General features: G+C 35.0%; 2 protein-coding genes and 2 long non-coding RNA genes across 4 annotated transcripts in view; 1 reads left to right on the forward strand and 3 right to left on the reverse strand.

Moving 5' to 3' along the window:
* Nucleotides 1–771, reverse strand: part of LOC123680842 — a 6,039-nt gene extending 5,268 nt beyond the window's left edge. The window contains exon 1 of the mRNA XM_045618958.1: nt 726–771. Within this exon, the coding sequence (XP_045474914.1) occupies nt 726–771 (46 nt within the window). The remainder of the gene's footprint in view (nt 1–725) is intronic.
* A 44,570-nt stretch (nt 772–45,341) lies between these two features.
* LOC123680844 lies at nt 45,342–46,094 on the reverse strand. The gene has a single exon (XM_045618960.1). The coding sequence runs from the start codon at nt 46,092–46,094 to the stop codon at nt 45,342–45,344; it is 753 nt and encodes a 250-aa protein (XP_045474916.1).
* Nucleotides 46,095–54,760: 8,666 nt separating this feature from the next.
* Nucleotides 54,761–55,673, reverse strand: LOC123680392. The gene is made up of 2 exons (XR_006747512.1): nt 54,905–55,673; nt 54,761–54,842 (listed from the first exon to the last, which is right to left on the reverse strand). It is a non-coding gene; the product is annotated as an uncharacterized LOC123680392 (long non-coding RNA).
* Nucleotides 55,674–55,819: 146 nt separating this feature from the next.
* On the forward strand, nt 55,820–57,067 carry LOC123680284. The gene is made up of 2 exons (XR_006747496.1): nt 55,820–56,923; nt 56,986–57,067. It is a non-coding gene; the product is annotated as an uncharacterized LOC123680284 (long non-coding RNA).
* Nucleotides 57,068–72,089: the final 15,022 nt, after the last annotated feature.

Consider the following 72,089-nt stretch of genomic DNA (forward strand, 5'->3'; position numbering starts at 1 on the left):
CGGACAATCTACCAGCACAGATAAAACTCATTCGAGATTGCCAGTTACGGGTCCTCCCAAAACCCAACCAAAACAAAAACAAATAAGTTCCTCACATGAAAAGAACATCATAGTTACAAACAGTAGAAATTGTGTTGAAACTGAAAAATCTGAATGGAATGTTGTCTTTAATAGGAAATTGAAAAGGAAAGCCCGATCACCATTGATAATTGGGAAAAGTTCTGAGATATCTACAGTTGAAGGTGTTGAGAAGCTCAAGACATTTCATGTCTCAAGGCTTAAACCTGAAACAACATCCGCTGATCTTTGTTCCTTTTTAAGTAAAAATTTCACTGATGTTAAATGTGAGTCCGTGAAGTCAAGATACCCTGAATCTTATGCTTCTTTTAAAGTTCTCATTGAAAGTAGTGAAATGGAAAAAGTACAGGATGCTACCAATTGGCCCAAAAATTCCAGCGTCAATTATTTTTCCTCCTCCTAATGTCGATGTTACATTTACAGCTATTAATCATCTTTCACGTTGGCAACTCGTTCAGCTAATCCAACAAGACTTCTGGAAGCGTTGGCGTCAAGAATACTTGCACACCTTACAACAGTGACACAAGTGGCTACAATCATTTACCCCTATCAACGTAGGTAAAACTTTCTCTGGTGTTGTTAGACGACCTATCGTCAAATTATGTCCTGTTCAGAAGCAATAGAACGAATACGTTCTGATCGCTCACCTTTACCGGTAATATCACTGAAGCAGTTCTTCAGGGCGGGCGGCATGTCAGACTAATTGAAATAGTTCATATTCATCTAAGAAAATATTCTTTCATCTTCATCTGAAACCATTAGTGTTTTTCATCATCATTAAAAAGACCAGGTTTAGAATGTGAGTGAATTCTTATTCGGAGAATTTAATCATCTTCTGAATTGGGATTAGAAGTAATATTCTTATCCTTCATCCTGATCCCTCATCCTTCATCCCTAATAGGTATTACTTCTGAAGCATCATCTTCAATATCGAAAAGCACAACAGAAAATATTAAGGTAGGAACTTTCTTGGTGTATTTAATTCTTATTGTAAATTATCATGATTTTTTTCGTAGAAACGATTAGTACTTTCCCAATTTTCAAGTAATCCGAAAAGTCGCTATTGCTAAATGACAATTTTACTAAATGTGTCAAAGGTTATAACAAAAAAGAAATAACTCTTTTTAGCAAGAACAGTGGCACTTCGTCAAAACAACCGGATCTTGAAGCCTTTATCTTATTCAATAACAATTAAATCAATTCATTGGATGTATAAGGATATAATAATAATAAGAGTTTATTCAGAACATAAATACATAAATAAACTATATAATACTGTACATACGCTTATGATCACCCTCTAAACTTTTCCGGATTCTAATTCTAAAAATAATTTCAATTGGAGCATTTTTGAAAAAGTATTGAACAAATTCTGTGTGGGGTTGCTAGTCCCCCATCAGGCGCCTCCCCAGGTGGCGGATAGGGGAACGCCTCCCAGATATGGGTGGTACCGGTGAAATCAAATAGCCGGGGTGGACCAAAACTAGCATCGAGCAATGGCAGCTGGTTGCATCGGAACTGATCACAAGCAGACGTTAATAATTGACGTTTATGGTTGCGTATCAGAAATCAAGCGGCGAGGTGGCATCCACTAACACGGCGTTTGAACAGCGATGAGGAAGGCAACGGGAAACCACCTCATAAATGATCCCAGGAATAATCATGATGGCAGAGTGTGACGCATCGAGACTTACTGATCATGGACCTCGGACTCCAAGATCCGGCAGGAGCAGGGAATTTGGGGCTGCTCAGGTCGTCATCCAGCGAAACCCCCTTACTATTCGTACAGGAACAGATAAACCTCTGAGACTGGATACAAATCTGGGACGAATTGGTACATGGAATGTTCGTACCATGTTCCAGGCAGGCAAAGTTCACAACGCAATTCAAGAAATGGACTGGCTAAAACTTGGAATATTAGGAATCAGTGAAATGCGGTGGCCAAACCAGGGAGAATGCTTAATTGATAGTCATAAAATATTTTATTCCGGAACTGAGACGAACAATCATCAGCATGGAGTGGGTATGATCTTAAACCACCATACATCAAGATATGTGACGAATTTTGTACCCGTCTCGGAGAGAGCTCTTTTGATACAGATGAACACCAGTCCTGTGAAAATGAACATTATTCAGGTGTATGCACCAACTTCGGAGAGCAGTGATGGCGAGGTTGAGGAGTTTTATGGCTCTATAACGAAAATACTAAATTCTATTCCCAAAAATGATGTAGTTGTGGTGATGGGAGATTTCAATTCAAAAATTGGTAAGGGTCCTGGAGGAGAACTTGTAGGGCCACATGGTCTGGGTAAGAGAAACGAGAGAGGAGAGCTTCTGAACAATTTCGTCGAGGAACACCAATTCGTTGTGCTAAACACATTCTTCAAGTTACATCCAAGGAGATTATACACATGGAAATCGCCTGCAGATACCCCTCATAAGGTAGTTAGAAACCAAATCGATTTTATGCTCATCAACAAACGTTTTCGAAATAGCTGCTTGTGGGCAAAGACCTTTCCTGGGGCAGATATCGGCTCTGACCATAATCCGTTGATCGGTGGCTTCAAGCTCAAATTGAAAAAAGTTGAAAAGAAAAAGATTCAGATAAACTACAACATGAGACTTCTGAAAGATGAGGAAATAAAGGAACGAGTTAAGTGTGACTTGAACCAAATAATATCTCAAGTGATTCAGAGTGAAACAATAGAGGAGGAGTTGAAAACTTTCGGAGCTGCCATGACAACATGTGAAAAGCAGTTTCTCAGAGCTGAGCGAGAAAAACGGGACAAACCATGGATGACCGGCCATATATTAAATTTAATGGATAAGAGAAGAATGGCAAAAGCAAATCTGGCGGATTATAATGCTATTAATAGAGAGATCAGAAGAGAAATAAGAAAAGCAAAGGAAAATTGGCTCGATGAAAAATGCGAAGAGATTGGGGAACTTGAGAGGAAACACGACAATTTCAACCTTCATAGGAAGGTAAGGGAAGCAGCCGGAATATACAAACATCGAACGTCATCAGCATTGGTGGACGGAGACGGACTGTGGGTCACAGATAAACAGAAAACCGTCGAAATGTGGAAACAGTACCTACAGGAGCTCTTTGAAGATGAAAGACCTGACATACACTTGCACAGCTGTGATACTGGCCCATCCATAACCGAAGAAGAAACTAGAAAAGCTTTAAGCTCAATGAAAGATGGTAAGGCTCCTGGCCCAGACGGGGTGCATGTAGAGATTTTAAAACTGTTGGATGATAATAATATAAAAAGACTTACCAGAATATTCAACAGGATATATGATACTGGCGTCATTCCAACTGAGTGGCTCAAATCCACATTCATCGGCATTCCTAAGAAGACATCACCTAGAACATGCGGTGACTACCGAACAATTAGCCTCATGAGCCATTTGCTGAAGTCTTTTTTGAAAATTATTCACCAGAGAATATACGTGTTATGTGAGGAAAACATGGGCGATACACAGTTCGGGTTCCGACGTGCTACAGGTACTCGGGAGGCTCTTTTTTGTTCCCAGGTGCTGTTTCAAAGATGTAGAGATGTGAATGCAGACATATATGCCTGTTTCATAGATTACCAAAAGGCGTTTGATAGAGTGAAACATCAAAGGCTAGTTGAGATATTGAAGAAGATAGGAATAGATGATAAAGATCTACGCATCATTAAGAACCTATATTGGGGGCAGATAGCAAAGATCACCTTTAAAGGTGAAATGTCTGACAACATCCGCATAAAACGTGGCGTAAGACAGGGCTGCATTCTGTCACCATTGCTGTTTAATGTATATGCCGAAGAGATTTTCAGTACTGCGCTTCGTGACGTTTCGAGTGGTATCAGTGTGAACGGAAGAAAACTGAATAATATAAGATACGCAGATGACACCGTAATATTTTGCGATAATCTCTCGGATCTGCAAGGGCTTGTGAACAGATTGGTCCGGATAAGTCAGGAGTTTGGTATATCCATTAATATCAAAAAGACGAAGTTCATGATAGTCAGCAAAAATTCCACATTACAAGGACAACTTTACATCGACAACAGAATGGTAGAGAGAGTCAAAACAATTTCGTACCTCGGCACTGCGCTGAATGATGAATGGGATCATTCGAGAGAAATCCGCTGTAGAATTGAAAAGGCAAGAGCAGCTTTCATTAAAATGAAAAAACTTTTCACGAATCACGACCTGAACAAGAAGACCAAAATACGACTTCTGAAGTGCTATGTCTTTCCTGTGCTTCTGTATGGGGTGGAGTCATGGACGCTTACTGAAGCTTCGTGTAAGAGGCTTGAAGCATTCGAGATGTGGCTCTACAGAAGAATACTCCGAATCAGTTGGACAGAGCACATGACCAATGAGAGGGTGCTAATATTAGTCAACAAGAAAACTGAAATTGTTGACACCGTGAAGAGGAGGAAACTGGAGTACTTGGGCCACATCATGCGGAATGAACGAAGATACGGCCTTCTCCAGCTAATACTGCGGGGCAAGGTTGAGGGAAAGAGAGGTCCCGGCAGGAGGAGAATTTCGTGGCTCAGAAATTTGAGAGTCTGGTTCTCGGAAACAACAATTGGACTGTTTCGTGCAGCAGTGAATAAGGTCACAATAGCCAGAATGGTCTCCAATATCCGATAACGGATTGGCACTATCAAGAAGAATTGAACAAATTAACAACAGTTGGACTCTTGCAGCCTCTTCCACCAAATTTCCCTCATTCGTCTTTAAGGATGTATATTTTTGTTATGATTATTTTCGTCAATATCCGAAATAATATTCCAGGCAAATTTTTGTAGGATTATCAGATGAAGAGATAATAGAGGGATGAAGAAATACATTACGATGAAATTATTGAGAGATCGGTTCGAGGAGTAGGAGATGAGCACTCAAAAAAGTTGCTTAAGATTCAGTTACAATGTGTTTCACAATATTGTAACGCCTTGACAGGTCATACATTTTTTCTTATTGTTAAGCTGAGGAAATCCTTATGGATGAACTACCTTATCGAAAAATTCGAAGAACTATCCTGCTATTTGAAATGTACGAGTCATACAACCAGTTGTAGGAACGTTCATCAAAATTTAATGCCGTCATTAAAATTGTATTCCTCCAGTAGGCGGAGCCTATTGGCGACCTGCACCGTTAAATGGAGGATTAAAATTTTAATGTAGCATTAAATATCAACGAACGTTCCTGCAACTGGGTGTATGACTCGTACATTCCAAACAGCAGGATAGATTTTGTGGGTAAGTCGTGTTCTTCAAAGAAGAAAAAATGTATGACCAGTTAAGGCGATACAATATTTTAGAACTTATTGTAACTGGCTCTTGAGCAACTTTTTTGAGCGCTCGCTTTACTCTCCGAACCGATCGCTGCATCATTTCGTCGCACTGTATGTTATTCACGAATTTTGAGACAGGAATGGTCTTAAATGATAATTAATTCGACTTGCTGATGACAAATAACTTGTGAACAAATATTTTATTCTCTGTCGATAAACTTTTTTGAATGCATAATTCAACTATTAATGAATATATCAAATATAAATCTGCTGTAATAGTTAAGAATAAATAACCTCCAAATACGTGCTTTATTAATAAAAAAATATGGATTTCTCTCAGTGTATCGTTCAGTGATTTTGCATTGAAAAATGTTGGTTGGTGGAACTGTTTTCGGTATCACAAATTCTACAGATAACAAATAAATCCTTGGCAGGAGAGTTCCTATTACCAACATATAAAAATGAAATCTGTGCGAATCTGCGATATTCTTGCACTGTTTTGTTCTACAAGATGTGGCAGAATGAACGGATTAGCGACAGAAAGAGAGGAAGAAATTTCGTGTTAAAGCGGCATCAGAACCATAGAGTATTCAAGCAAAAATTTAAAAAAATGGGGAAGTTTGGAGCTTTTGAGCGCTTGTTCTTACATACGCCACTTGGATATAAAATACATACAAACAACAAGAAATCCAAAAATTTAATACTAATTTTAAATTTTCCTTCAATGTTTTTTTAAACATAAAAATGGCTAATTTCCAGAATAAATATCACCCTGTAGGTTTGCAATGGGTATTTTCATATAATCTGATAAACAACTTGAAATGGAATATTTATGACAAATTTCAGTCGACTATCAGCAGATGCTATGAGAAGAAAACTTTAAAAAACAATCAAACTTTAATGCCCTGTATATCGGAAACAAAGGGTTTGCGGGCCCATGTTCATGAGCCTTCTCTTCTCTAAATTATCCGGGCAATTTTTCATTTTCGTCTCAACCTCCAATTCAAGAATAAGTACCAAAACATATAATTAATTTATTCATCACAGTTTTCTAACAGGATCTTCATAATAATTTTGGTTTTCGTTAGGATTGCTGAAGAACTGTTTGAAATTATTTTCTTGAAATCGATTTCTGTGATCTTCCAAAAAAGGTCTGGAGGAAGCGAGCACTATCCCATAAAAATATCATCCTGTAGATTCGCATTCAAAATTAGCATATCATATGATGAAAACTGGTTAAATTGTTATTGTAGTGAAGGTGCTATGCTAAAAATAAAAAAAAAATCAAACCTCGAAAACCAAGCTTTTGCCGGCCCATGTTTATAGGCCTTTTTTTTTAAATGATCTGAGGAATGTGCCATTTTCGTTTATACATTCGATTGAGGACCATCCTGTAAATGGTTATCTCTTCGATTCATTTTTTCCTTCGATGAATTGGCAGACTCTTGCTCACATATAGAATTTATTTAAATTTCACTACATTAATCATTTCGTTGATCAAAGTTGTATATCCCTTCAATTCTTCATTATTTATTTATTTTATTTAATTACTACACCCATTTACAGCCTAAGCCAATTACAGAATGGGAAAAAAAATACAAAATTACAATAAACAATATAAAAATAGAATACATAGATAACATCTTATAGAAATTGCGACTCTAAAACAGCCTTTTTTATATCAAAATGAGTACAGCAAAAACTCTCCAAAACATTCTGAACACTGCAAAAATCTCGACACATTCTGAACAGAGGCGAAAATCGAAGTACGTTAGTACGCGGAAAAGGAAGGTAGAACGTGCTTACATTTCGAACAGGCAGCCTCGGAACGTGCCAATTCATTGAAGCTAACAAGTAAGGGCAATCAATTTGAGAACTTATAATATTATGTAGGAAAAGAATTCTCAAGTAAATCCGGCGTAACTCTTGAGAGTTCACATGGAATCTATTTAATAAATATTCCTGTGGTATGCCACGATTTGGATACATGCCATCAATTTTGGAACAAACGCACTTCAGAAATCGCCACTGTATTTTCTCTCAACTATCAATGTGAACTTTATAACCAGGGCTCCACACTATACATCCATAACCTAGCTTTGACCTCACAAAAAGAAGAAAAAGGGTTCGAGACTCAAATAGGTATTTGGAGTTTCTAAGTATGAAACCGAGAGTCCTGAGTCCCTCCGAAACAACTGCAATCACATGTGGCACAAAAGTCAGCCCTGGATCAAATAAAAATCCCAGATCTCTACATTCAGTCACTATGTTTGAAACACTGCCTTCAATATTGTACTGAAAATGAATTTTAGATTTCCTACGACGAAAGGATATCACATTGCACTTTTTATATCTAATGGAAGCAAGTTTTTTCTACACCAATCAATCCGTTTATCAATGTTACCCTGAAGATCCCAACAATCCTGGATGGAACCAATTCGGCGAAACAACTTACAATCATCAACATACAAAAGAAACTGGCAGAGCAAAAATAAAGTCAAATCATTCATAAATAACATGAACAGCAGAGGCCCTAAAAAAGAACCCTGCGGAACTCCAGATGATGCTAAGAACTCAAATGACCCGAATCCGAAAGACTGAACGAATAATTTTCTATTTGTGAGGTGAGTTTCCAGCAAAAAGACGAAATCCGTTGTTAAGCCATGTCAGGCTTACAAAGGAAGAAGAAGAACTTCTGTGATTCTATTCGATACTTTCTCTCACCATGGTCCCACCTTCAGAGAGTGCTTTCAATAATTCAGTATTCACCCAGTTAATATTCATCAGTCAGTAACTCAATATTCATCAATCATTACATATTCAAGTATTCAATCACTTCAAAAGTTATTATTATTATAACATTACAGTTATATTCTGTGTTTGTGTTAACATATTAAACAAGTAAAAATCATTGGTATTTTCCTGCATCCATAAATCAAGCATACATTCGTTAAGGATACTTCGAGCCAGAAGATTATTTTGTGATTCAAGCAATCAACCTCACACTCGTAATGGTCCTTCGAATCCGAATTTAAATATATCAAGCATACACTCGTTCATGGCCCTTCGAAGCCGAATCAATCAATCCATATAAACGTTCATGGTCCTTCGGAAGCCAAATTCATATGAATCAGTGAAAATACCTACATCAAGAAACAAGTGATTGAATATAACAAAAGCAAACCTTCAACTAATCCCTATCGAGAAAACAAAATATTAATAATAGTAAATTGACTTCATTGGCTCAATTCAACAAAGATACAAATGCTTTATACTTTCATAAATCGAGAAGAGATGCCAGAGCGAAGTTTAGTCGCAAAGATTACTCTTACACTTAACTCTGCCAACTCTCCAAATGTATGGTACTAAATTAAAAATACATAGCACATATTTAAAAAAACGGATGAAACTAACAATTAACAGCCCCAAGGAATAAAGCAATGGAGCTCGATGCAAGAAACAAAAAAAGTCAATTTCAATTTCAACTACAATCAAAAATATAAATACCTCATCCAAACATAAAAAAAAATAAAAATATGTATTCACTCTCTAGAAAATAAAAAAGACTTCAGCTGAGACTTGAATGCAAAAAATGATGTGAAATTTCTAAAATCCACATCAAATGAATTTACTATTTTGACAGCATTAAAAGAAAAACACCTACGAAACCCAGCCGTTCGATGAGCAGGAACTGACAATCTGTACGGGTATTTGATATTGACGGAATGAACACTCGATCTAGGAATCAGATGATTCATGATCCTGTTCTCTATTGGACTCCTCATGAGTTTAAACACAAAACATCCTATGTGTAACTTGACCCTACTTTCCATCCTTAGCCAACCCAATTCCTTTATTTTATCAGACACATGATCAAATTTACGTAGACCGAACACAAATCGACAACACCAATTCTGCACAAGCTGAATTCTTCTCTTATGGAAAGCATCTAAACTGGGTCCATAAATTATGTCGCAGTAGTTGAAGGTTGACAAAACCAACACCTCTGGCAAATTTTTTCTCATCTGAAAGGTCAAATATTTACGGGCAGAATAAAGAAACCAAAGCTAATAAAACGCCGACCTAACTAGATTTGAAACATGTCTACGAAATCTCAAATCTTCATCGAAGTAGACACCCAGATTTCTGGCGCCATCACATATATCCAACCTATCCCCGTTGAGGTAGAGGTGTAAGCTGTCCCTGATTATATCCCTTTCTTTTCGTTTACAATAAACAATACATTTGGTCTTGGACGAGTTTATAGAAAGATTATGAGCTTTACATATTTGCAGAATGGTCTCAAGGTCTTAATTAACCCTAGCCGAAACCAAAGTCAACTCATACTGAATCGGAATATCAACTGAACATCGTCTGCAAATGCCTCAGCAATGCAGTAAATCAAGTGGGAAAAAATATCAGCCACATAAATAATGAACAATAATGGCCCCAATATGGAACCCTGTGGAACGCCTGCCCGGATGGATTTCGGTGCCGCACATTCGCCGTTCACCACTACTTTAAAACTTCGGTAAGTTAGGAATGACCCTATCATCGAAATCGCCGAGGTGGAGAAGCCAAAATACTTCAGCTTGGCACACAGGAGGGAATGATTTATCGTGTCAAATCCTTTCGAAAAATCAAGCAAAACATAAAGTACAGAGTAACCTGTATCAAGATCGTGGAATATTTTATCTGTGACCGATGCCAGAGTAGTGGCAGTACTGTGATTCTTGCGAAAGCCGGACTGGTACGACGTCAGCAAGCCGAAATCATTGAAGTATTGTGAAATCTGGTCAGACAACACTTTCTCCAAAACCTTAGACAAGAGTGGCAGGATATTAATGATCCTCCAATCAGAAAAGGATGAAGGCTCCACTGTTTTCGGAAGCGGAATACCAATAGCGCACTTCCACTGCAGAGGGAATACACTGGATAGTATGCAGCTATTGACCAGATGCTGAACATACGAATCGATTACTGGAAACGCGTGAATGAGCATATCCAGCGTAACACCATTGTCACACACGGCTTTAGTTCGAAGACCAGTCAAGATGAACCTTATCTCTTCAAGCGTTGCAATTCTCAAGGAGAATGATAGCTCATTTCTATGATAATTGTTGTTATAATACAAAATCTTATCAGAGCATGCACCATCACCTGATGTGCCATTAAATGCCGAGAAATAATCACTGATCGAATCCGCGCCCCTCAAACTATCAGGTATAGCCCCAGCCTTGACTTTGCTCACGTTCAGAGACCTCAAAGCCTTCCAAGCAGCTTCATTTCCATTGGAACTAGCAGCCATAAGATATGACTTCTTGCTACTCCTTATTCTAGCCAGAGTAACATTTTTCAACTTCTTATACCTATTCCAATCCTCCGCAGAGCCAAACCGCCTGAATGAAGTTAACGCGTAGTCACGCTGCCTCATCAACCCCCTGAGTTCATCAGTCAACCATGGTGCCCTCGGTTTTGAAATCCTCTTTTGTTTGAAAGGAGCAAGACGGTCATAAACGCTCAACATATTTCATTGAAAATCTGCACTTTTTTATTGATATTAGGTTCGCGGATGAGTGTGTGCCACCGCTCTGATCCCAAGTCAGTAAGGAAAGCGTCACGATCAAAACCATCAAAATCCCCATAATTAATATACTTTTGCTCTCTCTTGGTTCTAGGTAAGTTGCATTCACAGAACACCAAGCAATGATCACTTATATGACACACGTTCTTTACTCCACTTGCCCCCACAATGTTGGCCGGACACTTCACAAAAATTGGATCCAACAGCGTACTCAATCTGTGTGTAACCCTTGTGGCCGCCTGGATAATTTGCTCGGATCCATAGGAGGAAAAACATTCAGACAAAGGTTTTGATAAAGCCAGTAGATTGACGTTGACATCTCCGATACAAAAAACAACATCAGCCATAGGACACACACAATTCAACATCAAGTCCACATCTTTCACAAAAGACTTGAGTCTCGACTAACGCTTCCTCCGACTTGGGGGTCTATATACCACACCAATCACAATATTTTATTTTCTGGTACGCAACTTTATCCACAAACATTCAACAGGACTCTCGAATTCGAAATCAAAATCAATTACCTCGAATCTAAAACGCTCCCGTATATACATGCAAACACCACCACCTCTACCTGCCCTATCGCTACGGATTAACTTAAACCCAGCAAGTGAAATATCAGTAGAATCCATGCTATCGTCGAACCAGGTTTCTGTAATGCCGACAACGTCCAAATTGCCTGAATCTACAATCTCAGCAAAATCCCCCATTTTTGAGAATAAAGATCTTGCATTCAAGTGAGCAACAATCATTATGCGGAGAGAAAAAAATCAAGAGAGAAAAAATGAATTAAATAATGAAAAAAGTCAATGAAAATTAACAAATAAATTCAGTGAAAAGTTTAACAAATACAAAACTCAAACAAAATTTTTAAAGGAAAAAAAAACAACTCAACTAATTCTTCCTCCTGCCAGCAGCCTTTGGTATGGCTCCCGTCCCAGATGTCCCTGGTTTGAGTTTCGACCTCAACTGCCTGGTTATGTGGTCGGTGTTCTGTAATATGTTCTCGAAGTTCCTGTTCTCTTTCTGCAGTCTGCCACTCTCCTCGGCCTCAACGTGTTCGTATTTTTCCGCCAGTTGTTTATATCGAGAAACTGGAGTCGGTGTATCAGGAGCGCTCTTAGATTTTTCTTCCTCAGTTAGCTCAATGCTCCTGCTATCCAAAATCTCATCATGTGGAGTGTTTATTGAGTCTTCAGGCAGAGTAGCCTTTCCATTGATGACCAACTTCCAATCTTTTATATAGGCATTAAGATGCTTATATTTAGCGAGGTGAAGAAGCCTTCTCAGCAATTTTAATCTCTCACGATCTTCAGGGCACAAGTAATTATTGATGAAGATTTTTGTGGATTTGAGCTTTTTCTTATTTTTCATCACAATAGATTTGTAACGGTAAGATGAAAATTCAACTTTTATAGAAGGGTTATTACCTTTACTCAATCTATAAATATCATTCAATGCATGTCTAGGCAGATCTACACTAAGCAGGTTCCTCATATTCTGGATGAATGAGGTTTCGATATCATCTCCAACCGCAAGGCCAGAGACAATTATGTTGTTTTTTCTCGAAGAACGCTTCAGCAACAGAATCTCAGCTTCTGCAGATTCGATTCTACCCTCCAAAGAAGAGATCCTGTCGACCGTCTCATTAAGGCTTCTTCTAATTTCCTGAGAGAAATTATCGAAATCAGCTCTCAAAGCAGCAGTCTGCCTCGAGAATTCCTCCTTCATAACCGCAATAAGCTCCTGAAAATGTTCCATGCCTGAAGAAAACTTGAAGGGTATGGCAGCCTTAGCAGAATCGAGAACGGTATACTAGAAGTTCAACCGCACACAGAGATAAGCGTATAAATACAATATGGTCAAAACACTTCTTCCGCGATACACAGGTGAATAAACCAGTCCGAAATAATAATAATGTCAATTATAAGCCCTGGATGAACCGGAAACCGAATGGAATTCCAAACTATGAAAGGTCGAAAGGCACCATTGCACCAGTTGAAGTCACTTTCTTTATAGAAGATCAAACGAACCGATGAAAACACAAAAATTAAAGCAGTTCACGAATACACGTTTGAATATCTTAACATATGAATAAACGTCCGATACATACAAATTTAGCAACGCAAAAGCAAACATGTTCATTTTGCAAAGAAGATCATTTCAATTATAAATGTCATAAATTCTTAGAAATGTCTACAAATGAAAGATTTGAAGAAGTTAAAAGAACCAAGCTTTGCATTAATTGCTCAAGAGATAATCACCCACAATCAAAATGCAAATCACTTTCTAAATACCGAATTTGCAAGAAAAGGCACAATACGTTACTCCATAACAATACTAAAATTCCAAATTTCTCGGTAACTGACGCATCTAGTAATTATTCTGTACCTACTCAAGTAGAAGAAAACGAAAATCCAAAAAACTCATCAACTAAACTCGACTTTCACTTCAATACTAGACAATAATCCTAATTCTCTATTTTCAAAAGGTTCTCAGGTACTATTACCAACGGCTAAAATTAATATTTGTGACTCAAAGGGAAAATTAATATCGTGTAGAGCAGTTTTAGATACTGGGTCACAAAGCAATTTCATATCTTCGTCTTTAGCAAAAAAACTTAATCTCGAAGTTTCTAAAATCAATCTCCCAGTTATCGGTGTTAATGGTTCCAAAAGTTATATTCAAGGGAGATAGGAGACATCATTCATTTCAAATAATCGAAAATTTTGAACTTAAGACACATTTTTAATTGTTAATGAAATCACTAATCATATGCCTCAAAATTCTTTCGACATTTCAAAACTTAAATCTGTCAGACAATGTTACCCTAGCTGACGATTCTTTTTACAAATCCGGTTCTATTGATGTATTGTTGGGTGCTAGTATATTCTTCGATGTCCTAATCCCTGGAAAATTAAAAACAATCATAATTGCCCCACATTACAGAATACCAAACTAGGTTGGATCGTTTCAGGCTCAATTAATTACGCAATTCACCCGTCCTTTGCAATTTAAATATAAACAATAATGAACTACATGAACAACTCGCAAATTTTTGGAAACTTGAAAGTACAAGACAAAAAAGAATTCGTCTAAAATTCAAATTCAGAAAATAATCTTTTGCGAAACTATACTACTTCAAGGCTCATTCCGTAAGGTCAATTTTCTATTGTTGGTATTGACTTTGCAGATCCCATCAGTATTGAAGCTGTTCAATTAAGATCTAGGAAATTGGTAGAGGCATATCATATATATAATTCAGTATTCACCCAGTTAATATTTATCTGTCAGTAACTCAATATTCATTAATCATTACATATTCAAGTATTCAACAATTCTTCAATCACTTGTTATTCACAAGTTATTACTATTATAACATTATAGTTATATACAGTGTTAACATATTGAACAAGTAAAAACCATACGTATTTTCCTTCATCCAATCAAGCATACAATCGTTCACGGTCTTTCAAAGCCAGAAGATAATTTTGTAATTCAAATATATCAACCATACACCCGTACATGGTCCTTCGAAGCCGAATTTAAATATATCAAGCATACATCCGTACATGGTCCTTCGAAGCCGAATTTAAATATATCAAGCATCATACGTTCAAGGTCCTTCGAAGCCGAAGTTAAATATATCAAGCATACACCCGTTCAAGCCAAAAGAAGACAACTTTGTGAGAATAACTCCATGGTCCAGCCTATCAAACGCCTTGGAAAAGTCCGTATATATAACATACACCAAAGCAGTACACACATACTGAGTCAAACAAGTCAAGTTTGTTACAGTGGACCGACCTGTAATAAAACTGTGCTGACTATCATTTATTCTACATTTTACGTGTGCATAAATTATATCATATAATACTCTTTCGAAAAGTTCTCAACGTCTTCCTTGCAACCACTCTTGAAAACGGCACACTTTACCCTCCTTCCAAATACCCGGAAAGTAGAGTGTGGTAGCTTCAAAAGCGTGGTCAAAGGCTTTGCGAAAATGATGGCGCAGTCCCTCAATAAAGAGGATTGGATTTCATCAGGTCCAGCAATCATGCTACTCTTGCACTCTCTCTAACATTTCAACACACAATCTTCACAAATATTGGGAATAGGAAGAGTTTGCTCAAAACAGCCATGGTCAACATGGTTTTGTCGATGTCTAGAAGAACTTACAAAAGCAGACTAAAAAAAAAACGCAAAATCATTAGCAACATCTTGAGGCGCAGATAAAACAGAACCATTAAATTTCATCGACCCCGGAATAGATGAACTTCCTCTAATTTTATTTAAATAAGCTCAAAATTTAGATGGATCCCTAGACAAATCATCCTCAGCCTCCCGACAGAAACTGGCTCAAGCAACCGATATATCAGTTTTTAGATCTCTGCGAAGCCTTCCAAACTCCTTCAAGAATGAAATACAACATGTAGATTTATAGCTACGTCGACATCTATCCTTGGCTTTCAACCTAAAAATAATTTCATTAGTGAACCAAGGAGGATATAGGGACCTTTTACCCGATGTTTTGGGAACACATGCTGCCAGAATGCAATTAAGGTTTTCATAGAATGCCACACAAGTCAAATTAATATCATCATATTCAGTCAAAAAGTTCCAGTTGGCATTCAGCAGATAGTCAAAGAGTAAGGAGAGGTTAGCTCTTCTGAAATTGAATCTCTTGAAACCACCTTCTTTTATATTGTCTTTAGGCTGTCTCGATGAAAAAGTTAGAGAAAACTCTAGAGGAGGATGATGAGCATCTACAGGGACCAGAGAACAAATTGACTTTACCACGAGGACTTGACATCGACAGCAAACAAGATCCAAAAGTTTTCCGTTTATATTCACAATATTACGCACAGGTAAATATTTCGTGAAATAAATACCTCTGTAAAATTTTTTTATGTTTATAGTGAATAAACATTTATTATTATCATTATTATATCATTGAATTGACGCAAGTCCACATAGTTCAAAAGTCCCCGCAAAGCTTCAACCCTACCTACAACATGGGAAGAAGATAACTGACAATCTACATATTCAGGAATGGTAAAATCTCCAAGAATAATGAGATTGCTATCATTTAGAAGTAAATATGGTAAGCTCGAGACAACATCGAAGATATCTTCATATAGTTCAAGTCTGGCACTAGGGGGTATATAAATGGTGAAATTATATGAACTAGAACCTCGCTCTGTCACCTTCAAACCAACAATATCAATATTATGAAAGACTTCGGTTATACAGCTGAGATCAAGATAGCTAACCTTTAAATCAGAACGCACCGCAATCAGAACTCCACCAGCCCTCGACGCGGTTGTGAGGCCAAAGGTACGGTCTTTTCTATACAGAATATACTGATCACTACATATTTCCGAGCTCGAAATATTAAAAGAGAGCCAGCTTTCAGTTAAACATATAATATCGTAGTCATATTGAGAAATTCTATCATAAATAGTATTCAATTTCGATCTTAAACCCCTTACATTTTAATAGTAAAAATGCAGGTTCGCCGACTGAGATGCAAGAAAACCTCCAAAAAACCCATCGGATATGGATTGCTATTTACTGGCAAACAAAGATGATTTTAAATTTTTGAGTTTTTTCATGTATATAGGACATTTTCCAGCATCCCAAGCAGCATGCTCAAAAACAGTTAGTTTAGCATTGAAACAATTAATACACTTTCGAACAGAACTTGTACAACTATTTAAAAAATGGTCAACGGCACGTTTTGGGCAGGCCATGTTATGAGAACATTATGATTGACCATGATTGAAGCCACTACAATTGTAACAAATCATTAATTCTGTGGCATCATACACAGAAAAAACATCAAAATTCACACAAAGTTTTCTTTGATTCATCAATCAATGTCAGCATCCATTTCAATAATTGCTTGAAAAATCACAGAATTTTTATTTATGGCCCAAGTTTTCAATACTTTCAGATGAGAGCTATTAGAAATTACATTATTTTGACCTCTTAGGAACTTCACAATCTCATCAGCTGGATAATTTTCGTCAAGACCAACAATTTTGACTTTTGGAAGAAATTTCTTCACATCGGAAACTCGATAGTCCTCACAGCTGATAAATAGACCTCCATCCTTGACCTGTGAAACCTTCAAATTCAAATCTACCGGATCTTTATTCTTCCTAATGTCACGTTTCGTTCAGGTGTTTTCAAACGTTGTATGTTATCAGAGGGAATTCCCACACATTCGATCTGATAAATTTTACCGCATATGCCAGAGCATGTGATGCCCGGCGATTTTCGACGATCGAAAATTTCATCACAAATGCCCACAAATAGACATATTTATTAATTATCTCTTTGAAAACTTTGAAAATCAAAATACGAATATCGTACCAGTCCACTGATACAACTGTACAAGTCTCACAGCATTCGATGCAGGCACCAACCCGAAAACTCAATTTTACTATAGGAGATCTCCAAAACACGTCGTATTTATTCAACAATTGCTGATAAATGAATTAAATGAAACGAATGATGACAGAGTATTTCTTATTAGGTGTAATTTCTAAAGAAATACAGGGTCTTTCACGAGGAAACTCACCCATATTTATACGGGAAACTACTGAACGTATTTTCATGAAATTCAGCACTTATAAGTATTTCACGATGCTGATGAAATCTAAAATATTTTCAAGGCATGAGCACCTCCGGTTTTTCCGGAAATGACGTCAACTTCCATTTTTCAAATTAGAACACCATTTTTTTATTGCAGAAATAGATTCCTTAGAAAATTTCAAGTTATTTTGATGTAACATTTTTCAGTTTTGGTTGGAAAATTCTCTCTGAGCGGGAAAATTCGAAAAAAAATCGAAAAGAGAGCTCCGCTGAAACAAGAATAACTTCGAGGTTTTTGGATGGAAAATTTTCATTTTTGGGATTGGGATTGGGATGTAAGATTGATGTATCCACTTTAAAAATCGAAATCGCGATTCATGATACAGGGGGTGAAAAAAATCGCTTTCAAAGTTAGGGATGACAAAATCGTGAAAAATCAATTTTTTCGAATTAGAACCCCATTTTTTTATGGCAGATATTGAATCTACGTTAAAAAATAATGTCAGTGTATGCATCACACCCTTGCCCTAAAGTGGATATTTTCCGAGTTATTCACAAAAAACTGTTTTTCGTCTTGAATTTTCAGCTATTTCTTTTCCCTTCACGCCAAAAAGATGAAATTTTCAGGAACTGTTATTTGAACCATGCTGTAGATTTTTCACTCCTTCTTGAAACCGACTTCAAGTTACTATTAGGAGAACCATGGCAAACTCTTGCAGTTATAACTAGAGAAGATGCTCAAAGTTTTGACCGTTAATTTCTAGACATTTATTTATACGTCTCAGGAATGCTTCGTGCGTTGCTCTTCTTATTTCATCGGGAGGAAGAGATCTGCAAAAGTGTTTAAAAACCAAATTGAGTTTCAAAACTATGAATCTAAAAATCTAAACAAACCTGTACGCATTTCTGACTCGTTCTATGCAGTCCTCTTTATCAGTCAGGGGAGTTGAGTAGACAATATTTTTTATCCTACCCCAAACGTAATAGTCTAAAGGAGTTAAATCGGGAGAACGTGGTGGCCAAAGATGGCGCAAAAACATTGAAATTCCAGGTCTCTTGAAAGTTCCATTGTCTGAAGTGGTGGTTGTTCTCTTCATCCCAATAATGACTGTTATGCCTATTGAAAGAACCATTCTTTGTGAATTTAGATTCATCTGTCCAAATTATACAGTCCAAAAAGTTTTCATTCTCTTGAAATCGAATCAACATAGCTTCGCAAAACTCTGTTCTCCTGACGAAATCAGTTTTCTTCAAATGCTGTACCCTATTGAATTTATATGGGTGCATTTTATGTTTTTTTAATATTCTCCAAACAGTCCAAACACTCCATTGAGATAATCTCAGATCAATCTCGGCATCTTTGAGAGAATTTTGAGGATTCGCACGAAAATATGCAAGAACTGTAATTTCGTTGTTCTCATCTTCTACTACACTTTTTTCTCTGTGTATAGTTTTCTTAACGAAAGATCCGACATTTCTCAAGTTTGTCATGGTTCTGTTAATGGTATCTCTCGTTGGTCTGGGTCGGTCAGGAAACCTCTCAATGAACAGTCGAATCGTTCTATCTACAACTTTATTACATTCTCCATGAAGTAGAATGAGATTTAAATAATCTTCATTGGTAAAATTAGGCATAGTGATCGATTTTATAACTTAATACGAATTATCACCAAATTAATAGTAAACACAAAATGCTACTGAATAAAGAGGAATTTGGCAGATGTAATTAATGATATCTATCATTAAAAAAAAAGAATGTAAAACATGGTAAGTTTTTGCATATGGTTCATAAGGAATTATTTATTTATCACTGGAGAGAAAACCGATGGCCGATTAGTTGAAATAAAGAGGTTTCCGATACAAATTCGAATCAAAATTCGCCATCTATTTAGGAACAACCTGTAACTTTTTTCTCTTGCATATTAGGGTAGTAAAATCTAAATCATGGTTTAAGTAACAGTTCCTGAAAATTTCATATTTTTGGCGTGAAGGGAAAAGAAATAGCTGAAAATTCAAGACGAAAAAATGTTTTTTGTGAATAACTCAGAAAATATCCACTTTAGGTCAAGGGTGTGATGCATACACTGACATTATTTTTTGACGTAGATTCAATATCTGCCATAAAAAAATGGGGTTCTAAATTGAAAAAATTGAATTTTCACGATTTTGTCATCCCTAACTTTGAAAGCGATTTTTTCACCCCCTGTATCATGAATCGCGATTTCGATTTTCAAAGTGGATACATCAATCTTACATCTTAAGAAATCCCAAAAATGAAAATTTTCCATCCAAAAACCTCGAAGTTATTCTTGTTTCAGCGGAGCTCTATTTTCGATTTTTTTTCGAATTTTCCCGCTCAGAGAGAATTTTCCAACCAAAACTGAAAAATGTTACATCAAAATAACTTGAAATTTTCTAAGGGATCTATTTCTGCAATAAAAAAAATGGTGTTCTAATTTGAAAAACGGAAGTTGACGTCATTTCCGGAAAAACCGGAGGTTCTCATGCCTTGAAAATATTTTAGATTTCATCAGCATCGTGAAATACTCATAAGTGCTGAATTTCATGAAAATACGTTCAGTAGTTTCCCGTATAAATATGGGTGAGGTTCAACGTGAAAGACCCTGTATATACTTTCATAAATGAATGTGAAAACATCTCCTAAATTCCCCAGAATGGAATGATGAAAATGTTTCAAAGCACCGAACCATTTACATAGACATGAGAAATTGTCAGGCTCTTTGAGTTCTCCCTCATAAAGCCTCAGGTGATGATATTTTTTGTCTTCTTCACGTCTCGGAATATGAAACGCGACCATAAAGACAAAAAGAAGGAGATAGCAAAATAGCACCATATTTCAAACTTACATTTTACATGATAAAAGTAACGAAGGGTATAGAGTATGAGACCCACATGCACATTAAGCATTTGCTTACTGTACGATTCCAGCTTATAGGATCGTATAGAGGGGAGATGTAATAACAGGCAAAGAAATGAGATTTCGCAGCATGGAGCATTCCATATTTTTTTCACTCGCAATTTTGAGAATATTTTCATCGTGATCTGGAACTCTGATTAGAGTGGAATACTTCGTAATAAGCATTTGAATAACAGATGATGACATTACGTCAAGGAACGACGAAAGTTTTATGTGATGAGGAGTTGTTTTTATCTGAATGAATTTGATAATTTGATTTCGCTTATGAAAGCTATGAAATGCGAATAATATTCATCACCTCCTAGTAATATAAAGGATTACACGACTAAACAGACATAAGAGAGGCATGTAAGTATCGATAGAATTTTGAATTTTTAGTATCTTGAGATCTACCGGGTGAATTTTTCAAGTTGAATCAATCAAAAATTTTCTCACGATTCGTCACGGATGGCTCTGCAATCGAATTTCAATATTCCGTCTGAAAGACCATAACCTATTCGTTCCATTGATGATTCACATGCAACTCTGTTTTTTCCTGATAAACCATTTTGTTATCAGTACATTAGTACATATACATACTGCTATTCGTCAGGAAATAGTGAAATTATTAGGTCTTGATGTTTTTGGTTGAAAGTACCCATCATTTGAAAAAAAAAAGAATAATTAATTGATCTTTTTTATTTGGAATATAGTACCTAGAAATCTCCGAGAATTTTTATGCGCAGAACGTTTTCCAAGGTTTCAACAAAAACTTGGACAATTTACGAGTAAAATTTCATGTGAATTGACTGTCGGTACATACATCATTTTTACTGAATGGGAAAGTCAGCAGATGAGGTTTGCTTGCAGGCTCTGTGGATCAGAAGCAGAAACAGCCGAACACATGGTATGCAAGTGTCCAGAGCTGGCTGGCCTACGAAAGAACCATTCATATAGAGAAGCCGGTCTTGAATACACGAAAGGTAACGGCCCAGTCCTCTAAAGAGGTTGTCAGTATTATTAACGTCATTGACGACCTCGTTGGGTTTCCATGAATGAGTAGGTTAGAGAACAAGAGATCTACAATGTCGCCGTTCCCGAAAGGCTTACCGAGCCACAACTGCCCCAGTTCAAATAATAATAATAGAGCCATCTGTAACGAATCGTCAAAAATTGTTCGTACAAAACTTTTGTATTTTTTGCCGTAGAATACGGAACCTAAGGGTGAAGTAAATGGAAGAGGTTGTAGCATAAATGAATTTCCCTTTCAAAACCAACAATTTTTTATTCGGCACATTTTTCCATAAGAACTTTCCTTTTCGAGATTTTCAACTGATTCAACTTAAAAAAAATCACCCGTTATATGGGTGCCTGGAGTCCAAAGTTAAGATAGGTTTATACCTATTCAAAACACGTCATCAGTTGTTGGTAGATCATCCATTACGTAGATACGTTTTTCAGAAAATTCCATTACTTTCGAACCAGATTTTCAATGTCATAATACATTTCGTTAACTTCTATCCTTGAGTGATAATGAATATTGTAGGAAGTCAGCAGCGCAATAAGAAAAATTATATAAGAAATTAAAATACTGTATTGAGAAATGAATCACCAATTATTCTTAAAGGGTGGGAATTATTTTGTCTGTGGGTAGGTCGTGTTTTTCAACACTAAACTCTTACTCTTCGTCCCTTAGTATGGTGTATAGATTTTCGACTAAATATTATCATTCATTAATTCAAGTTGTACGATTTTGCAAATTCTGCATTCAAATAATTAATTTTCATCTTTCAAATTTCATCTTAAGCCAACCCTGTTCCTTTCATTCATTTCGCTTAACCTTATTCCTTTAGTTATATTTCATAGTAAAATTTACATTTAATTAAAACATATTTCCATTTGAAAATTCGCGTATTTATTCATTGAGTTCGTAGTCGTATCACTAGTTTTACTTTGGCTTAAATTTTCGTTATTTCACTTATTCAGTTTAGAATCTCTTTGAATTATATGCAGATATACTCTTCCATCAGATTTTCCATTTCGATTGGTATTCTTGTGACGGTAAAGAAACGTTATATGTTTTGTTGTAAATTAAATGATGCGATTTAGTACGTCATTGATCATATGAATATGTGTGTATGGTGATGTTGTAGGTATCATATTGGCAGTAAGTACGTACCATATAGACCTAATATCAAATGGACAGGCCTTTAGAGAGAAATTCTGGCATGCCGCATAAAAGAGAAAGATGGAGCTAGTTGGGTCAACGTCAAAATCATATGATCAAAACATTGAACTCACATTCAGAAAATCGCTAATTTTCTCTCATTCTGAATTGAACACATAAAGTTAAGTTAAGTTTTAAGTTCTACGGCTTCGACTACCAGGGCCATTAGCCGTGTGAATTAAAGCTCAATGTGAGATCACTTTCTTCTTCTGCTGTGTATGGGCAAAAGTAAATATTTCGTTTCGACTTACATAATAAAACATAAACGAGTAGATATAAAATAAATAAATATATAAATAAATCGTGAAATATAAACAATATCTACAACATATACAATAAAGGGATAACTCTGGTAAGATAATTAAGATGAAAGTATATATAAAATGAATAAATATATAAATAAAATTATAAAATATAAACAATATGTACAATATATTCCATATGCAATGAGCTAAAAATGTTCAGTTGAAAGAGAAAAGAGAAATTATGTTACCTAGTCATCACAAATGGAATGGTGAGTATTATAGCCATTCATATACATTTATTTCTTTGCAGAATTCAAGTGTATTTTTCATTTCAGCCTCTTGAGACAGATTATCTTTCAGTGTTAATCTGATGTTGAAGTTTTCTCTTATTATGGAATATTCGGGACATTCACATATAAGGTGAGTTATTGTTAACATTTCACCACAGTGTTCACATTGTGGTTGACTTTCCCTTCTCAGAAGATATCCATGTGCGAGTTTAGTGTGAGCAATGCGAAGACGGTGTATTTTGGTCATCTGCTCTCTGGAAAGATTGATAGCAGTGTAAAAAGATCTGACATCGGGTTGTACTTGTCTGAGTTGGGTAGTTTTTACAGTCCATAATTCCTGCCATTCTTGCATACACCTTACTGAAATGAAATTTTTCAAGTAAGATACTTTCAGAAAACTCACATCTTGTGAATCAGAATTTGTGGCCTCGCGCGCTTTTATGTCAGCTTCCTCATTCCCTTGTACGCCTACGTGACTTGGAACCCAAATGAATTGCATGTCAAAGCCTCTTCTCATTAAATGATATAAAATCGACTTGATGATTTTAATTACTGGATCTTCCGTGAAAGTTTTTCTTAATGCCTGTAACAAACTCAGGCAGTCAGTGACAATAACAACTTCTTGAGATTGTTCCCGGATATAGCAGCACATTAGAGCTTGCAATACTGCATACTGCTCAGCAAAATATACCGAGGATAGCGGGTGAAGTTTCCAGTAGTGTTCTTCATATTCTGTGACCATAGCACATCCAGTTCCTTCAGCTGTTTTTGAACCATCAGTATATATGAACATGGCTGGTCCATATCCATTTTTTATATGGAGAAAAAGTTTTCTAATGGATTCTGGATTGATCAAATTTTTATCCTCTCTGGTGAGATCAAGTCTAATGTTCACTTCAGGGATAATCCACGGAGGTATTTATTCGAAATTCATCTGCATCACTTGGGGAAAGGTTATATTTTTCTGGAACAAATATTCCTTGAAGCGAATTACAGCCGGTCGAGTTGCTGTTGGTCTTCTACTGAAATTTCCTGTATCCTGCTTCAGAAGTTGAGAGTTGGGATTTCTTGGATTCGATTGTAGGCCCAACATGTATTTCACTAATATTCTCTTTCTTCTTACACTCAGAGGTTCCAATCCAGACTCAACATACAGACTATGGCTTGGGCTTGTATGAAATGCTCCCAAGCAGTATCTTAATCCCAAATTATGTACAGGGTCGATCATTTTGAGTCTCGATTTACGTGCTGAAGAGTAAGCCACACTACCGTAATCTATTCGGGATAGAATCAGTGCTCGATATATATTTAGTAGACTACAAGTTTCTGCGCCCCATTTTGTATTCCCTAAAACCTTGAGTAAGTTAAGAGTATTTTTACATACTCGTCTGAGATCTTCAATGTGGTTTTTCCAAGTCAGTTTTGAATCAAAAGTCAACCCCAAAAATTTCACACTATTCAGACATTTTATTCTTTTACCCTTGGCATACAGTATAGGATCAAGATGGGGTTTCCTCAAACGGCAGAAGTGCACACAATATGTCTTCTCCCAAGTGAAATCATATCCTATATTTTCTCCATTATTTATAATAGTATTTATAGCCTCTTGTATTTGGTGGACTATTTTTTCAATTGACCTTCCAGAGAGCAAGATAACCAGATCATCTACGTACAGAGATCTAATTATTTTAGGGTTTACATTCTCAATGATTTTTTCGATAACCATGTTGAACAGTGTGCAGTTGAGGGTAGAGCCTTGTGGTACTCCATTATCCAGACTCCTTGAGCTGGAAAACGAGCCACTTACTCCCACTATGAACCTCCTATCTTCCAAGAATGACCGGACAAACTTCGGAGGTATGCCTTTGAATCCAGAATCGAACATCTTCTGCAATATTTTATATCGCCATGTCATGTCAAAAGCTCCTTTTATGTCGAAGAAGACAGCAACAGTGTGTTCTCGCCATATGAAAGCGTTTTGAATTTCATTTTCGAGCATTACAAGATGATCAAGCGTGGATCTGTTCTTTCTGAAACCGGCTAGGTAAGAGGTGCGACAAGTTGGTGATCCACTCCCAGAATTTTGGTATTAAATTGTTTTGGGTATTTTGTGCCCATTTTGTGCCAATTTTTGCCGTATAAAAAAATTTTTGTGCCCATTCGGTTTTCGAGACATTTCGAGTTTTTCCCGTGAGTCACCAACTTGACGCTGTGACTCATACATGAAAATTTTCAAATTTTTTTATTTGGGTATTTTGTGCCCATTTTGTGCCAATTTTTGCCGTATAAAAAAATTTTGTGCCCATTCGGTTTTCGAGATATTTCGAGTTTTCCCTGTCAGTCACTTACTTGACGGGCGGAAATTTTCCTATTTAGATAAATTGTGCTCATTTTGTGGCGTATGGTATGGATTTTGTTCCCCTACAGTTTTCGAAATATTTGTACTTATTCCAGTGCGATGGATAAATGTAGCACACTCCATCGACGAGCATTGTATTATAAAATTATGCTTCGCATAAATCTGCATTTGCTTAACCTCATATGCAAATGCGTATAAATTTGTGTCTCAAATGAGATATTTTTGACTTGCAGTGCATATTTACTAATTTTCGGTTTTATTTGCATATTTTCAAGATGATATTTGTTTTCAATCCAATAGAAACAAGCCAAATAGAACCGTACGTCGAGAATATATTTGACAAATCCCAACCAACTTTTATGAGCTATTTCATACATATTGACTACTAAACCCCTAAGGAAGGGAGTGTTTGGAGAAAATATTTATCCTGATTGCTAATATTACTAACATCTGGTAAGTATTACAAGAGAATACATAATCGATGTTAACTTGGTCAACTTCAAAAACAAAATAGTCGAACAATTGCAGAGCAGATGGAACGAAACTGCAAGTAAATTAAGAGAATTCAAACGATGTTCAATATTCTTTAAGACAAAATAAAGACGGTAAAATAAGTCTGACAAACACATGTTCTTTCGATTAACTGGTTCAAGGCCTTGTTTGGTTGGTTTGGTTGGTTGTTTGTGTCAACCAAGATGAATTGAACAAGGGCAGATTTTACAAGTGATTTGTAACAGAAAATGTCATAAAACACATGGTCGAAATGTTGGCGGTAATTCTTCAATTTAACATTTCTTGATTTCACGGAATTTTTCACTTTTTTCCATAAAACCAATTATATCTTATTCATTTCAGCATCCTCATCGAATTTGATCGTTTATTTCGAAAGAGCATTAAATTTGCCTTAATATGAAGAGTCATGAGTGGCAAAAGAGTTTCACTGACGAGTGTGGTGAGGTAGTGAATATAAATATTCTAAAGTGAGCGAAATAAGCCGTATCTCTCCAATCGTTTTATGCATGAAAAATTATTAATGAGAATATGTTTTCTTTGCAGAAAAAACTTCTTCATTTAGTAGGCTTTCGAACGGCATTTCAAAGTTTTGTGCTAGCTACTTTTCCTCTGCTGTAATATCATGGCTAGCGCGATGACAATGAAAAAGACAGAAATACTCAAACTTTCCTTTGCCCTATTTCAGAGCTCCTTTCGATTGGATAGTGAAATAATTCTAATGGAAATCATTAATTTCTACCAAACTTAATATTTCATACAATATAAACAGGTATATTAAAAGATAACCAAATTTGATTATAAAATACAAAAAAATATGAACGAAACAGATGAAAACATCAAAATAATTGTTCAAAATGTCCTCTCTTTTGTTCAATACATTTTCCACATCTTTTTTTTGTTGAACCCTCCACTCTTCGAAGTTCACTACGTTTTTGATTCATTCGTTCACACAACGAGTGGATTCTTTCAATAAATCTTCTTGAGTCAGAACGCGAATTTGTACACTTTCTCTTTAAAGTTTTCCACACATAAAAATCTAAAGGGTCAGATCGGGGCTCTTGGGTGGCCATCTCACTGGACCGTATCTTCCGATCCAACTCATTCCAAAATATTGGTTCATTAATTCCGCTACATTCCGACTATTATGGGCCGGGCAGCCATCCATCTGAAACCAAACATTTTGTCTGGTAGGCATTTGGTCTAATATGCCTGGTAGGTTCTCTATGAAAATATTTTTGAATTCTTCAGAATTAAGACGATCTGGAAGAGTTATTGGACTAAAAAGTTCACCCCTCATCAGTCCCAAACATACGTTTAACCTTAATTCATGTTGGAAATGGGTTACAACAGTCGCATGTGGGTTTTCCCTTTTCCATAAATGGCTATTTCGAGTAGCAGGTGGCGGTTGAATTTATTCAATTCAATCATTTCATTCGGTAAAAATAACTAGAAATTAATTCATTTTTTTATGAAACATTGAGTTCAATAGAAATAAGTATTTCCATGTGAATTATTTCAATATCCAATCATAAGCACCTCCGAAATAGAGCAAAGGAAAGTTTGAGTATTTTCGTCTTTTTCATTGTCATCACGTCAGCCATGATATTACAGCAAAAGGAAAGTAGCTAACACAAAACTGGATATGTCATTCGAAAGCATGCAAAATGGAGAAATTTTTACTGCAAAGAAAACATATTCTCAATTTAAGGATATCGGGTGTGGTCGTCAAACTCTATAAGATGTATCTCATTTATTGTACCATCCTAGCTTCCGGTCATCATTGTGTGACCATCTTCAGGGAGCTGAAATATACATTCAGTGAGACAAAAACAACAAACATGACTTAAAACACTCACATCAATTCGAGATGTTGAGGAGTTAATAGTTAAAAATGCTTCAATGGTCTGATTATGTAACGTTGTCGAGCGAGATTTCTTCAGGTTTTCAAATGATATTCACATATGACTGATAAGGCAGTTTTATATTTATTGTTTCTATCTTATTTATGTTTCTACATTGAATGAATCGTATTAAACATATTTGCAGGTACCATATCGATGCGTTGTTGCCAGATTTGATATTATTCTTAATAACTAACTATTTACAATGTTGACTATGTTACATCTTTCCCCTTAAGCTGAAGTCATATCTTAATTATTTATTTTTTATCAATTTTTTAAAATTTTTTTTTTTAATTTTTTTTCATACAATATAATTATCTCATTCTATTCAACCCAATCTATAACTAACATTATACCTAACTATCTAATTCTAGTCTACCTAAGCTTACTTAGTTCATCTATTATGTGAGTACATATTACTAAAGAAATACTACTCTTTATAGTTGATTTTTTTTCTCTCTCTCAAGTTATAATCATGCTTATTCTTACACATATTCAGACTGAATCTAGCTCTATTTTTCAGGATTTCAGGATCTGTGATTATCCATGTACCTTCATTTGTTTTATCATTATGAAATTTGAAATAACTATTATTAAGCAAAATGATATGTTGTCTGGTTCTTCTGAAAATTCTATTCTCAATATCTATGACATGATAAGATCGTGGTTCCTCACATAAATTCACAAATCTTTCCTTCTTTCCAAACATTTTTATATTTAAACAACACCCTATCACCGGTTTTTCCTTCTGTCAAGTTTTTTACATGTCTATTATAATAATTTTTCTGTTTCAACCTTCTATTTTCAAATTCCTCACGAATAAATTTCTCATTTATCGCTATAGGCTGAAGCAAGTGATCCATGACAGGTATGTCATCTTTCAGACGACGACTAAGTAATAATTGAGCAGAAAACTCGACCCCAACAGAATCGACGACTCTAATTAAATTGCATTTCATACTAGTTTCTAACCCTAAAATTGGTTTACCCTGCTCTTCTACAATTAAAAATTTCAAATTGTATACCTTATTCCTTATGTTACAGTTAATATGTATGGATCCTCTTACATCCAACTTGCTTCCACCGTAAGCAACCAAATTCACTTTCTGATTTTTGTTTATTTGTAGCCCTGAACCACTTTTCTTGCTCTTTATCAGACTTTGAAAAACATTGGCAGGCAGAATATTACATTGAGCTCCAGTGTCGACCTTAAAACACACAATTTTATCATTAATCTTAACATTTTCAGTTATTTCATTTATAATGTTTAATTCAGAAATATTTTCAACTATGTCATTTTCTGTCTCTACCATATTTACAGTTTCAAGCGAAAAATTATCACTAGAATCGGAATCTATGAATTCTTCATTTATTTCATTAACCTCTCTTTTTTTGGATTTAAGGAACTTCTTTTTTATACAACAAATTTCGAAGTGATTCATTTTCTTGCAAAACCTACATATTTTACCATATGCTGGACATTTATTTTTTTCATGATTCAAATTGCATCTTTTACAAATGAAATGGACCTGATTCTTTTTATTGAAATTTGAGTTACTTATCTTATTCCGCTCAAAGTTTCCTCGATTTTTCCGTTAATATTCCTGGATTGCATCCATTGCCGTTTCCATTCCTTTATTGCCCATTTCCGTTGTCTGCTTGCGACTTGTCTCGAAAATTTGGCAAATTTCTTCTGCTTTTGCCATGGTCAAATCTTCAATTTGTAGTAATTTTTCCCGAAGGTGGTTGTCACAAATCCCCATTATCAGCTTGTCTCTCACCATTTCCATGTCCTTTACATATTCGCACGTTGCTACCTTGGTTTTCAATTCTAATATATATTGCGTCAACGATTGTCCCTCTTTTTGATTGCAGCTTAAGAATTTGTATTGTAGTAAAGCGGATATTTGAAAATTATCGAAATTATGAGAAATTATTATGCAGAGAGAATATACGTTAAATTCAAAAGAGTGATCGCGACTTGTTTAGACTGATCTTATCTTAGCATAAGAATGTTTTATTTTCCAATCAATGCTTTTCTTAGTAACCGTCTCACGGCGTTGGTGAAATCGATAAATTTTTTACGGATAAGAAAAATAATAATAATCTTGACTTATCTGAGTTCGATACATGCGAAAAAACCGTCAGGGTCTTTCTCAGATGACGCAGCAAAAAGGTCTTAGGCGGAGTTGAAGTATATTTCTTGCTGAGATCGACGGAAAAATTTAGTTTGAAGTAGAGGTAAGGACTCTTATTGAAAAAAGATGAAAAATGTTCTAACCAATGATCTAATTGACATGGTATCATGAGGAGTAGTTAGGGCGGTCTTAGAGAAGTATGATGTTAGGATTTTTTTGTGGAGGTCAAAAGAGTTAGTCAGTATCGCTTAGGGTCTCTTAGTAAGAACGGTTAAATTAGGTCAGAAGTAGAAAATTAGGAATTTTTTTGGGATAAAGTTAGAATTTGTTTTTTTAGAATCTCTTTGGAATAAATTAGGTCAGATCGGAGTTCGCGGATCGGGAGTGAAGTGTTATATAAGGAATTACACGTTTCGAGTGAACAGTTTGAAAAAATTAAAGCTAGGTTTAGGCAGGGCCTAAAATACTTACCTAGCATCGTGGGATAAGGGCAAGTCTTTTGGCTATTTACTTTTGGTTTATTTGTTGATGTTTGAATGTTTTTTTTTTCAATGAAAATAGTTTATTTAAGTAGTCCCGATTCTCCCAAATTCAAAGTTGGTATATTGTTTTGTTTGTTTGAATAACAGATTATTTGAGACATTTTTTGTTTTATAAAATTTTGGCCGTTGAGTCAACATTTCAAGGGATATTGTAACTTTGGTTATTTTTATTTTTCTTTATTATATTTAATTTGAAATTTAAATCGATTTTCATTGACCCAATAAACTAATCCAGTCCCTAGAGAAGAAAATTCAACTAATAAGACCTGTCCATTGAAGCGACAGGCCGGACTTACGTATAAAATCTTTTGTGAATTTACATAATTATTTATTCTCCGAGATCTCTGGAAAGCCGCTCTTCCAGGGGTTAAAAGAACATCTCAACCGGAGATAAGTGAACGATTGGTCAACATTCTCTGACCAACCCGTTCATGACAAATTGGTGACAGCTTAAGGGATATTAGTTGATTTTTGTTTCTCTGGGATAATATGACGAATTGGTGATAGCTTAGGAGATAATACATACTTAATTTTTTTTTTCTGTCTGGGATCGAATATTTTTCTAAAAGTTAATTTTTTTTGGTAGTTGAAATTTTGTGGATTGATAACATTGAAGTATTAGAGTAAAGTTTGAGAAAGAAACTGTTGAATTGGGAGACTTTTGGATGAATAGACCTTGTATTCTTTGTGTATGATCGATATTTTGGAATTTGAATTATTTTGAGTGTATTGTTGTTTTTATCAGGGGTGAAAACATTTAATTTTGTTGAGGTGGAGGAGTGTGTCGGATTCTGATTTTTTTATATTTAGGTATGTTATTTAGGAAGTTGGAGAAAATCAGCTGTTGGGCCTGAATTATACTTAGTTAATTTTTCGTTGAACGTAAATTTTCTAAATCTAGAAGTAGAAGTGAAAAAATAATTTTCATAATTAATTAGAGGTATTTGTTTTGAGATATTTTTAATTGAAGTGATTTTTCTCACAAAATTATTTTTAAGTAAGTTTTGATCCATTTTCTAATTTTCAAAATTTGAAAAAGAGTTTCAAGTAGACAGATTTGTGCTAGTTTTGGAATTTACTAGTTTTCGGTGTTAGAAAGAAATTTAGGGATTTTCAGGAAAAGGTCAGACAGTTGATCAACGTGGGATACCAAATATATAAGGCTGAAGGTAAAATATTGTATTGGTTGTATCATTTTTATTATTTTTTTTTTGATATTCAAATTTAATTGAAAATGTCGATTACACCTCCTCTACCTGGTACTGTTAATAGCGCTACTTCAGTTAATGCGCCAGGCGGAAATCCACCTATGAATCCGGCAATAGTAAATATGCAACGTTATTCGCTAGGAATGATGTCGACTACCTTGGAAAATTTTTCAGGAAAAGAAGTTTTAAGATATTTTGATAAATTGGAACTAAGGGCAAAATTAGAAGGATGGAGTGAGGATGAAACTCTCACTCTATTGAAACTGAAGTTGGTAGGCGAAGCATACAGTTATTTCAAATCGGATGTTACTTTGAATTTATTGACTTATGCAGAATTAAAATTGAGACTAACTGAAAAATTTACGTCACAAAAATTACCGGGGGAATGTCAGTGGAATTTGAGTAGATGTATACAAAGACAAGATGAGGATGTATCTTCATTTTGTACCAGATTAAAAACTATTGGCGCAGAATTATTAACTGAAGATTTGATCGGAGCGACGAAAGAGGAAGAATTGGGTATAAGAAAGATAAATAGGAATTTGATTTTAAATCAATTTAAAATGAGACTTCGAAAAGATATTATGAAAGAGGTTGGTATGTTTTTATTACTAGAAAAAAATTTGGATTTAGAGAAAGCGGAAGAATTGGTAAAATTACATGAAATGAAAAATAGAATTATTCAGGGATACAGGTCATTTAATTCAAAAATATCGGTAATTGAATGTGAAATAACTTGCCAATTATGCGAGAAGAAAGGACATATTGCGAAAAATTGTAGGAATACTGGATTAAGTGCGAGAAAAAGAGGACAAAAAGTCGAGAATATTTGTTTTTCGTGTGGTCAATTAGGTCATTTCGCAAGAGAATGTAGGAATAATGCGAGAGCGATACATAAAACTCAAGGAGTGCGAAATATCGATAATCAGCCGGGGCGCTGGGTAAAGGAATGTGCTAGGAACGATCGTGAGATAGAACCAGGCGGACGAAAGGATTTTGACATTGGGACGATACATATCAATAGAGATTTTTCACGAAAAATAAATTTGCCATTTGAAAAGACGAAAAAGACTATAGAGATGAGAAAGAAAGTTGAATCGTGTAATCAGGGAACAAGTAATATGGGATCATGGGGAAAATTTGAAGAGAATCGTGTGAATCGAGTTAGGTCGGAGAAACTAAGCGAGAAAGAGAAATTGCCGGTAAATACGTATAATAAGGATGTTGATACTCAGAACGGATTGCGTTCTCCAAAAATGCGGCTACCTAGAAGGGAATTTAGGGAACGTACGGTCCTGGTTATTCCGGAAGTAAATTCGGCAGGAATGCATGACGTACCACATTTGATAAAATTAAGTATCAACGGAAAGATAGGTGTTTGTTTAATAGATACAGGAGCAGCGGTGTCTCTCGTAAAAAGAGGATTGATTTCAAGAGACGAGGTCAATGAATACGGTGTTGACTGTGATTTAACAAGCGTATCAGGTCATAATGTACGTACCTGGGGTACGGCGAATATTGCGGTGAGTCCAATAGGAGAAGGATTGAAGATAGATTGTACGGTCATATTAGTGGATGATGAAACATTAGGAAACGTTGATATAATACTAGGTAGGGATTTTCTTAAGGAAAATCAAGCGCATATTAAGTATGAACACGAACCATCGGTAATTATGTGGGGAAGAGAGTTTAAATTTCTGAATAAAGATTTAAATGAAGGTATATATACAGGGGATAGATATACAGAGGAGAAGAAAGAGGAAATACAAGTTAATCACTTCAGGGTTAGGCAGGTTAGTTTGGAAAAACAAGGTGAAAGAGAGAAATTGCAGGTAAAGACGGAGGTCGGTACTCAAACGGAAAATTACGAGGAGAAAAGAAATTTGGCGATGAGAGATATAGGCATTCAATTGGAAAATATAGCGGAATTTAAAACAAAGGGTTTTTCAAAACGAGAAGAGATTAATCAATCAGATAGCGATATTGAAGAAATAAGCGTTGACGAAACGATAGGGATGACAGAAAGAGATGAGAAAAAAATCCGTGGAAAAGGAAAAATTTCGAAGCAAAATATTACAAGTACGAAATCTCGGGAATTAACTGAGCCAATAAAAAAGGTAAAATCTCATAGGGTTGAGAAATTTGACGAAAATACAGTGGTTCCTCAATTTGACGTAGGAGAATTAGTTTATTTGAAAAAAATGTCGGCGAAACAGGGTATATCAAAAAAGTTAATGGAACCTTGGGTAGGACCTTGTAGGATCGTGGAATTGCTTGGTCCGATGACCTATAGAATTAGGAAATGTGGGGGTAGAGAGGAACAAGTCGTTCATGTAGATAGGTTAGAATCGTATACCGCGAGAAATCGAGAGTTTGAGATAGATATAGAAGAATCCGACGGTTCGGAGAAATTAGATACGGACGGTAGCGAGACTGAATCTGATGATGAACGGACTGAGATACGAAAATTTTCGCCGATGAGGATGATTATGAGGTTGAATCGAGCGCAATTTGAAAATGAGGAAATAGAGGAGGAGGAAATCCCTCTACGTAGATCGACTAGAGTACGTCGCCCACCGGATCGATGGGGTTGGGATTAATAGATAACGGTACATACAGATAAATCCATTGTAATATAGATTATTCATATTTTGGTAAATTTTCGACATTTTGGATAAGTAATGGAAATTTTGGTGTTTTTTTAAAAGGTTTGACGAATTATGGAAAATTTGTTTTTTTTTTGGAGATTTTTGATAATTGCGTAAAATGATTGATAATTGATAATATTGGTAAAATTTGTTTAATTTTATTTCAGATGAAGGAACTTGGGAAGTATAGCGAAGTGAAATCAGAATAATTTTTTTTTTGGGATTTATGATTGTTTGATTCTCAAAATAGCTGATGAGACATATAAGTAATTTGGGTATTATAAAATTTTTTTTTAAGGAATCAATTTATGGAATCAAGATACTTAAGGAGTAATGATGATAGTTTTTTTTGAGTAGGTTTTGGAATTCCAATAAAAGTTTTGTGTGAGGAAACATTAGTGGTTTTTTTTTCATTTTGGGATTTTATTGAGATGATTCTGAATACGAATATTTTGAGTTTAGGAAAAAGTTGACTCCAGGAAAAATGAATAAGGACTTTTTTAGTTTTGACAGTGAAAGGCTTGAAAAAACAATGAAGTAGATAAATAGTTTGATTTTGAACACAAAGAAAGAGGGAGAATAGGCATTTCGGATTATAACTACAGTTTAAGTTTTTGGGAAACATTGTACCAAAATTATTCTAGAATTATGTGGAACTCAGGATATTTAGTAACAACTAGTAGAAGTGAGGTATATAGAGAGTTGCCAATTTTACGTTGATTTATTTTGTTTTTGAATTCCATTTTTATAAATGGTGAAGAGTTAATAAATTGTAGGTTAGGTGTAGTGTAAGCTGTTCGGAAGATAAGATAATTTTTTTTTTGCAATTTTTGGATGATATAAAACCGAGTTTGCTTTCAATTTCGAAATTTTGACGGGTAACGTGGGACACAGGTCCCTCAGGGAATTGAGTCGACCCTGCCCAACGTGAGATTCTAGTGGCTCCTTCTTCCAAGGAAGTCACTACCGGATATAGGGTCCCCATTTTGGGATATGGATGTCTCATTTTTGATGTTTTTTTATTATTATGTTATGTTTCAGAAAAAAAAAAAGGAATTTTATATAGTTTTATTTGGAAATCAGAATAGATAATTTGAGATAATATAAAGGAGACATTCAACCCAAGGGTTTGACAGTAAAATATATGGAATATTTTTTTTCTTTTTTTTTTGGTAAATTCAATGAACGTTTATGGTGGTTATGTTCATATAATTAGTTGGTTTGAGATTTTTTCAAATTTTTTTTCGATTGATTATGAAATTTTAAGGGATAAAATGATATTTAGTTAGAGCGAAATAATGCACAGATTTTTTTTATTTTGTAATATTTTATGGAAAATTGCAAATTCAAGAGTCTACAACGAAAGATGGAAGTAACTTCAGGAGGATCTATGGATCGAATCTGAGTTAACGGAATAACCTTACTTCCAATTATGTGTGTTGATGTCCAAAAGTGAAATGCTATCATGACGTCAGACAATACAGATCAATGTGGATTATAACTGAATATTACCTGAGAAGTGACGATCACCTTTTCGATAAACTGGTTAGAGAGTTGATCAATCAATGAGCTTTAGAGAAAAGCTGAGAAGAAGACGAGGAAGAAGATATGTTGACTGAAGAAGATTATATTATGGAGGAAGAAGAAGATGGGATTACGATGGAACTGAGGATGAAGAGGATACTCAGAGAATCCTGAATCTTGAAACCAAGATGTAATGGTTGAGGTATGCTAGTGGTTTAGCAGTACAGTAGACGTCGTTGGACGACGAGTATGTTTAATTTGGGAGAAATGGCTCCCTCACTGAAAGTCGACTATTCATGAATGGACTTTGGTATTCAACGTTGTATTTCGTATGATTGAATGTGGCCTTGGAATTATATGACCGACAGTCCTTATATGAAAGTTTGTATGGAAAAATAAGGCTAGCCAGTCTATGAAGTGTAAGTCCTATGAGAGAAGTGAATCGTCATCAAGCAGAAGAAGAGCAGATTACCAGAACTATGATGGATGTCGAAGTGAAAGGTTATTTCCGTGACGAAGATGAGATCCATGGAAGAAATATAGTACCATTCCACCAGACATACCTGAGTAAGCAGTATAATGGAACCAGAAAGTGCCGCGATAGTGAAATTTTGAAATCCCGAAAAGTGAACAAACTCCATGCTGGAGTTAGTGAAGTGCATAAGAGAAAAATATTTCGAATTGATTTGATTGTTTTTGATTTTTTTTTGTTTTATTACATATTAGGATTTGGATTTTATCTTTTTCATTTTATTTGAGTAAATAATATTTGATATGAATTATTGAATAATGTCGGAAAACATACCACCATAGACTTTAAGACCTTAGGGTAGGTAGAGATGATATAGTTTCTCTTTAAGGTTAGCTTTTGAAAAGTTTGGTTAATAGGTTTTTGTTTTATTTTGTATCTGTTAGTAAGCAGTTTGATATTGGATAATGATGAGTTTTCAGTTTAAGAATGAAAAATTTAAATTACTTTGAGCCAGTATCATTTTGATATAGGAGTTACAGTTATTGTGATTATTGGAGAGGAAGGACTATTAAATTGATAAGGATGAGAGTGAGGGAAAAGTTATGGCATCCGATGCCACAACTTTTTCGGATAAGGGTGTGATGTAGTAAAGCGGATATTTGAAAATTATCGAAATTATGAGAAATTATTATGCAGAGAGAATATACGTTAAATTCAAAAGAGTGATCGCGACTTGTTTAGACTGATCTTATCTTAGCATAAGGATGTTTTATTTTCCAATCAATGCTTTTCTTAGTAACCGTCTCACGGCGTTGGTGAAATCGATATATTTTTTACGGATAAGAAAAATAATAATAATCTTGACTTATCTGAGTTCGATACATGCGAAAAAACCGTCAGGGTCTTTCTCAGATGACGCAGCAAAAAGGTCTTAGGCGGAGTTGAAGTATGTTTCTTGCTGAGATCGACGGAAAAATTTAGTTTGAAGTAGAGGTAAGGACTCTTATTGAAAAAAGATGAAAAATGTTCTAACCAATGATCTAATTGACATGGTATCATGAGGAGTAGTTAGGGCGGTCTTAGAAAAGTATGATGTTAGGATTTTTTGTGGAGGTCAAAAGAGTTAGTCAGTATCGCTTAGGGTCTCTTAGTAAGAACGGTTAAATTAGGTCAGAAGTAGAAAATTAGGAATTTTTTTGGGATAAAGTTAGAATTTGTTTTTTTAGAATCTCTTTGGAATAAATTAGGTCAGATCGGAGTTCGCGGATCGGAAGTGAAGTGTTATATAAGGAATTACACGTTTCGAGTGAACAGTTTGAAAAAATTAAAGCTAGGTTTAGGCAGGGCCTAAAATACTTACCTAGCATCGTGGGATAAGGGCAAGTCTTTTGGCTATTTACTTTTGGTTTATTTGTTGATGTTTGAATGTTTTTTTTTTCAATGAAAATAGTTTATTTAAGTAGTCCCGATTCTCCCAAATTCAAAGTTGGTATATTGTTTTGTTTGTTTGAATAACAGATTATTTGAGACATTTTTTGTTTTATAAAATTTTGGCCGTTGAGTCAACATTTCAAGGGATATTGTAACTTTGGTTATTCTTATTTTTCTTTATTATATTTAATTTGAAATTTAAATCGATTTTCATTGACCCAATAAACTAATCCAGTCCCTAGAGAAGAAAATTTAACTAATAAGACCTGTCCATTGAAGCGACAGGCCGGACTACGTATAAAATCTTTTGTGAATTTACATAATTATTTATTCTCCGAGATCTCTGGAAAGCCGCTCTTCCAGGGGTTAAAAGAACATCTCAACCGGAGATAAGTGAACGATTGGTCAACATTCTCTGACCAACCCGTTCATGACAGTATCTCTCGTAAATCAAATTCTTTTAAGGTTCACAATATTTCTTGAATTTGTCTATAACATCTGCTAATTTCGCTGAACTTCTTAGCTTGAATGTATTATAGATTTCAATACCCTCGTCGCCAATTAAATGCAAAAGTATCGCAACTTTTACACTTTCATCCTCTTCTTTGTCTTTTCCTGATGCTTTCATGTACAGGTTAAATTTTTGTATCCACGTGGACCAATTCTTTGAAATGTTCCCAGAAAAATTCTCGTCGATGAGCACAATTTATCTAGATAAGAAAATTTCCGTCCGACAAGGAAGTGACTGACAGGGAAAACTCAAAATATCTCGAAAACTGAATGGGCACAAAATTTTTTTTATAATGAAAAAATTGGCATAAAATGGGCACAAAATACCCAAATAAAAAAATTTGAAAATTTCCGTGTATGAGTCACAGCGTCAAGTTGGTGACTCACGGGAAAAACTCGAAATATCTCGAAAACCGAATGGGCCAAAAATTTTTTTTATACGGCAAAAATTGGCACAAAATATCCAAATAAAAAAATTTGAAAATTTTCATATATGAGTCACAGCGTCAAGTTGGTGACTCACGGGAAAAACTCGAAATATCTCGAAAACCGAATGCACACAGAATTTTTTTTATACGGCAAAAATTGGCACAAAATACCCAAAACAATTTGATATCAAAATTCTGGGAGTGGATCACCAACTTGACGCACCTCTTGGTAAGGTGATAGAAGTTCTCTCTTTTCCAGATACCACTGAAGACGGCCATGTATCAGTTTCTCGAGCAGTTTTCCCAAACAACTAGTAAGGCTTACAGGTCTGTAGCTCGAGGGACTCAATGGGTCTTTTCCAGCCTTCAGGATGGGGACAATCACCGCTTCTTTCCATTTATTAGGGTAAGAACAGTTATTCCATAGTTTGTTATATAGTTCCAATAATATTTCTTTCATTGCAGGATTCACATTCTTCACCATCTCATTGGAAATTTCATCAAATCCGGGTGCAGTATTTTTGAAGGAACTCAATGACTGTTCTAACTCCATCATAGAGAATGGCTGATTATATTCTAGCAATTCCGTTGTTTCGAAATCGAGGGGCAGCTCCATTTCCAGCCTATTTTCAAGAAAGGTGGTGTTATAGTTGCTTGAACTACTAGTATTTTCGAAATGATCGGCAAAAATATCTGCTATTTCAGTGGGTTCTTGAAACATATCCCCTTGTACTTTAAAGCATGTCAATGGGTTGGACCTATTTTTTCCAGATATAGACTTTATTTTCTTCCACACATTCCCTACGGATTCATGTGATGTTATGGATGACACGTATTGGTTCCAGCTATGTCTCTTACTTTCGAGGATTTTTCTTTTACATTCGGCTCGTGCTTTCTTGAAAAATATTGAATTTTCTGTTTTGTGGTGCTTCCTGAAACGATTTAGAGCAGACTTCTTTTGTTTTATCGCAGCGCTCACCTCGCGATTCCACCACGGTACTACATGTTTTAATGGTATATCTTTGGTTCTCGGTATACTCATCTCAGCTGCATGTTTTGCTTTCGTTACAGATGCTACATCAACATTTCCCGGAGGTGTCAATGTATTTCTAAATTTTTGCCAATTGGCTTTCTCATGAATCCATCTTCATGGAGAAGATCGAATTCTCTGTGCTTTATCGGTTTCCACAATTATCGGAAAATGATCACTGTTGTATAGATCATCATCTACAGTCCAAGTTACTCTGGTGGCTAGGCTGCTCGATGAAATTGTTAGGTCTATTGCCGAAAAAGTGTTGCTGATTGTGTTCATGTGTGTTTGTTTTCCTGTATTAAGCAGGGTTAGATCATCTCTATCTAACCAGTTCTCAGTGATTCTGCCTCTTCGATCGGTTTTAATTGGTCCCCACAGTATGTTGTGTGCATTGAAGTCTCCCATAATCATCTTTGGGGAGGGTAACTGCTCAAGCAGCTCATCAATTTCTCCAATTGTCCAACTTCCATCCGGTAGATATATGCTGCATACTGTTATTTTGTATGGGACAAGGATTTCTACCGCAACGGCCTGTAGTTCAGTGTCAATATTTAGTACATTGTAGTGGACATCATTTCTCAGGAATATAGCTACGCCCCCAGATGCATTTTGGTTCGAGGTAAAATCATTCCTTTCAATATTATAATTTTTCAGGGAGTATGACTGAGCTGGTTTCATATGTGTTTCTTGAAGGCAAATGCACATAGGGTTGTACTCTTGAAGAAGAATCTTGATATCAGAGTATATTTTGATACAGCCTCTACAATTTCATTGGATTATGTCATTGTTTGTGTACATCTTGCAAGACAATTATAATAATAGAGTATCGATGAGTACATGTATAAATAAACCGATAAATGAATGAATAAATAAATAGATAAATAAATAAATAAATAATAATAATAATAACAATAATAATTTTATTCGCCATTAAAAGATAACATTATAGTATATTACATGGCACGTCAAAACTCATTTAAATATACATATAGAAGGAAAAACGAATACACAGCAGTATATTATATAAAACAAGCTATAACACTCAACAAGAAAGACAAACAAACATCTGTCAGAACGAATGATCAAGAAATTCCTGAAGGGTGTAGAAAGTATTCTCCAGAAGGACTTTTTTTATTTCTGCGCAAAACCTCCGATGATCCAGTTCCCTAAGCCGATCGGGTATCTTATTATAGAGTCTCAAACACCAACAATTTACAGCGGTCTGAGTAGTCTTCATTCGGTGGTATCCTACTATGAAGTCCTCTCTACGCCTAGTTTCGTAGGAATGAACGTCACAATTACGTTGAAACCGTGTTTTATTACCATGTGAGTATTTGAGGCAAGCCAAGATGAACACAGCCGCCACGGTAAGTATGCCCTGCTCCTTGAAAAGACCTCGACAGCTAGTAGTGCCTGATACTCCGCATATAATTCTTATTGCTTTTTTCTGTTTGAGGAGCACCTGTTTCAACCCAGAGCTATACCCCCAGATGAGGATCCCGTAAGTAGCGACAGAATGGAAGTTCGAGTAGTAGGTAAGTTTGCAAACTTCCTTCGTAGAGATAGCCCTCATACGCCTCATACTATATAGAGCCGTCGATAATTTCTTTGTCAGGATCAATATATGGTTATTCCAACTTAGATCGTTCGCAAAAGTTATACCCAATAGTTTAAGGTCTCCCTTTTCTTGCCTGTTCATATCAAACTTCAGGCTCTGCATCTTCTCAGCATTCAGTTTAAGGCCGTTGACATCAAACCATCTATCAGCTTGGAGCATCGTTTCATGGTTCAGTTGGTCTAGATCCTCATAATTTCGGGCCAAGTTTATGATGGTTGTGTCATCAGCATATATAAATGATCTATGACATGAAACGTTAGCAGGCAGGTCGTTCACGTACAACAAAAAGAGCACCGGTCCCAGTATAGATCCCTGTGGGACTCCCACATCAACGTTTCTCTTATCAGAGTTCCTACCTTGCCACTTTACTATCTGTATTCGGTCACTGAGATAAGAATCAATGATTTTATATGCAATACCTCTTATTCCATAATATTCGAGTTTGCTCATCAAGATTTCTTTTATGACACAGTCGAATGCCTTGCTCAAATCCAAAGCTAGAACTTCTGGATGTAGATGTTGGTCCAGTGCTTCTGATATGCTCTCTATAAGCTCTATTGCAGCAGTTATAGTGGATCTGTTCGACCTAAAGCCATGTTGGGAATTATTAAGGATAAGATGTTTGTCCAAAAAGGAAACCAGTCGAACTTCAATGATTGTTTCTAGAACCTTGGAGATGATAGGCAATACCGAAATTGGGCGGAAATTTCCACAATCATTGATGTCGTCCCTTTTATGTACCGGAACCACTTTCGCCACTTTGAGTTTCCGCGGAAATTTACCCTGCTCAATGCAGGAATTAAAAATGTCACAAAGTGTGCCAGCAATCATCGGGTAAATCTGCTTGAAGACCTTAGTATTCAAGCCATAAATGTCCACCGATTGTTTGTTCTTGAGATTCCCAACTATTTCACTGATCTCCTCCACAGTGACCGGTCTGATATACATTGAGTGAGGAGTAATCTGCGAATTGCATCTATACTTTTCTAGCATTGTCAATGCCTGTTCTTCTGAGGGAGAGCACTTTGATACAATCATGTTGCCAATGCTTGTAAAAAATGAATTTAGCTCATCCGCTCTTGAGGAGCTGTCAGTTTCCACATTTACCGTTTTTTGGCTGGTTTCATTTCTAATGAGTTTCCAAACAGCAACTGTTTTGTTATCTGCCTCTGCAATATACTTTGCATTCAAATTTTTCTTTATGCTTGTGTAACTTTCTCTAAGGTGTTTCTTCAGCACCACCAATAGATCCCAGGATGCTTTATTTTTCTTCACTTCATAGATAGTTTGTGCAGCCTCTACCGCCTTCTTCAGACTGGAGTTTTCAAATTTTTTAAAATGTTTCTTCTTGTATGTTGAGGTTCTGGTGTAGATTAAAGGAAACGAAATATTGAAAGCCTTTTGGAAGCTTGAATGGAAATTGTCATAGTATTCTTCCGCGCTTTCATGCCTCAGTCCTTCCCAGTCGATACTTGACAGTTCATTCTGAAATTTTAAAATATTTTCAGGTGTGATATCGTGTTTGATTTCTCTATTTATTTTTGTTTCAGGTCTGGATATATCGAGAAGCAGAAACTGAGCCCGATGATCTGATATATTTGGTTCAATGGTATGAGATATGTAGCCGGAATTCTCAACATTAATGAAGATGTTATCAATGCATGTTTGCGTTAGCCTAGATATACGACTTGGTTCATTGAACACGTGAGACAGGCCATATGAACCCATCAAGTTCATCAGCTCAACCACATGCCGATGTTCGACCAGAAAATCAACATTGAAGTCGCCAGCCACACAAACCTGGCCAGACTGTAGCTGGAAAATCTTCTCTAGTCCACTCTCCAATTGGGCCAGGAATTCACTGAAATCACCATTTGGTGGTCTTTACACAACCATTATAATCATATTTAACTTCGGCACTCTTAGAGCACTCATTTCGATATGTTTTTCAACAGACAATGATTTGACACCAGTAATCATCTCAGACTGAATTTCCTCCCTCAGAAAAATGGCGCATCCACCACTTCTACCCCGACATCTGGAAAAACTGTCCGCGACAGTGTAGTTTGTTAAATTTATTCTTTGTAAGATCTCATCAGTGCTCCAATGCTCAGTGACACATGCGATATCAATTTTATTCTCATTCAAGAAACTTGAAAATGCGTCAATTTTATTATTAATTGATTGTAAATTCAGGTTAGAAATTTTTAACTTATTTTTGTTACTGATCTTTTTAATTTTGGAAATCTCCTGATCTGTGGCCTCTTTGCGAACGAAAAAATACAAAACGCTTGACAATGATATTTGCTGGTCAATTTTCTTCTCTGTACAGTTCGTCCAGCATATCCAGATCTGCACTTACCTTGAATGAACAGCTATTTGCCGAGTCACGCACAGGCAGCGCTTCAGCCGTGAATTTTCTAGTTGGAAACTTGTTTTCTAAATGCTTGATAACTGCTTCGCTAGTTGTGCCTAGTCTCGCACGTCCCACATAGATCCACGCCTTTTTCGGATAACTGGCCAAGGGGGATGTTGTATCGGTACCCTTAATAATTTTTGTACCCGCCATGCTACTTTTGACCTTTTTGGCCGGCTCAGACACAGTTGTGCTCCTCTTCACTTCCTTTTTCGGAACCTCATCTACCGGTAGTGTCGCTTCTACTGAATTTCCAGCACCAGCGGCAACACTGTAGAGTCTCTTGCTTTTGTTTACATTCAGGACTGATTCCTGCAGCTCAATTATTGTTCTCTGGTGTTCATTTATGTTCAGTAAATCATTTGTTCTTAGCTTAGCTGAGTCCAGTTTAGTTTTAAGGATCTCAATTTCACTCTTCAGCTTAATTACCTGGATGTTATTTTCTAGGTTAGGTTGGTCTGTATCAGCTGTTACGTCGAATAAACCCTCTTCAGACTGTGAATTTATATGTTTCTGAAGGTTCTCACTTATTATAACACCTTCTGGGACACGTTTGTTAATAATGATTTCTATTAACTTATTTTTATTCAATTTGTTAAGTTCACTAAGATAATCGTCGTGGCTCGCCATGTTGCCAAAAAATGAACGATTACATATTAAAATAAATAAATGATTACATATTGAAATGAATAGATTAGTATAAATAAAATTAGAGTAAGTAACGTATCTATAAATGTATAAAATGTCAGTAAAAGTGTATTCCTGTAAATTCCACCTTATCAGGTGGCTGATTCTTTCGTTGTCTGCCTTTTGGCAGAAGTTTACTTTTTTTCAATTTCCTCTCTGATTTTTGTGAAAGCTGACTCGAGTCAGATTCATCAGCATCGTCTCCTTAAGGTGATCTCTGATCTCCTTTCCGTTTGCTGTATTGTTTCGATATATCTATCTTGAGTGGAGTTAGCTGTGGTAGCATGGATCGTAATTGCCGAAATGGTTCATTAGGTTTTTCTGATTGAATTATAATACCCTCATCAATTTTTTCTGATGATTCTTCACTTTGAGAGATATTGAGAGGTTTGAGATAGCGTTCAACAATAGATTTCACTGTATTAATCAATTCAGGTATAATTTTTGATGAGAGATCATTTTCTTTCAGATATTTGGTCTGGGTCATTTGAGCATAAGAGACTCCTGTGGAAGGGGTTCTAGCTGTAGCTTTCTTTCGGGCTTCGAAGTATGGTATATTCTCGAGGGTTTTTATCTCTTGTATGGACTTTTCGAAAATGTAAGTTGGACATCTCTTGTCAGTACTCAAATGTTCCCCTTCGCAATTAGGGCACTTGAACGGTTTACTTCAAACTATTATTTCAGGGTGTTTCGGTTTACCACATATACAAATTTCGATGTTTGTACATTTCGAAGCTACATGGCCAAACTTTTGACATCTGAAGCACTTCATAGGTGAAGGGATATATGTACGTACTTCGACTCTTTTATATATAGCAATGTCTATTTTCTTCGGAAGATTAGGTGAATTGAAAGTCAGAATATGTCCGGGAGTATCAACTAATATTCCGTTCTTTTTCGTTTTGAGTCTTCTGATATCAATAACTCCTTGATTTTCCAGGCCTTCTTTGATTTCTTCTATTGTACAGTTGAGTAGATCGCGGCAGTATATAACACCTTTACTTTGATTCAACTGGGTGTGTGGAGTAACTTCAACATCGAATTCTCCAAATTTCTCAATTTTCGATAACAATAACGATTGGTTTTTGGAAATAGTCTCTATTAGAAGTCCCACATTCATTTTCCTAACACTATTAACTTCGCCAGTTAAACCATATAATATTTTTTCAATTTTGAATGGACTGACTCCTGAGAAGTCAGTACCATCTTTTCTCTTGATGACCAGATACCGGGGGCTCCCCACCGTCATCTGGTTCATCCCTTTCCCAGCAGTAGCTGTACCGGGGGTGGCGCTGCCATTTCCACCACTTACCCGAGGTTGCTGAGGCTCTACTATGGGTTGCCCAGCACCGCAACTTCCCATAGAGTCTGTTTTACCTCGACTGACCAACGAGGTTTCCGAGGCTATCCCCTGCGACATAAATCCTCATTTTTGTCCCTTTATCGCAGGGACCACACGCTTCTTTAGGTGAAGTAACCAGCTGGGGCCCCAGGCTTGCCACACCCGTATCTGTCATCAACTGACCCCCTGGGGGCACATAGTTAATCTGATTGATTCGATTTGTAAAAGTGTTGAACATTATAATGAAAGGAATTAGCGGTAAGTAATCCGTGAAATCTTTCTCTCCAAAAAAGTCATGAAACTTATTGAAAGGCCGATTTCATCTTGAAAATTAAACGAAAGCTAATGTTTTCCTAGAGGTTAATCCATCTGCTGTTTCAAAATTCAAAACACCAAAAGAACTAATTTTCAAATAAAATGCCTCACACTTGTGCAGCCTTCATTTGTACAGCGAGATTAGAAAAAACACCAAAAGTTGAAATTTCATTCGTAAGTATATATATCTTCCAATACCTTCTGACATTCATACGTAAAGGACATATTTATTCACGGTTTTCTAAAGGATGACAAATTGAGCGAACAGTGGATGAAAGCTGAGGAAGAATTGATTTCAAACCATCTTTCTCGTCGAAAATATGCAGCAACCGTTTTCATCAACACGATTTCTTTATTAATATTCATGGTACAAAAACTCTGAAAAAAGATGTTATTCCTTCAGTTTTCAGTTTCTCGAGTTATATGCCTGAGATATTAAATTATGGGGAAAAATGTCTTGAAGATAATATAGAAATTACATTGATATTTTATTTTTTATGGATGTGAAATATCTATTTATTTTCGGTCCCTTATTTTATTCATTCATATAAACAATTATTGCAAAAGAAATCGAACAGGACCATAGCCAGAGACAAAACAGCCAGAGATGGGGCAACCATAGCCGTAACAACCAGAGACGGTACAACTGTTTATAATATCAAAAACCTCTGCTGCTGCCATGGAAGATTTTCTCCACCAGATTAAATACTAATATTCGAAATACTAGAAATTAGAAACCTGTGAATGAGGATTTCTAAGAATGGAACACTGGACGAAGTAATATCTGAGAGAAACATCCAAAGAAAACCAATAATCTCAATGTTAAATAGGATAATATCGATTAAAAACATAAATGTGAATAATGAGAAAATAATTTACTCAATAGTAAGGAGCATAATAACATACAGCTGTGAAGTGGACAGCAGCTGGAAAATCTGAGAGAGACATGATACCAAATGATACAATAAGACATAGAATGGAAATAAGACATGATATTATTGATCTTAAGAACACAACAGTTGGTTTAGTACAGACAAGTCCATAAATACTTGTGATACTATGTGAGATTCAAACAATAATAATGAAAGTTTGAATTCAAGAAAAACCAAATTTAAAGCTCAAATAGTTTGAAATTTTCAGTTTTTTAGATTGCCATACTGAATGAGGAACATATTCTGTGCAGTGGCTTAAAAATTCATCTTCAGATAAGTTCATTCACAGAAAGGCTGAAAATGGGTATCTTGAATTTATTGTTATTCAGTTGAAAATTACTTTTTTTTCCAAACGTACAATAACAACGTCTTTTCTCGACTGACAGGATCATCGAAAAGTTCTACTTTTCCTCTGTCGGAGGGAAATAGTTATTTATTATACGAGGGAAAAAAGTATTAGATTTTAGCTCGAGGTTATGTTGTCTCCCGACGCGAAGCGGAGAGAGACAACATTTAATAGTGAATGAACATATTATTACAATATATTAAAGTCAGAATGTTATCGATATGAAATTTGAATTTTTAAACTAGTGAGCTGCAATTAGACCTGCGTTGCTAAGAAAAACTTCGAAGTAATCAAATATCTGTCAATTTAATTCTGTGATTTAATTCAAAAATTGCGAACTCAGTAATACTTGTTTAGTAGTTATTTTGTTGAATAATATAAAGTTAAAAATTGTCTGATTCCGAGTTCTCTCTTGACTCCACCGGAGTTGATAGAAGCAGCGCAAGTAGAGTCACGAAAATTATTGCCAGCTTCTTTCTCGGAGACAGTGTTATTGGCTTATTTTTCGGAACTGGCACAACAACAAAAGCCATCAACAGTGTGGTCGAATTATTCAAAGATTAAAAGTTTGTTACGATCCAATGATAATGTAGACATTTCAAAATATTTCAAACTAATTATATTTCTGAAACGAAATGGGAAAGGTTACACGCCCAAGAAAGCTGCGATTTTCACGTGTACACAAATTAGTGATTTTTTAAATAACTCTCTCTGCTCGCCGAAGGGGCTCCGCCCCTTGGACCCCGTCACTATGCCGGTAGATCCTTCACTGGGTATCCCTCTAGAAAATAAAAGATTTTTTTTGGAAACCTTGTATCGTTAGCTGATTTAAGACTATTCACTCGGTATACTATGCTGATACTAGGGTGGAATTCTTCATGATTTTTCTCCTAGAACATACCGTTTCGCCCTTGCTCACATGAAAATATTTGATGCAAATAACTTTCCATGACGACAAATCAAGGGCGGTCCTAGCCTTAAAGTTTGAGGGGGTTCGCCGTTATGGGCTTCGCCGAATTTTTCTATGGGACCAAATCCCAGATTACACCGATGTCAAGCCTAACCTCTCAAACATATTTATATTTAGATATTCATATGAATATTTATATAAGGCGTATAACTTTGCTTCCGCCGTTTTGCAATAGATATCTGTAACGGTAAGTGGTAGTAGAAATAAATATATCGTAGATGTCATACAATAAGTTAAGGGTATTTGTGAACATAACCCCATCGACATGGTAGTCGATTTGTGTCTGCATTATAAAGTTATTCACGATTAACCATGTTAGCTTACGAGCCAAATTCTCGTCATTTGCGGGAGGTTTTAATTTTCTACTGAAATATGAAGAAATCTGCTGCTGAGGTTCATCGAATGCTTTCAAATACCTATAGTGAGACCAATATTGGTGAAAGAACGTACCAAGAGTGGTTTCAACGTTTCAAGAATGGTGATTTTGATGTCGAAGACCAGCATCGCGGTGGAAGAGAGAAGGTTTTTGAAGATGCAGAATTGGAGGCAATAATTGATCAAGACTCATGTCAAACGCAACAATAATTGGCAGGATCAATAGGAGTGACACTAAAAGCCATTTCAAAACGCCTGAAAGTCATAGGAATGATTCAGAAACAAGGAAATTGGGTGCGGTACGAGTTGAAGCCGCGAGGTGTTTGAATGACTTTTATTTGCTTGTGAACAGCTGCTTGAATGGGTTCACTACGAAAATCCCAAGCGCATAAAATCATGAGGATATCCCGACCATGCTTCTACATCGACAGCCAAACCGAATATTCACGGTTCTAAGGTTATGCTCAGTATTTGGTGGGACCAGCTCGGCGTAGTGTATTATGACTGAAAGAATCACAGGCGATCGGTATCGAACGCAATTATTGCGTTTGTGCCGAGCATTGAAAGACAAACCGCCGCAATACAACGAGAGAGAAGATGAATTGATTTTACTGCACGACAATGCTCGACCCTATGTTACGAAATTAATCAAGATATACTTGGAAACGTTGAAATAGGAATTCCTACCCCACCCGACGTATTCTCCAGACGTTGCTCTCTCGGACTATCACTTGTTTCGATCAATAGCACACGGCCTAGCTGACCAACACTTCCGATCTTATGAAGAAGTAAAAACTTGGATCGATTCGTGGATCGCTTCAAAAGATGACCATTTTTTTCAATTCGTACGCTGTCCGAAAGATGGGAGAAAGTAGTTACCAGCGATGGGCAATACTTTGAATTATTAATGTATAACCAGTTTTTTACAATAAAGCCTCGAATTTCGCAAAAAAAGTTGTACCCTTTTGTATTTGTTGTATTATAATTTATAATATCATTATTTACTTATCAGGGTTTTAACCATTCAGGTAGAAATAAAAAAAAAATGGATTGTTTGATATGAAAGAAGAGAAGACAACTGGCAACTACAACACAAAATCTAATTTGGTCTTTAAAACTTTGAACCCTTTGAAAACCTTGTAATCACAGCGTCCTCGTCAACATCAATGTCCCTATGAATGTTCAGGAGGACAAAATACTCCATAAAAATGGAAGCAAACTACTAAATATGTCGTTTTCCACTGAATCTTATCATCTGAATCTTATCATCTGAATCTTATTATTCTCCTCTATGATAGAAAAACTTTATTCAAATCAACAGAATTTTCTTACACCAAAATATCACAGCGATATATCTCGATATTTCACTCTTAAATATTCCGATACATTTCGATAGTGCCAGAAAATATCGATACAATATATATCGATAGTTTCCTGATCTTTGCCCATCCCTAGTGTGGATTTACTGCAGTCAGTAACCGTAACGATTTCATCATAATCATAGATAAAGATTTTTCTATGATCATAACTGTCAGTCAGACGCATGTCATGCTTTTTAAAATTTTGTTGAAATATAAATCGTATATTGTATTCTTAATAATGAATAAAAAAATAACCGATATCAACCAAATTCTCAGATCTCATTTCTCCAGAAATGGCAATTTCTTTCTTTGAAGAATTTGGGAGAAATGAATAATCAAAATGTGAGCGTTATTATCAGTCACGAAGGTTTGTAGAAAAATTTCAGAGAATATTGAATGATAATATAATCCCAACATTCAGATTTCAAAGTAGCACATTTCTTCTTTATAGAGACATGTATGATTCATAAGTCCAAATTTAATTAATGATTGGGTGGGAAAAATTGACAAAAAAAGTTTGTTTGTTAGTCAAGTTGTAATCCTTTTTATGGTTTCTTTTTTGTTTATTTAATAGATGCAATACACAATTATTAGCACATTTTTCTCTGAATTTCAACTTTGAAAGAAAATTTGTCATTTTATGTCTTGCCGATCAAAATATTAATATCCTTGTAAGTCAATTCAAAATGAATAATAGATATATTTCGAGGGCTATCATTCCATTGGATATTTACTTGTTTGCCCTGAAATGAAGTTACAATTGAATCAATAATTGAAATAAAGAAACTGCATTCAATGTTCATTAACTGAGTCCCACCTGAAATATGGTAATATTATTTGGGGTTGTGCTTATAAAAGCACATTAAGAAAACTGGAAGTGACCCAAAATGCTGTTTTGAAAATTATATTTAAAAAACCCAACAGATTTCCAACCGATGAATTATAAAACTGCCTTCAAATATTGAATATTAGAAATATATATATTCATTCAACTCTTAATTAGTTGAATAAGTTCAGTTGCCCTATTAATGACGCAGACAGAAATTACAGCACCAGATCTGCTAGAGAGAAAAACATCAATGTTCCATTCAAGTCCGCAAACATCACTCAAAGATTTGTCACCTACTATGGACCAACATTTTTTAATAAATTGCCTCCTGACTTGAAGAAGGATTTTAATAATATAAGAAGGTTTAAATTTGAAACAAAACAATTCTTATTATCGAATCCGAACTATTTTAATTCCTTAATTACGAAAAAAAAAAAGTTTAATTATGTGTCTGCTTCTTTCCTGCCTCTTCCACCTATATTACTCTAGCGCCATACATAAATGGAGGAGGAGATCTGCACACAAGGTTGTACCTATGAAAAGACCTACAGTGAAATTTTTGTTTTAGGAATATTCAGTACAGCTATAATAAACTGAAAAGAGGCAGAATGAATATCATCATATCATAAAGAATTTAGGGAAAGCTAAAATATGTTTAGGGATGAATCTCACAAGAAATTATGAAAAAGGTATAATAGTATAGTCATTGTTTATATTCTTCAAATATGTATTGCAATAATTCAACATGTCTGATTGTAAACATATGAAAACTCCTTTGAAAACTAAATTGAAATTTGATTCAACAAAAGAGAGTTGTAAATATGAACCATATAAGAAATTAATAGGTTTATTAAGGTCTTTAGCAATATTAACTAGTCCTGATATAGCATACTCTGTTAATCTCTTGAGTCAATTTAATAATTATGTCATTATTGAACACTGGAAAAGTGCAAAACTCATTTCAAGACGCAAGTAAAAAAATTTTTACTTCAGTCAACAGGACCTGTGTTTGAAATGACTGCCTCGGTACTAAAATTGTATCAGCCAATACTATTGACCAATGTTAGTGGGTTCGATAACTACACTGATTTGATTTTTTTCGAATGTTAACTTTGGATTTGAATCAATTTATAATTTAATTTTCACCAAAATTAAAAGCAATGAATAAATCAGTAGGATAGCATTTTCGAACTGGCCATAGAGCACCTATTCCTATAACTATTAAAATATTGGAAACTTTAATGAACAAATAGGTAGGTATATACATTTTCATTAAAGTTTAATCATTCTTTCATGACATGGAAAGTTTTAATAAATAGTTACTTTTTAAAATATTTATACCTACATTGAATTGCTGGAAAATTGATACCAATTTCGAAAGTAACAGCCATGTTAAAATTTGTCATATACTGAATGATCCTTCAAATTTTATTTCTGTCGTAACATTTTGACCAGTATTTCAAGTGAATAATTTGAACTGATTTTATATATGTATATCTTCGCCATCCATGAATAATTTGATTGTTTAACAAAAAAATGGAGTATGAAAGATTTCACAACGATTTGATTTATTCATTATAAATTCAGCGCTGCACTCAAATTCTTCAAAAACGGATAGGTCACTTATATTTTTGCATTCTTCTGTCGTAAAAGTGTATTTTTTAGATATTCAAAACATACATAGAAATTTTTGAATGTCATCTGAATAACTTGGCTCTCTTTTCCAGTAATAAAGCCAATTGTGAATTATCTATAAGGAGTTTTTCTATGTGTTTAATACTGTTTCATAGTAGCACAACTTTTACCCCAATCCAAGACTGAATTGACTGGGTGATTCATGTTTATTTAAAGTTTACAATTTACGAATATCGGTATTCCTATTGAGGATCAGATGAAGCTTGTGTTCTCTTTTGTAGTTCCATCTTCTGTCGCAATAGATTCAAATTCTCACGAATGAGAATGTAGTTTTAGAGTTTGTGGAAAATAAACCAAAAATTCCTGAAATGAATTAACATTCATCCAATTGAATCAATAATACAAACCCTTCAAACGAACCTGAACTGAGGAAAATGCATTCGATGATATCAATGTTCATTTCCAAATTTTGACAAATATCTAGCGAATTTTTGATTCGCCGAAGAATATGCATTTTATCTGTCGGCATTTATTCAAATATTAAATAACAATTTTGGAAACTGCAAACTTTCTCAAGAACTTTCATATATCAAAAGGGAATATTTATTATTTACATGACACTGACAGTCAAATTGTCCACAGATACCACAGAAATATGGGACTTGAAATGTCAAAAAAATCCTAAACACCCCATATACTTAAAAACCGCGAGGAGAATCGAAGGTTTTGGATTTTTCCTGGGATCTCGAGATGATTTTGAGGGGGGTCTTATTCTTGTCATTTTTGCTCTAGATGGTCCCGTTTGGGCTGTGATTTTACGTTTAAAATTTGCCGAACTGTCACAAGCGTGTTTATATATGTTAGATGCACCCGATTAAGTTTTTTGAATGGCCAAGGTTGTTGTTGTATTTGGGATTGCAGGAGCTTGTCGAATTTTTGAAATCAGCCAGGTAACATTAGATGATATTGAAGATTCGGGAAATTTATTAATTGTGAAACTGAAGCAAACAAAGTATGATGTAAACAGGAGATTTGTAGTTACTGAAGAATATATTAAATGTTACCGAATGTACATAGCCCTTCGTCCAGCAGCAGCAAAAGATCGCCGCCTGTTTTATGCATATCGCAATGGAAAATGTATCAATCAGGTTGTGGGTAAAAATCAGTTTTATAAGGCACCTGAAACAGTAGCTAATGTTCTTCAACTTGAAAATGCTAACTCATATACAGGTCATTCATTTCGAAGATCGTCTGCTACACTTTTAGTTGAAACAGGGGGAGACTTGATGACACTAAAGAAACATGGTTGGAAATCATCAACGGTCGCTGAAGGGTATGTTGATGAATCGGTGACACACAGAACAGAAATTGCAAATAAGGTGTTCAGAACGTGTGGCAGATCTGAAATAATACCCGATTTGTGACCAGGTACATCAACAGCAGTTGTGTCCATGTCATAGAAAGATATTATTTCAACACAAGAAAATTCGTCTGTTGTACCGAATAGTTCAAGGAACATGTCATTCACGCAATGCACATTTTATAATTGTACTTTTGATATCAAGGAAATGTAATTAATGTTCAATAAAATATATATATTTGAACTTTGTGTGTTCCGGATTGGACCGCGTCTAATATTTTGTCGTGTCCGACGTTTCGGCTCCGATTTTGGAGCCATTTTCAAGAACCGTTGACTTTACGCCGGGGTCTCAATCTTCCTACTCCCCAGGTATCATCAACAAGAGTATTCTCGTAGGTGTGGTTATCTTCCGTCCCTCGAGGCAATCCGGAACACACAAAGTTCAAATATTTCCTACCGCGGAAACCTATCCGAACATATATATAAATATATATATATATATATATAAATGACATCATATATATATTTACACATGTAAATATATATATATATATATATATATTTAATGTTCAAGATAATGATCGTTGAAAATGATAATATATACTATATAAGGGATATCGATCAGCAATTAACGAGATATATTTACTCTTTATTCATGTAAAGCCTAGCTTTCGAAGCTTATTTTGCTTCTTCCTCAGGGCAACTGTAAAATACAACAAAACACATCATCAACAATAAAACAAAAAACAGAGTACAACAACTTACTGAATGCGAGGTTAATCTCTAAGTCTAAGAAATGTACAAAATCAGACACAAGCATCAAACAGGGTAATATCAAATGATTATCAATTAAGAAACGCAATATCATAATACGCAATAAACAAAGTTAGGTTAAATGTCATTCATCAACTGGACCATCGAAAAATGGTCTGTTAGAAAATTCTATGAGATATGCATATATTGGACTTAATCTTTGCGTGTCCGTTTTTTTGTTAATTTTACTTTTTTGAGTTTGTATGTGGATCATTTCTAGTATACATCTTTTTTTATAATTTACATTTACATCTAGAATTTTTACGTTATTAAAATCGACACTGTGTGAGTACTTATTAGCATGAACAGATAATGCACATCTCAGGTTATTTGTTCTAATATCACTTTTATGTAAGTTCATGCGATTTCTAAGCCACTGAGAGGTTTGACCTACGTAGGTTTCATGACAGTCAGTACATTCCAGTTCGTACACCACATTCGATTTTATTTCTTTTGGTATAGGGTCCTTCAGTTTTGAATATAAATTTGCCACTTTCCTTTTGCACTGTGCTACTATTTTCACTTTTTTATTATAATCTTTAAAACAATTCTTAATTTTGTAGGTAAGGTAAGGGATGTTAGGGATGCTTCTATATTTCACAACTTCTGTTTCTCCCACCATATCAGGTTGTGTTTGACTTTCAGTCGAAGGCAACATTGAAGTAGAATATAGAAGTTTTTTCAACATTGTTTTAGGATAGGCATTCTCAACTAAAAGATCAAACAGTATTTTCATGCTTCCATCTCTGAATGTTGGATCACAGATTTTATAAATCCTGTTTTTTTGTTCTTTAATGAAATTTAATTTTATGCTCATTGGATGGTCAGATAAAAAATGTATATATAAAATGATAAAAAATGCATTTATAAAAAAATATGTAGACGACCTAATAATATCCCTACCATCAACGGGAACTGAGGAGATATTGCAAGTTTTCAACAGCTTCGACCCTAAATTAAAGTTCACGATTGAAACAGAAGATTGTTACAACTCTGTTCCGTTCTTAGATACCAAGGTATGCCGAGTGGATAATAAAGTAAAATTAAATTGGTATAGAAAGACGACTTCTGCAGGAAAGTTTATACATTTTTTATCTGACCATCCAATGAGCATAAAATTAAATTTCATTAAAGAACAAAAAAACAGGATTTATAAAATCTGTGATCCAACATTCAGAGATGGAAGCATGAAAATACTGTTTGATCTTTTAGTTGAGAATGCCTATCCTAAAACAATGTTGAAAAAACTTCTATATTCTACTTCAATGTTGCCTTCGACTGAAAGTCAAACACAACCTGATATGGTGGGAGAAACAGAAGTTGTGAAATATAGAAGCATCCCTAACATCCCTTACCTTACCTACAAAATTAAGAATTGTTTTAAAGATTATAATAAAAAAGTGAAAATAGTAGCACAGTGCAAAAGGAAAGTGGCAAATTTATATTCAAAACTGAAGGACCCTATACCAAAAGAAATAAAATCGAATGTGGTGTACGAACTGGAATGTACTGACTGTCATGAAACCTACGTAGGTCAAACCTCTCAGTGGCTTAGAAATCGCATGAACTTACATAAAAGTGATATTAGAACAAATAACCTGAGATGTGCATTATCTGTTCATGCTAATAAGTACTCACACAGTGTCGATTTTAATAACGTAAAAATTCTAGATGTAAATGTAAATTATAAAAAAAGATGTATACTAGAAATGATCCACATACAAACTCAAAAAAGTAAAATTAACAAAAAAACGGACACGCAAAGATTAAGTCCAATATATGCATATCTCATAGAATTTTCTAACAGACCATTTTTCGATGGTCCAGTTGATGAATGACATTTAACCTAACTTTGTTTATTGCGTATTATGATATTGCGTTTCTTAATTGATAATCATTTGATATTACCCTGTTTGATGCTTGTGTCTGATTTTGTACATTTCTTAGACTTAGAGATTAACCTCGCATTCAGTAAGTTGTTGTACTCTGTTTTTTGTTTTATTGTTGATGATGTGTTTTGTTGTATTTTACAGTTGCCCTGAGGAAGAAGCAAAATAAGCTTCGAAAGCTAGGCTTTACATGAATAAAGAGTAAATATATCTCGTTAATTGCTGATCGATATCCCTTATATAGTATATATTATATATATATATATATATATATATATATATATATATATATATATATATATATATATATATATATATATATATCCCTCAAAATCACTTGCTTTTGGGCTTGACTAATCAAGTAAGTATCAAGTTGCAGCCTCTTTGTATTTTCCAGCATGTGGGCCTCCACCAAGCCGTTCACCGATATTATGAGTGGCACTATAGATGTCTTTCTGAGGTCTATATATATATATATATATATATATATATATATATATATATATATATATATATATATATATATATATCCTAGTAGCACAGCTTACCCTTGGCCTACTGGCCCGGGTAAACTGGGAAATAACCCCACGAAAGTGTGAAGCAAAAAAAAAAAAAAAAAAAATAAAAAAAAAAAAAAATATATATATATTGTCATGGAATGGTATTATCAACTTATAAAATCAATGAGAATACATTACCAGACTCTATCTTTCGGAAACTACAGCAAGTTCATCAAATAGATAATAAAATTTAACTTGATATGATCCAATAACTTTAAAGAAAGTAGAGTAACTTTATTCATTTAATCCATTCACTTGCACATTATAGAAGTAGCATAAATCCAATATTTCTAAAGTTCTATATCAATTTTCATTTGAAACATCTCAGGATCTGAAAAAAAAAGGAAAATATTAATAAAATTCGAGTTCAATTTGATAAAATCAACAAAAGATATTCAACTCAATTATCAGGAACCATTTATATATCATGTAAATAATGTTAAAAGAGTCAAAAGACTGAATATTCGATTTTCATTCATAATGAAAAAAAATAATCATTTATTTTATATTTCCTATGTTAATTTTCATGAAATAGCTTATGATCTAGTGAATTACATCTAGAAGTAATCTCATAAAGGTAATATTAGCCAAAATTCCTAATAAAATTGTAAATAATGGATAGGGATAGGATATCGAATGATAAATCAGGGATTCCAAAGTAATTAATGTCTCAAACATACAAAAATGTATATAATTCTTTAGATTATAGTATAATTTAAAAATATGTAATTGATTTTAGGAGCTATAGATAGAGTTCTTTGAATATTAGGCCAAAGAAAGTGAATATTAGAAAAATTTCCAAATTGTATATAGAATATATACTTATAATCGACCGAATGCAACATATGTGGTATCAAAAGATGGGGAAAAAATTAAGAAATTAACTAGATCAAGATTGAAGAAGGAAAACTTACCTCAAAAGAGAAAATTGCGAAAGCATCATTTTTGGAAATTTTTTTGACATCCAAGGCAATGTTGATTTCAAGAAAAAATTAAAAAACTATATATCTTGTAAGCCAGTCTTTATTGGGAATGGAATCTTAACCCTACCCTCGATATACATTTTCAAATGCTTGCTATACGCAAAGGAAAATGAAGACAAATGGATGAAATTATCAAGTCATCATAATTATGAAACTAGAAATACACAAATTTTTCTATTACCTAAACATAGGACCTATAAATTTGAATGCTCTCCATTGTACCGGAGTATTATGTTATACAATCATTTGCCACCAACAGTGAAGTCTTTGAATTTAGAATTGTTCAAAAAAGAAATCAAGAACCTCCTCTCAAAAAAAGGTTTCTATTCTGTAAATGAGTATTTATGTGACTCCTTAGTTGTTTAGTTTTCTTATTGTGACCTGTCCTATACACCATGCAGTGTCTTAAAGGATTAAATAAAATTATTATTATTATTATTATTATTATAAAGCCCAGCCGAATGACAGCGAGTCAGTCAGTAAAAAACCATTGTTGAGAGCACATCACCTGAATCAAGAAACAAACCTGAAACAATTGATAAACGAAAGGATTTATTTACGAAAATTGCAAGATACCAAAATTGTCAAACACGTACCTGAAAAATCATTGTGAGAAGAAGTGGAAAAATATTTAATCAATTTCAAGAAGGAAGTTCGTTGGTTTTGAGAAAGAGTTGAAGCAGTGAAGCAATATTAAATGGAAAATGGTTCCAAAACAAATCAACTGAATTGATACAAATTGAGGTTATAATCTGGGTTCGAAGTTATAAGCACAGAGGACGAAGTTAGGAGCACATAGAACAAGGATGAAATAGATGAAGATTTAGGTACGTAAATATAAGATTAGTTTAATATAAATTTAGTTATTAGATAAGAATTTTTTTTATAGTTAGTGAATTTCGAAAATATCAATTAAATTTTCAAACAAAATTAAATTTGAATTGAACCCTCCTGAGATATAGAGTCGGCACAAAATTATAAAAATATAGTTTTAAAATTTTTTGTTATTGGATCAAATCATTCAAAATTTAATTTGAATCAACAACAAAATGATCGCAGCTTGAAAATACGATCCATTACTATATATATATATATATATATATATATATATATATATATATATATATATATATATATATACAGGGTGTTTCATCATAAACTGGACAAACATATATATTCGTGTAGAGGACATCGGGAGAATCATTTTTGCCTTATACAATATATCCCGTTTTCGACGCATGAGCGAGATACAGGGTGTTAAACGTCAATTTTGAGCAAGATTCTTATGGGTGTGGTCAGTTTTGTATAACACTCAAAGAAACGGTTTTTGGTCAAATCTCAGTATTTTTGGGTCCTCTATTCAGAAAAGTTGATGAAATCCGAAAAAAGAATTACAAAATGGCGGAAAACCTGCAACGTTCCTAATTTTTTTTTCCAGTGGTCAAATTGAATTTTAGTTCCTGAATGAACACAAAATTCTAAGAATTTCTGTGCAAAAATTTTTTCAAAAATCGAACACAAATTTTTTTTTACATGTCTACAGCGATAAAAAAATTTCACCCGAAATGAATGAAATTTTGTACAATTGTACTCCTTCAATTATCAATCACGAATATGAAAACAGAATTGTAAAATATCAAACGGTTTCGTTACTACAGCCATTCAAATGTTTCGTTCAAACCTCCAAAAAAAATTTAGAATGGCTTCTTAGAGCCAAAATTATTAAATTATTGCTATTTCCAAAAATTCCGGATGCTAAAATGTATTTATACAAAAAAATTCGGTGAAACTTAGTTGGGAGTCGAACCCTCGATTCCAACGTAAGTATTAATGAAGAAATTAAGACAGTTCTAAGGATATTAATATTCGTTGCTAAGAAACGGAAGTTCGTAGCTCATAGAATTCTACTGGTTCTTTGAATTTCACTGAACATAATTTCGCAAGTATCGTGACACGAATTTGTTTGGAAACGAAAATAAAATATTCTCTTTTGGAAAAAATGTCATGGTTCATGCTTATTATTAAATGAATTATTCAAGGAATAAACCTTAATTTTTACTAATAATTCTACATTTTATAAACACAAAAAAAAACAGATCAGTGGAAAAATCAATTTATAAATCGTTTTCGAAGATGTTTCCATTTGTAAGAATATACATTCTCGCTCTTTTCGCAACACTATCGACCGCTGAACGTATAATTTCGGGGTTTTGCCGGATCTCCTCGGCAGCTGATTCAATTCGTTGAATAAGTTCTTCCTTTGAGTTTACTGGAGCTCTCTCATCATAAACAAGACTTTTGAGATGTCCCCAGAAATGAAAATCCAGTAGTGTGAGATCCTACGAACGAGGAGGCCATGCGATAGGTCCTAATCGGCCAATCCATCAGAGTGGATTTTCTTCATCTAGATACCCTCTTACATCACGAGTTGTGTGGGCATGGCAACCATGATGCTGGTACCAAATGCCCTGAATCTGTCTCAGCGGAATATCTTCAAGAAGATCTGGCAGAATTTCCGTCAGGAAGTGATAATAGCCGTTTCCAGTCAATGTTTGAGGAAGAATGTATGGTCCGATAATGAATTTATCTTTTATTCCCGCCCAAACATTAACTGAAAACCTCTTCTGGCTATTTTTTGATACCGTGGCATGCGGATTTTCTCTATAGCATAAAATATTATTTTTTCTGTTGAAGAAACCATCCCTATGAAAAGTAGCTTCATCCGTAAATAAAATTTGATGGAGAAAATCCCTATTTTCACGTACTCTTCTCAAAATAAACTGACAGAATTCTTTTCTTCTATGAAAATCAACGTCTTCTAAAGTTTGGCAAAGTTGGAATTGGAACGGATGGAAGCTGTTCCTTTGGAGTACTCTCCAAACAGTAGTTTTACTTTTATTCACTGAAGGGTGGTTCGAAAGAGTTCTTGTTGAAATCATTGGGTTATCTCCTACTAAATTAAGGATGCGATCATCGTTTGTTCTTATTGTTTCCTTCTTTTTCCGGTACAAACTTCCTTCTTCAAGTAATTCGCGTACTGTTTCATAAAAACTTTTGAAGTTTGGCAAATTTCTGCTTGGAAATCTGCGGGAGTGAAATTCCCTTGCTTTTCTGCCTGAGCAATTCGCTTCATAATAAGCCTGCACAATATCATTTTTTTCCAAAAGAGAATATTTCATTTTCGTTTCCAAACAAATTCTTGTCACGATACTTGCGAAATTATGTTCAGTGAAATTCAAATAACCAGTAGAATTCTATGAGCTACGAACTTCCGTTTCTTAGCAACGAATATTAATATCCTTAGAACTGTCTTAATTTCTTCATTAATACTTACGTTGGAATCGAGGGTTCGACTCCCAACTAAGTTTCACCGAATTTTTTTGTATAAATATATTTTAGCATCCGGAATTTTTGGAAATAGCAATAATTTAATAATTTTTACTCTAAGAAGCCATTCTAAATTTTTTTATGGAGGTTTGAACGAAACATTTGAATGGCTGTAGTAACGAAACCGTTTGATATTTTACAATTCTGTTTTCATATTCGTGATTGATAATTGAAGGAGTACAATTGTACAAAATTTCATTCATTTCGGGTGAAATTTTTTTATCGCTGTAGACATGTAAAAAAAAATTTGTGTTCGATTTTTGAAAAAATTTTTGCACAGAAATTCTTAGAAAATTGTGTTCATTCAGGAACTAAAATTCAATTTGACCACTGGAAACAAAAAATAGGAACGTTGCAGGTTTTCCGCCATTTTGTAATTCTTTTTTCGGATTTCATCAACTTTTCTGAATAGAGGACCCAAAAATACTGAGATTTGACCCAAAACCGTTTCTTTGAGTGTTATACAAAACTGACCACACCCATAAGAATCTTGCTCAAAATTGACGTTTAACACCCTGTATCTCGCTTATGCGTCGAAAACGGGATATATTGTATAAGGCAAAAATGATTCTCCCGATGTCCTCTACACGAATATATATGTTTGTCCAGTTTATGATGAAACACCCTGTTTATATATATATATATATACAGGTGTCCCATAAGTGGCACGTCACAGTGACACCGGAGGTAGGTCAGCTAAAGAGGGACCTAACCAGCCTGACATGACCCCAGTAAAAGTTGCATGGTTTTCGAGTTATTACCAAATTACGTTTTTTAGTGAATTTTCACCTTTTTTAACATTGTCAGGGTCTGAATTCTGCTGGAAAGCTCTCGAAGCTTATTTTTTTTGTTGTAATGGAATCTTAAATAGTTATTTAAGATGACATGAGTATGATTCTGTCAAAAAGTTATGTGGATTTCCCTAAATTAATGGATAAATCTTGATTTCAATTGCTAGCAAAACGAGAACTTCGACTTTGGACACCTGCTGTGAAAAAAAAATCCTTGAAACAAAACGAGCAAGTAACATAAAAAAATTGGGCATTTTAGACAGATTAAGAAATGGTACAATACACGAATCTTATGCCCATAAAACTAGGTATTTTCATCATTTTACCGATGCCCTATTTAACTAATTTAAAACTAGGCACCTCGCTAGCCGTCCCTAGAGAGAGACTTGTTCTGTCTCTCTTTATCTACTTGGTAAAGAAAGGGATGGATAGACTGCTTTGTTCGATCATGTAGCACGAGCAGCGATGGCCCTGCAAACCAAATCAGTTCGTTACCCTGCGTTTCGTGCGATCCCCGTGTTCTCCGTGTCTCTGTTTTCGTGTGTTCCTTAACTAAAATCGACTTGGCATTTCTCTGGACTCTGATTTACTCTTTATTTGTGGAATAAAGTGACAACTCGGCACTCTATCGGACACTGATTTGTGTATGCAACCATGGCGAATCACAAGTTTACCCATAGTGAGTATGCTGACATGCATTTAATCTACGGCGAAACCAGGCGTGTTTCAAATCGAGGCAATGTGAGTTACAATGCAAGATTGGCTGCAAGGTTGTACTTGGAACGATATCCGAATCGTAATCCTACCAACTACGAAGTCATTTTGAGAACTGCAAATGCTTATCGCGAGGGCAGACTACCAGGGACGAATAGCCGATCTGGAAGACCTCGAACGATTGACGACAACGTCGGTTTAGAAGAAGTGCGAGCGGAGCCAGGAACTTCAGTGCGAAATATTGAACGCCGTACTGGAGTCCCCAAATCCTCGGCACCACGAATTTTGAACAGGAACAAATACCATCCCTTCCACATTCAACGCGTACAAACTCTACAGCCGACTGATTATGCACCGCGTGTTGAATTTTGTCGAAAAATGATACAAAAGTGGAGAGAAAATCCCAACTTTTTTAATGAAGTGTTGTGGAGCGTTGAATCGGCCTGCAGAAGGGACGGATACACCAATTTACATAATATCCATAGCTGGCAACTAGAAAACCCGCACGAAACAAGAGAAGACCGGTCCCAATACCAATTCAAAATCAATTTGTGGACGGGAATTTTTAACGGCCAAATAATAGGACCGGTCGAGTTGCCAGCTATTTCAAACTGGGCAAACTACCTGGAAATGCTTCAAAATGACCTGTCAGGATTATTGGAAGACGCGCCGTTGGCACTCAGGCAGAGGATGTGGTTCCAGCAAGATGGCTGCCCGGCACACTACGCTCGGCGGGTTCGCGAGCACCTCAGCAACACATTCCCCGACAGGTGGATTGGGCGATTAGGACCCATACTGTGGCCACCGGGATCCCCGGATTTGAATCCACTGGATTTTTTTATTGGGGATGTTTAAAGGACAAAGTGTATGCAAAACCAATAAGAAGCGAGGAAGAATTGCGTGAACGCGTATTCGACGCAGCCCGGACCATATCGGAAATTAGTTTAAGAAAATTGAATCGTAATTTTATAAAACGGTGTCATTTATGCATTAGAGTCCGAGGGAAACAGTTTTAACATTTACTGTAAGTTAGATTTAAGAATTAAATAAATAATCGAAAGTTAAGTCTGTTTTTAATTAATTTACTTTTTTTTTCAATAATATTCCTTTTTCGCTTCCCCTAATCCATCTTTTTTCCTATTGTGACTTTAACAAATAATAACAAAGCCCGGTATCAAATGTAATGTCATAGCAAGCGGCAAAATTACCCGATAGCGGGGTTCCTAGTTTCAACTTAGTTAAGTAGGGCATCGGTAAAATGATGAAAATACCTAGTTTTATGGGCATAAGATTCTTGTATTGTACCATTTCTAAATCTGTCTAAAATGCCCAATTTTTTGATGTTACTTGCTCGTTTTGTTTCAAGGATTTTTTTTCACAGCAGGTGTCCAAAGTCGAAGTTCTCGTTTTGCTAGCAATTGAAATCAAGATTTATCCATTAATTTACGGAAATCCACATAACTTTTTGACAGAATCATACTCATGTCATCATAAATAACTATTTAAGATTCCATTACAACAAAAAAAATAAGCTTCGAGAGCTTTCCAGCAGAATTCTGACCCTGACAATGTTAAAAAAGGTGAAAATTCACTAAAAAACGTAATTTGATAATAACTCGAAAACCATGCAACTTTTACTGGGGTCATGTTAGGCTGGTTAGGTCCCTCTTTAGCTGACCTACCTCCGGTGTCACTGTGACGTGCCACTTATGGGACACCCTGTATATATATATATATATATATATATATATATATATATATATATATATATATATATATATATATATATATATATATTTCGGGCTTTCGGCCCTCATCAGTACGGTGAAAAAGTGTTAGGATGAGCAACACTTGAAACAAACAACAAACAAACAGAGTCAACAACAGGAGCCAGCCGTCCATTTGTGGTTTCAGCAGGAAGACCCAAGCCCGAAAGCCCGAAACACGTGTCTACGGTTAGCATTTCTCTGTGAGGGACTGTCCTTATCCTTTTGTGCTTTGTTTTATGAACAAAAACCCTCGTTATCCTTTACACATGTGATTATCCCTGGACTCGGAATTCACGCAGGTAGCTATAGCTTCCTACGTGGTGATGTTGGTTGTTTCCCGAAAACCCATTGGGTCTTCCTGCTGAAACCACAAATGGACGGCTGGCTCCTGTTGTTGACTCTGTTTGTTTGTTGTTTGTTTCAAGTGTTGCTCATCCTAACACTTTTTCACCGTACTGATGAGGGCCGAAAGCCCGAAACACGTGTCTACGGTTAGCATTTCTCTGTGAGGGACTGTCCTTATCCTTTTGTGCTTTGTTTTATGAACAAAAACCCTCGTTATCCTTTACACATGTGATTATCCCTGGACTCGGAATTCACGCAGGTAGCTATAGCTTCCTACGTGGTGATGTTGGTTGTTTCCCGAAAACCCATTGGGTCTTCCTGCTGAAACCACAAATGGACGGCTGGCTCCTGTTGTTGACTCTGTTTGTTTGTTGTTTGTTTCAAGTGTTGCTCATCCTAACACTTTTTCACCGTACTGATGAGGGCCGAAAGCCCGAAACACGTGTCTACGGTTAGCATTTCTCTGTGAGGGACTGTCCTTATCCTTTTGTGCTTTGTTTTATGAACAAAAACCCTCGTTATCCTTTACACATATATATATATATATATATATATATGTGTAAATATATGTGTATGTATATATATATATATATATATATATATATATATATATATATATATATATATATAGTCAGGATAGTCAGGAAGTTCTTGACCAGCTCCTGAGAACAATCTTGGCTGAAGAATCAGCCCGGTTGTCTCACGTACCAACCCGATAGATGGTGGAAAAAAAAAAAATATATATATATATATATATATTTGGAATCCCAAGGAATCCCACGGAATTCCAGTGAATTCTACTGGACTACTAATGAATAATTTACATAATTCTTTCGAATTATTGTTTCCTTCTATGTTATATCGCCGCTAGTTTTTAAAGATTAAGAATAAATTTCGAAAAAAATTCAACGGTCCTAGATTACACAGGCCAACACACATTTTGGTGCCTGCGATTTTTTAACTGTTCCTGAGTAATTTTTGGATGCAGAATGTAAAAAAGGTCTCAGATTTTGTCTATCAGATCTAGTTTTTGAGATTTTTAAAAAAATTGTGTATATAATTTACGTTATAACTGTTATAATATATAATATTACTATGTTAAAAAAAACAAAGACACATGGATTTAAGTATTTATTGCAAAAACTTAATTTACATAATTACATTAGTCACTAATCACATAAAAATTTTCTTTTATACGATTTTCTAGAATGGAGTTTACTAAAACAGTCTCGCTGAAGGCTCCAGCAGTAGTCCGCCATCATGTGGCTATCCCATCGTCCTTGATAACGATCTTCCATAGTTTTAATATCCTGGTGGAATCTTTCCCCCTGTTCTTCACTACAATAACCTAAGTATTCTGGAAAACGATCTAGGTGGCTGTGGAGGTAGTGAACTTTTATACTCATGTTACAGCCGAGAATATTAAAATTTGAAAGCATAGTTTCCACTAATTCTACGTAGTTCTATGCTTTATGATTGCCAAGAAAATTTTGTTCTACTTGAACAAATGAACTCCAAGCGTTAGATTCAGTCTCGTTCATTGATGTGGTGAATTGTGGATCTTTAACAAGTTGCCTTTTGAGGACCATCAAATATACCAGCTTTTAGTTTTTCCGTGCTGATGCCAGGAAATTTACGTGACAAATACCCAAAACAATTTCCATCTCGATTTAAGGCCTTCACAAATTGCTTCATTAGGCCTAGCTTGATATGCGAGGGCGGAAGTAAGATTTTTTCTCTTGAAACCAAAGGTTCGTTGATCACGTTTTGTATTCCTTGAATCATGACATCTCTTGAAGGCCAATTTTTGTTAACCTAGTGCTCATTTTTAGCTCTGCTGTCTCAAAGGCACAAAAAACAAGGATATTTTGTATAACCACTCTGCTGTCCAAGGAGGAAGTTAACCATTTTTAAATCAACACAAAATGACCACTGATGTTCTTCGTATTTAATTTTTCTCAAAACTAATGCTATTGTTTCATATTCTTCCTTCATGGTAGTAGAATGACCAATAGGAATTGAGCCATATTTGTTACCGTTATGTAAAAGAACACATTTTAAACTACGTTTTGAACTGTCAATAAAAAGGCGCCAATCATAGGTGCGTCAAGTTGGTGATCCACTCCCAGAATTTTGGTATCAAATTGTTTTGGGTATTTTGTGCCCATTTTGTGCCAATTTTTGCCGTATAAAAAAAATTTTGTGCCCATTCGGTTTTCGAGATATTTCGAGTTTTTCCCGTGAGTCACCAACTTGACGCTGTGACTCATACATGGAAATTTTCAAATTTTTTTATTTGGGTATTTTGTGCCCATTTTGTGCCAATTTTTGCCGTATAAAAAAATTTTGTGCCCATTCGATTTTCGAGTTTTTCCCGTGAGTCACCAACTTGACGCTGTGACTCATACATGGAAATTTTCAATTTTTTTAGTTGGGTATTTTGTGCACAATTTGTGCCAACTTTTGCCGTATAAAAAAATGTTGTGCCCATTCTGTTTTCGAGATATTTTGAGTTTTCCCTGTCAGTCACTTACTTGTCGGTCGGAAATTTCTTTATTTAGATAAATTGTGCTCATTTTGTGGCGTATGGTATGGATTTTGTTCCCCTACAGTTTTCGAAATATTTGTACTTATTCCAGTACGATGTATAAATGTAGCACACTTCATCGACGAGCATTGTATTATAAAATTATGCTTCGGATATATCTGCATTTGCTTAACCTCATATGCAAGTGCGTATAAATTTGTGTCTCAAATGAGATATTTTTGCCTTGCAGTGTATATTTACTAATTTTCGGTTTTATTTGCATATTTTCGAAATGAAATTTGTTTTCAAACTAATAGAAACAAGCGAAATAGAACCGTACGTCGAGAATATATTTGACAAATCCCAACCAACTTTTATGAGCTATTGACTACTAAACCCCTAAGGAAGGAAGTGTTTGGAGAAAATATTTATCCCGATTGCTAATATTACTAACATCTGTTAAGTATTACAAGGGAACACATAAAATCGATGTTTACTTGGTCAACTTCAAAAACAAAATAGTCGAACAATGACAGAGCAGATGGAACAAAACTGAAAGTAAATTAAGAGAATTCAAACGATGTTCAATATTCTTTAAGACAAAATAAAGATGGTAAAATAAGTCTGACAAACACATGTGCTTTCGATTAATTGATTCAAGGCCTTGCAACAAATGTTTGTGTCAATCAAGATGAATTGAACAAGGGCAGATTTTACAAGTGATTTGTAACAGAAAATGTCATAAAACACATGGTCGAAATGTTGGCGGTAATTCTTCAATTTAACATTTCTTGATTTAAATAAAATAAAACAAAGTAATTCCACTATATTATTTAATTGTTAGCAACAATTGTTTCGCCACACTGTGGCTTCATCAGGCTACATTTTTGAACTGTTAAGAGTACAGAGGTTTTCGGAATCTTATATAGGAGCAAAATTGACAGAAAAATATTCGAAAGGGTATCATAAATTATAAAGTTATATTGCACAATTTGACGCCTGGGATTTCCAAACTATCGGAAGAAATTAAATAAAGGGGATGAGTTTACATCCGTTTGTTCGTTCAACAGAATATTTTGGGTATTATACCTGTTTATTTCTAGAGATTCTAAGAGTGTTAGTCTTAAGCTCTTGTTTTCTAAATGAAGAATTATTAAAAGTTATTATTGAAGGTATGGTCCCATTCTTTCAAGTGATTAGCGTAGGTTGAAAACGAACTATCAGCTGTATAACTCTTTTGGTGTTCCTTTATCCTTTTATTGAAAGATCTTCCTGTTTGTCCAATATAAACCATAGGGCAATCACTACAGGTTAAGTTGTAGACACCGGATTTATTTTCTTTATCTGTTTTATCTTTATTGTTTTTAATGAATAGCTGTGAATAACGGTTACAGTCCTCATGTTACTGATCAAATTTTGAGGAATAAACAAAGAAAGCAAGCTTTGAGTCTAGCATACCCTAAGGTAAATTATGGTATTGATACTAAAAAATTTGTTTCGTTAACTTATATTAATAATATTTCTGAAAAGATTGCTAAATACCTAAAGACAAAATTCAATTACACAATATCCTTCAAAACAAGTAACAACTTAGAGATGTGCATTAAAAACAATAAAGATGAAACAGATAAAGAAAATAAATCCGGTGTTACAAGTTAACCTGTAATGATTGCCCTATGGTTAATATTGGACAAACAGAAAGATCTTTCAATAAAAGGATAAAGGAACACCAAAAGAGTTATACATCTGATAGTTCGTTTTCAACCTACGCTAATCACTTGAAAGAATGGGACCATACCTTCAATAATAACTTTGAAATCTTCATTTAGAAAACAAGAGCTTAAGACTAACACTCTTAGAATCCCTAGAAATAAACGGGTATAATACCCAAAATATTCTGTTGAACGAACAAACGGATGTAAACTCATCCCCTTTATTGAATTTCTTCGGATAGTTTGGTAATCCCAGGCGTCAAATTGTCCAATATAACTTTGTAATTTATGATACCCTTTCGAATATTTTTCTGTCAATTTTGCTCCTATATAAGATTCCGAAAACCTCTGTACTCTTATCAGTTCAGAAATGTAGCCGGATGAAGCCACAGTGTGGCGAAACAATTGTTGCTAACAATTAAATAATATAGTGGAATTACTTCGTTTTATTTTATTTATAATGAATTTCCGCCAAGTAAGGACCGAATCCATTAAATATTTCTTGATTTCACGGAATTTATCACTTTTTTCCATAAAACCAATTATATCTTATTCATTTCAGCATCCCCATCGAATTTGATCATATATTCCGAAAGAGCCTTAAATTTGCCTTAATATGAAAAGTCATGATTGGCAAAAGAGTTTTACTGACGAGTGTGGTGAGGTAGTGAATATAAATATTCTGAAGAGAGCAAAATGAGTCGTATCTCTCCAATCGTTTTATGAATGAAAAATTATTTATGAGAATATGTTTTCTTTGCAGTAGGAACTTCTTCATTTAGTAGGCTTTCGAACGGCATATCAAAGTTTTGTGCTAGCTACTTTCCTTCTGCTGTAATATCATGGCTGTCCTATTTCAGAGCTTCTTTCGATTGGATAGTGAGATAATTCTCATGGAAATTATTAATTTCTACCAAACTTAATATTTCATACAATATAAACAGGTATTCTAAAAGATAACAAAATTTGATTATTTAATACAAAAAAATATGAACGAAACAGATGAAAACATTAAAATAATTGTTCAAAATGTCCTCTCTTTTGTTTAATACATTTGCCACATCTTTTTCTTGTTGAACCCTCCACTCTTCGAAGTTCACTACGTTTTTGATGCATTCGTTCACACAACGAGTGGATTCTTTCAATAAATCTTCTTGAGTCTGAACGCGAATTTGTACACTTTCTCTTTAAAGTGTTCCACACATAAAAATCTAAAGGGTCAGATCGGGGCTCTTGGGTGGCCATCTCACTGGACCGTATCTTCCGATCCAATTCATTCCGAAATATTGGTTCATTAATTCCGCTACATTCCGACTATTATGGGCAGGGCAGCCATCCTTCTGAAACCAAACATTTTGTCTGGTAGGCATTTGGTATAATATGCCTGGTAGGTTCTCTATGAGAATATTTTAGAATTCTTCAGAATTAAGACGATCTGGAAGAATTACTGGGGGTTTTCCCTTTTCCATAAATGGCTATTTCGAGTAGCAGGTGGCGGTTGAACTTATTTGATTTAATCATTTCATTCGGTAAAAAGAACTAGAAATTAATTCATTTTTTTATAAAACATTGAGTTCAATAGAAATAAGTATTTCCATGTGAATTATTTCAATATCCAATCATAAGCACCTCCGAAATGGAGCAAAGGAAAGTTTGAGTATTTTCGTCTTTTTCATTGTCATCACGTCAGCCATGATATTACAGCAAAAGGAAAGTAGCTAACACAGAACTGGATATGTCATTCGAAAGCATGCAAAATGGAGAAGTTTTTACTGCAAAGAAAACATATTCTGAATTTAAGGATATCATGTGTGGTCGTCAAACTCTATGAGATCTATTTCATTTATTGTACCATCCTAGCTTTCGGTCATCATTGTGTGTCCATCTTCAGGGAGCTGAAATATACATTCAGACAAAAACAACAAACATGACTTAAAACACTCAAATTAATTCGAGATGTTGAGGAGTTAATAGTTAAAAATGCTTCAATGGTCTGATTATCAATCTGGAAACTACGATTTTTCATTCAGTATTATCTCTCAAGATTATTTAAAACATATTCTCATTTATAGTTTTTCTTTCATAAAACGATTGGAAAGATACGACTATTTGGCTCTCTTCAGAATATTTGGATTCACCACTCCACCATACTCGTCAGTGAAAATCTTTTGCCACTCATGACTGCTCATATCAAGGCAAATTTAATGCACTTTCGGAATATATGATCAAATTCGATGAGGACGCAGAAATGAATGAGATATAATTGGTTTTATGGAAAAAAGTGATTAATTCCGTGAAATCAAAAAATGTTAAATTGAAGACTAACCACCAACATTTCGACCATGTGTTATATGACATTTTTTGTTGCCAATCACCTGTATAATCTCCCCTTGAAGTAAGGCCGTTTCAAAAGTGTACACCCTGTATATTGTTCAATTCATCTTGGTTGATTTCAGCGAG

This window comes from Harmonia axyridis, chromosome 5, assembly GCF_914767665.1.
Source record: "Harmonia axyridis chromosome 5, icHarAxyr1.1, whole genome shotgun sequence".
In the NCBI taxonomy this organism is placed as follows: Eukaryota; Metazoa; Arthropoda; class Insecta; order Coleoptera; family Coccinellidae; genus Harmonia; species Harmonia axyridis.

Bases quoted from the DNA above. Each gene is read 5' to 3' on its own strand.
- LOC123680844 (XM_045618960.1), bottom strand. From the start codon at position 46,094: ATGTCGCAGGGGATAGCCTCGGAAACCTCGTTGGTCAGTCGAGGTAAA.